This window comes from Grus americana, chromosome 10 (genome assembly GCF_028858705.1).
Source record: "Grus americana isolate bGruAme1 chromosome 10, bGruAme1.mat, whole genome shotgun sequence".
Taxonomy (NCBI): domain Eukaryota; kingdom Metazoa; phylum Chordata; class Aves; order Gruiformes; family Gruidae; genus Grus; species Grus americana.
Genome location: NC_072861.1, coordinates 11,029,222 through 11,100,351, shown reverse-complemented (window position 1 = coordinate 11,100,351; position 71,130 = coordinate 11,029,222). Strand labels below are relative to the sequence as shown.

Here is a 71,130-nt window from a genome sequence, read left to right as displayed (position 1 = left end):
GGTTAGCAGGTGTGTGTCTCCATGCGATATTCCCCAAGACTGAGATCATCAGCCCTTCTGCTGCAATGAGCAAGCTGTAGGATAAATCCAGAAACACCACAAAACGTCCCGCTCCTCCTGTAGCCTGCTATTACAGTTAACCTCAGCAGTGTGATGATGTAACTGCAAATGCTTGGAGCAAGAGCCTTGAAATCAGAGCTGGGGCTGCACGTCAGTCACTAGCGCTGCTCGGGCTTTTCTCCCGCTCATCACTTTCCTGTACCAAACCCATACAGTCAGTAACATATTAGATGAGGCCACATGCAACAGACAGTGTCATTGCTCCAATAATTCTGTGAATTCCCATCTTGTACTGTCCGCTGCGGACACCTTGTGCCTAACAACTAGTTCTCAAGCAGGCTTTAGTTAATCCCATTGTAATGAAGCTGTGATGACCTTTGGATACAGGTGGCTTTGGCCCACTGTCAACTTTAAATTGTCTTCTAGTGCAGCTTTGTACACTCTAGATGTAATGCTTGAAGCATCCTGTCGCTTTCTGAAATGTCTCTAAAATAGTTTCATTTTAACTGTATTAGCGGTATTACTTTGTTACTGTGAATAAATGCAGTTCTGATATTTAGTGTTGAACTATAGATGCTTTGCCTCTGGTTTTGCAACACTGTCATCCTTTTGTGGCTTTTGTGGCTTAATTTTTCCCCAAATGGTCCAAAGTGTCATTTTCATGTCCACAATAATACCCAATTCATTTATCACTTTCATACAAGTTTGCCTACAGCAATTTCTATACTATCAGCTTCCATGACTGAGGTTACTGAATAAGGTCAGAAAACAATTTTAATGGGAATTTCTGAAACTCTGGCATTGTTTACTGATGCAAGATTTGAATTATTTACCCTAGAGATATTTGTACTAAGGCTAAATAATTTCTGAGTACAAAACCGGACAGAAGGTTATGTAGAAAGACAAAGTAGTGTCATATTATGATTCATTTTCCAAGCCTTTGTGGGCCAAAGGTAAGAATCATTTCACTTTCACCATGCACTGGGTGATAGGAATCAGAGACAGCCATCTCAGCAACATCAAACAAAAGTCAAGTTGGAAATGTGGGCTAGAAATACTCTCTGAATATAGATTAGTCACGCTCTCCAGATTTCATAACAGGACAGGTGCTAAGATTTCAGACTCTCTCTGTACTACCACCTAATCTGAAGTGTTGGATGGCAACTGCCAGACACCACTGACCAAGATTTAACTTGATGCCAGCTTGACTCGTAAGGATAACACTTAAGAGAAAAAAATCATGACTATATTGGAAGCTAGAAGAACAAAATTAATCAGAATATCTCAGTAAACACTCAATAGCGAGGACTACTGTTCATAAAATATTTTCCTTTCAGATCACTGGTGATTCCACATGAGTTTCAAGTAATCAGTAGGTCATCTGAGATCTTGAGGGAATCCTACTTACCTTTAATCCTGACTGATAATACTATCCCTTCACAGCTATACTCCACAGAGCCGTAGCTCACACGAAACATCTCTCCATCAGGCAACGCGTGATTCTTCGCTAGACCCTAACCCCAGCCAGACTGTTAACAAATACTGATGGAAGTCTGTACTTTCACGTATAACGTTGTAAGGGGACACAGGACCTGGAGTCTTGTGTAAACTGGACATGAAATGTACTACAGTTGGTCCTTCTCTATGGACTTTGGATGTGGGTAGGCCAAGTATCTTGTGTAGCAAGAAATCCAGGGGTAATGGAAACCAGTTCAGGCTTATACTTTTTCCCTGCAGTTCACATATATAGGAATACAATTTTTAAGCATTTGTTTCAGGCATATGTAATTCTTGGATGGCAGCCCAAATCTTTTTAAATGTGTATATGACTCCCAATGATAGTTTCATTTAAAACATTCTTGGCAAATGTTGTAGAAAAAAATTCTATTACTGGTTATATGAAATATTTAAAGGAGCAAGGTCATGTCAAAGATGGTAATATATATCTTTAATAAATGTGGGCCTTGCTGTTGTCCAGTGGCATGTTAAAAATATTCTTTTTTCTGCTATCTAGATAAGAACATTCTTTTGCATAATCCCACCGTGAAGAGATGCTGTAGCATAGCAGATGGAGGTTAGAAGAGCTTATACATTTAGCATGTTATTAGGAATTTGTTACCTGTCCACCGACAGTAAAACTGTGTGTCTGTACTTACAGATGGCTGTCAACAAGTTTTCCTTCATTATTTTAAGGACAGACTTTAAAGATCTGGGAGCTCCCTCCTAGTCCCCCATCCGTACGTTGTAAATTCATTATACAGTGCCATCATGGAATTCACTGACAAAATAAAATATGGATTGTGGTTTGCTCGTTTCAATGGCCCAGCTTAAATTTAAAATTTATGATTTGGAAGAAGCCTCGGAAGAATAGTGACGTTTTATTATTTTAAAGTGAGATTTATGAAGGAAGGCTGCTGCTCTTGGTGTTCTTTATATTCTCACTGTATCTTAGAAGGTACTTTATTATAACATTCTATTTGGTATGATTAATGGTGGCCGTGTTACATTTTGCCTCCAGAATATACTAATGTCCTGCGCTAAGTCTTAATAGTAATAGCTTATCTTTCTACCAATGAAAAACAGAGTGACAAAAGTTATGTTTATACCTATCATACTTGAGCTACATCAGTGTTAACAACAGTAAGAGAACCACATTTGTGTACAATTGTAATATATTATTGTGTTTAACTGCAAAACAAAATTCAATTCCAGTTAAAAAATAAGTAAGCATTAAAATATAATGTTATTTTTACACATGCATATAAACCCAAAATATCTGGAATCCAAAGTGCTTTTTTTTCAACATGAAACTTTAAGTGTAAACCAATGCAATTCTCTTCTTTTTTCTGTCAAACTGGGAAAAGTGCCTGGGGTGACCTGGATGACGACCCAGGGGATTTTCTGACTGTGAGTGGAGCGAGTAGAGATTTGTCCAGGCTCAGTCTAACAGCAGACCTACACCTTTTCACACGCTGCAAAACTGAAATATGATACGGTTCATCTTTTACTCAAAGGAGGCTCGGGGGGGAAATCCATTGAGAACCAGGGAAGAAGGATTCAGTAAAAAAGACTACAGAGACACATAGAAATGCCGAGTGAGATAAAAGGAAAGTAAATTCTGTGAGAAAAAGAAATACCCTGGGTACTGTCATGAAAACCATGGACCTAATTTTGCCACTTGGTTTCAGCAAGCTCTGATTTCCTGCATTATGCAAATGCCCCCATTAAAGCAATGTCAAAGTAAAGCAAGGAAATGAGACGTATCACTAACTTCAGCTCCTTACACAAGCATAGTTAACTACATAGCCACGTATGCACATCCATAGGAAATGCATTCATTGAGCAGGGAACTACTTCAAGTGTATTTTCCTGAAGTAAGTTTATTTGTTTATTGTTATTGGGCGGGGAGAGAGTTTAGTAGCATAGTTGCTAGGATCTTACTAATGTAGCCAAAACCAGCACACCAATCTAAAAAACATTTTGAGGATTTATCTTCATTTATACTTTACAGCATTTGGAACATAATTTCTGGTGTGTCTTCTCTCTGTCTTCCTTCTTATGTCATTAGACTTTTGTGAATAAATATAAATTGCCACCATTTTTATTTATTATAAATACTTAGTATTTATTCCCACTTTGTACAAGTCAAAATTGTACAAGCCAAAACTCAACAAAGCACAGAGCAATGGGAAATAAGCCCATTTATACTAGCTGTAAAAATGTCCTTTTGTTTAAAAATCAGTTTTATTAAGGATAGTTACTTAATTTTATAATACAAATGCATTTTTTGTCATAATTGTAAAAGAATAATGTACTTTCTTTTCCTACAAACTGTAGTTCATACTATTGTACTTTCAAGAAAATATCTGGTTACACTTATTACTTCTTACTTTTCAGTGAATCACTGACTACAGTGAGTGCCTGTTTATTCTCAATTGCAAAATGCTACACTGACCTTAGAAGTGAAATTCAATAATCTTGGAAATCTGCCTTGCATAAATCACAGGCACCTGATTCACTTTTTCCATTTTGCACTACTCTTTTTTTTGAAGCTTACTTAAACTTCTCTACAGAGTTCTATGAAAATGGAGCTAAATTAGTTCTTATCAGGAAGAAATTTGTATTATGGAGAAGAAAACAGGCCAAATTCAAATAAGCGTGAGGCTGAAAGCTAGCAGTAATTAAAATGCAGTATCGTAATTGCTGCTGTACTGTTACTCTTGGATTAGTGTCTGCATATTCTATGCCTTAAAAATTATGATAATGGCATAGGAAGGCTGCAGAGTTAAGCTTTCCAAAGTTATTAAATCCATTGTGCGCATACACAAAGAGTGAAGTTAAATTGCAGCAGCATCTTTGGCAGCGTGCTGTGACTCTGCCACCTTAGCGATACCCTTTAAAGAATTCTTCTGAAAAGTATACTTTCTCAAATAAAAATAAACAAAAGCCAACCTATAATCTTTAAAACAGAAGGAAGCCCAGAACTTCATCAGTCCCTCATGTGGATTATCACAACAGTTAGGATCCCTGGAGTCCTACAGAGGTCCTCTGGATTGCCACCTGGGTTAACCTGCTTCACCAACAGCAGCAGAAAGCTCGCTCTTCTGTCTGACGTGGAATGGCAGCAGGGGAGGAAGAGAGTCAAGCTGTGCTGCTGGGCTTCAGGTTCTCGGGGACATCAAAGAACCCTGAAACTTAGGCAGAGCTAGATGCCACACTAGTGATGTTCCTCTCTGGCCTCTTTTCTCCCATCTCACCTATCCTCCTCCTCTGTTCCTATCCTCATTGCCCCCTGTGCCTTCCCTATCCCCTGTGTCTCCTGGTCCTGTTCATCTTTGAAGCCGACCCTTCCCACCACCTCCTTTCCCTCTGCCCTCTTCTTTCCACTGCTCTCTCCTACTACAGCTCCTTTCCCCAGAGCTGCCACATCTAGTCCTTCATCCTGACCAGATTCACACAGCTCCTCAACAACCGATCCCTCCACCTCTCTGCCCTAGCCTCTCTGCTGGCCATTTACTCTTTTTTCTCCTTTACAGTGCCCTCACAAAGTGAGGGGAACACTGTCAGAGCAGGAGAAAGTCTCCCTGCCCTGGTTCTGGTGTGACAGCAATTTTCAAGAGCATCCAGCACAGCCCACGCACCCTCCAGCCGGCCACGCCAGGTCTCTCCAGGCGCTGCTCTGCTGTCTGCACACGCAGGCGAAGCGCTGAGGACACGACCAATACTCACTGCGGGGGAATGTTTGGAGAACACTATAACAAACGGGATGTACAAGAAAGTACAATATTTTGAAGATGCCAAGTTCAAGTGTATTTCCCTGGGGACTGCAAAAGGCATACATTTCAAGTCCCCTCTTCAAAGCATGGAGGCACTGCAGCTCATAAAAAAGCAGCTGGAAAAATTTACTTTAGATGGCTAAAACAATGTGTTTTCTCCTAATCTTGTTCTTGGAAACAGCTGAGTCCTTTTTGCTGACACTTTCCAAAAATTCAGCTCGAGGCAGACTCCCAGCATGGGAAATTTCAGTGTGAACTGTGTGAGTTTGGCAAAGTCACGAGCAACTAAAACAGGGTCTTACAAAAGCAAGCAGTGAAAGGCACTGGCTAGAGGCACTGCTGTCAGCAACTGCAGCAGTTTCAATGCTTTGAAAGACAAACATCGGCTCTGAATTTAAGACTTGAAGAACAGGGAGAAGGTGGCAAAAATTTAAACAAACCGTTTCAGCATTGGGGGTGAAAAGACTGCCTTTGTCAATCCAAGAAAGATTGATTCCGTGTCTCTAAACTAACCCTTAACTTTTTTACATAGAGTCAGTTAGAGAAACTGGAATTGGAACTCGTTAGCATCTACTCTAATACTCTGACCTTCTGAAAATGACTGCCGTTATTACTAGTGCTGCGTATTGATACTCTGCTTGGCACAGCACAACATGCGAGATAGATAGATGGTCTCTGCCAGAGCAACTGAAAGCAGCAGTTTGGCCAAAAGTTCTCTGGTTTAATCATCCTTATTTTCTTTCTTTTCCCTTCTATCAGTTGGCTAAAAATGTTAGCATTTAATCACATACAAGCGTGTTCCCCTTCCCTTTCCAGCCACAAATAATAATAGCCCGGTCCACTGGAGTGTTTCCATGACTTTGATGAGAACTGAATCGGATCCAAAATGAAATGGTTTGGCAAGGAGTGGAAGGCCTTGCAGAAAACAGGGATAGTGGTGAAGGGTTGAAACAGCAATCTTTACAGCATTTAAAAATCGCACGGCCAACTCTTCGTATCTTATGATATTTTACAACAGAACTTTTTTCAATTATGTTTCATTAATATCGTGTACTTAAGAGAACCACTGCAACAAAGCAGAAACAGAAACGTTGTTAATAGTTTATGTTTGTATTACAGTAGTACTCAGATCTTAACTGAGATCAGATGTACGTACCGCATTCAGTAAGAGAAAACAGGCACCACTGACATTGCGCTGTAATATTTTGTACCTGCACTGCCCCTCACTTTCTCCACCTTTTCTTTTTATTTCTGGACCTTTGATGAACTTGAAAATGATACAGAAAAGGCTTCACAGTGATCTAAGTGTGATAACCGGCTGTTCCAGCTACATGTGTTAAATGCAGTGGGTCAGTAACTTCTGTAGTTCATCAGGTTCTATGTAAGGATTTCTAGAATCTCTGTCCTAAGTAGGAACTAATCCAAAAATACATAAGATAAACACTTACAAACTGCTAATCACTATGGTTACAATTATCAGCCCTAACTCCCTACACCTCATTAATAGCGAACCCTCTGTTTGTGGGAATGGCTGATTAAGAGCCGTGTTGCACAAAGTTCCTGAAAGCCACCAGACTGTTTGCGTAGCACAACGGGAGCAAACACTCGCCATGGGGACATTCAAACGAAGTACCCACCCCTGACTTGTGTTAGGGCTGAAGAGGTCTGAAAAATCTGCTTGGTGGCCGGTTTGGGTGTGCGCCTCTCAGGCTGTGACCGTTCTGGCCCTGGTTCAGCACAAAAATTGGGTTTTCGTTGAAATTTGAGAGCTATCCAATCCAGGCTTAAAACCTTCTTTTCATACACCAATTAATGTAGTATGTTAACAAGCTGAAATATGGCAGCAGGTCAAAACCCTAATGCATGCCATACATTTAGTTGTTTTTGCCCAACATTTCCAACCTCTCAAAACCGCGATTGCAATCAAAACCAAGGCAACTCCCTGCACGACCAGCCCCCCACCTTGAGCTCGTATTTAACACTTCCTGTGTTCTAACCACTCTGAATATCCCCGTCAGCTCTGGAATTTGTTCTGGCTTGTTTTCTAGCACAATCAAAACCTGATGGTTGTGTTCAGCATATAGAGACCAGTGTAGGCAACTGAATCTTGTCCTTCAGCAGCTGTTCGGTATTCCTCTTTAGTCAAGAACTCTCCAATAAAACATTAACATGAAAAAAGAGAGAGACACTAGATAAACAATAATGATGTATCACAGACTATTCTGGAAGGAGGATATTTTAAATGCCTCCTTTTCGGCTCATCACTGAATTTTCAAGGCAGTATCAGCTTTGTGTGATAAACAAAGGAACTGGTAGAAATGTCACTTAACATTTGGTAGAAGCATCCCACTTCCAACTTTGAAAAAATAAATGCTTTCCCAGTGGCAGATAAATATCAAAGTACAAAACAGTGACAAAAGCTTAAACAGCACTTGACATATTCTAATCCTACTGACACACAAATATTCTCAGGTGGTAAATAGTGCCAAATGGTACACTGACATCAACACCTCCCATTTCTAATTATACACAGCTGGATGCGTTTTGGAGCTGCCCCAGAACTTAATTTTTAACTAGCAGAATTAGTGTAAAATTAATTGGGGACTATTTACAGTTTGGCGACATAATAGTGCTGCTATAACGTAAAGAAATCATTTAACAGACATCTATATAAGATAATCATATAAATATTTACCAGTCTCTAAATACACCTTAGAGACCATCAACATGGTCTCTCTCATAACAGAATAAGCTTTTCCTCAAGAGATATTCTTCTTTAGTTTCTTTCAGGACACATTTTAGAAATGTAAATTGTTTATCCTGAACTAATTACTAAGCTTTGGAAGAATACTAATTATCCTCTAATTAAAGTGACTTTAAATCTAGCACGTAGCATCGTATCTTGGAAATGTCTTTGCAGGATTGCTTTATTTCCTCGCACAGAAAATATCTTAGTATAAATGAAAATCAAGTCATTAATATTTCAATACAGTCATTCTGTTATTGTCTCTTCAATCGGGTTTGTCAAAATAAGTAATGCCGCAGTTACAAGCACGGATTCTAAGATCCAGAGCCAGCCACGCGTGGCCTTTACGTGACATTCAGCATGTTTCACCAGATTCACCCAATTAGCAGAATTACCATACAATTCATAGGGAGCTTTCAGTACACGTGGCAGATGGAGATCTCAATCACATGTTTTCTAAGGCTCAGGTTTTGCACTTTGCAGTGCGGAACAAGGGGGAAGGAGAGCAAGAAAAGGAGTCAGAGAAGCCCAGTGCTTGAAGTCTGGTCGTCTTTCTGTAGGACTCCTCCTGCCAAGTTGGGGGCAGAAGAGAGACACAAGTACCAATATGGGACCAAGCTCAAAATAAACAGATTCTTTCTCAAAGCCAGTTCCCTTAAAGCAGCACAAAAAATGACGTTGTGCTGTTCATCCAGTTCTCAATTGTCAAGGTACTGGACCTCATCGGGTGTAAAAGTCGCAGATTAATTCAGTTATTTCTAATATTAACAAAGAAACAAAGGGTATTTTCATGGCATTTGGCCTTTGACTTCAAAGAAAATTTAGTACAATTCTTTTTGTTTAGATTATAATTGTAAACTGACGGCAGACATCACAGAACATGTGGTGGTTTTCATTGGACTTCATCTGCTAAAGGCGATACTGAAGAATTTGTCAGGAACTGGTGTTGTACAAGGAACAGGAGTAATTAAGGGTGCTAAAGGAACATTGTTTGCTTAAAAATATGACTGTTTCTGCCCTAAGGTTATCCTACCAATGTTTGAACAATTAGAATTGCGTTTTCCTTTTTTTCCGTAGCTGTAGGACAAAGGGAAGCAGAGAGATTGTCTGCACGAATAGCATTGCCAGATGTGCTAGTAAACAAGTGGAAAAATACTTATTTTTTGTAAGTGTATTCCCTGAGCTATTACTTCAGCAATTGTAGGCAATACTTAGAAAGGCATTTAATACGTTTCCTCCTGAACACCTCCCCCACTACAGTACCCTCGCGTGGGCCTAATGCCGAACGTGGGAATAGCCTCAGTGAGGTTAGCGAGGCCACCTTTGTCCATCCCGGGCTGCAAACAGCGGCATTCACTCATCTGGGAGCTGCCGACCGAGCCCTTTGCGGGACCAGCGTTCGTGCGTTCCCACACCCACCACCGGGCCTGATTAAACACGTAATTATAACTCCAGAGCAGCTTCATCCCCTGCCACAACAGCTCTGCATCTGGCTCCTGAGCTTCCCCCTGCACTGTAACAGCCCCCACCTCTCTTGTCCCAGCGTATTCCAGAAAAAGGCCAGGCAGCGGAGGATGCCCGTGCCCAGGAGGTCCCTTACTCAGCACCCACACGCAGATGGACGGTACCTTTCTTTTCCCCTGTAAAAGGTACAAAGTCTTCTCTGTCTTTGTGCTCAAGTGCTTGCTTCTCCAAGTACGAGAGCAGGCGTTCTCTGTCGAAAGGGCCCGTGGCAGGTTTAGTGGTCTGGTCCTTCTGCCGAAATCCTGCTGGGAGCAAGGCGTTCTGTGAAAGAGAGGGAGGCGTGTAAGGGAATATAGTGTTCTCCATTTCATTTTGGTGCTGTTGCTTTTTAAGTGAAACCATTCTTTGCACGTTACCTTACATAATGCTCTTTGGTGACAGCAATAACGCAGGTTACCTAAATGTAACCGTTGAAACAGTGTATCTTCCAGGCTTCGTGATTACACTGCTATTCATACTTTTACTAACCATATTTACAATCACAGCACTGAAGAACTGAGCAAGATCAGAGCCCTTTGTGTTACACATATTACAGCCACAGAGTATGCAGTCCAGGTAGATAGACCTGGATAAGTTTTCTGTATCTTCTCTTCATTTGCTCTTTTTCCTCCCCATTTTTCTCTCTCTTTTCATTTTTCAAAAATTCCTTTCATTCTAATGCAGATGTCTCTTGGACTTCAGAAATGAATGGCATGCATAGAAAGTAACTGGTGAATGATGTGGACTTCAGCTATTTAGAGTATTTGGGAAGCAAGCAGATGAAGCCCCACTTCAAACATGTAGCTGTGTGACCATGTGATTGCATCTGCACCCCATAATATAGGAAGATGCATCAGGCTCCCACGTTTCAGTCCAGGAAATCCCAGAAAGGTATACAGGTACATGGACTTTGCAGTGCATGTGGCCTGTTTGGGGGGAATTTCTTTATATTCTGTGTCTCTATTTGAGATGCTAGACACCTGAAAATACCAGAAAAGGCACTGTAGAAGTGGTAGCAGCGAGGGAAGTGGCAGCGTGGAGGGAGAGAACAGTAAAGCCCACCCTTAATTTCCAGATAAATTTATGCTGTAAAACTAGAAGCTTTAATTTATTGTGATTTTTCAAATTTATGTTGTCTCCAGCATGAACGGTTTTTATCTGCCAGTTTACCTGCCAGTTTTCAAACTCCTACATCAGTTTGGAAGTTTTTGGGGCAGGTACAGTCAGAATTCCCAACCAGCACGCTCGTGACTGTAACCTCATTATTGTAGGACCAAGTGGTTCCCAGGCCAGAGATCCTTTAATTCTTTGTGAGAGTGTCTTCAAATATCCAAATTATCCTTGCTCTCTAGAAAATGACAGTTGTGTAGCTGAATCTTATTTTTCTTAATCATGCCTAAATATATTCTCTTCAGCTAAAAATATCTGTGCTGAATGACATAGCCAGCAGATTTCAGAAGTTCCAAAGATCTGATCTTCACAGACACACACTATGTTTGTTTGTTTATTGGTGTGCTCAGAAATAGCAGCCATAAAAAGCTTCTCATCGTGCTGCAGTGTACAAACATGATTAAAGATTTAGATTGCAGACAAGCTCGTGTCTAAATAGACAAGGGATAGAGAAAGGGCACGGTGACTTGTACAAAAGCAAGTAGCACATCACAGCAGGAATAAAACCAAAATGTTCCTAGGTGAGTTGCTCATCCTTTAGGGTACACTGCCTCTACTGTAACAGAATAAATATAAAATGCTGCTGTACGTGGCATTTCTAATAGGCAGCTTTTGAACTACGATCCCTCCAGCCCCCATTACTAACCTCTGGATCAAGGTCATCAAGAACATGCTCTAGCTGTTTCAGTTCATCCTCTGAGAGTTTGCTGAGTATTTCATCTTCATTGATATTCTTATATTTCTCCAACTCTTTTCGGAAGGGCAGAGACATGGCTCCTGCTGCACTGCTCCACTGATGCTGCTCTTCAAGATGTCAACCATCCAGGAGTACTGAGCTTCTTGTGGCTTCGCTCACTGTTAACAATAAAGCATTAGGAGTATCTCCATTTAGCTGATATAGTCCTAAAGAGCCCGCAATGCTGCGAGTCACATTTACGCTTTATTAATGAAAACAAAGCAGCAAGATGTGGTGGCTCAGCGGAGGGGGTGCGGGAAGCGCTGGGCTGCCTGTGCAGCAGTTGCCGAGGAATAGCAAGGAAGGGTTGCGGGTGCAGTGGCAAAGAGAAGCTTTCAGACATAGATAAGAAAAAAAACATTGGGATCTTATAATTTTCCATAGAGATAAATCTGGTTTATTTAATTTGCTTAGAAACAGCAGTATCTGCTTGTTCTTTTGGCTAAAGGCAGAGGAAAGCAGTAGTCACAGAAAACAGTCCAATGCTGACAACCAAGAAACAAAATGTTATGCCTTGAGGTATTCTATCTTATCCCAGCTTTGCTGATGGCTGAAAGCTTACCTGCATCGTCTTGGCTGGCTTTTTGGTTCATTCTGGTTACCTAAGCAGCTATAAAGTATGCTGGTTGGTACTCTTATTTCAAATTTTTTGGCTACAAATGATAGCACTTATCATCAAAATAATTCTTGCAGTGGCAATATGCTACTTATAGCTGAAAAGATCACCTATAAATCAGTCTGCTGCACGGGGCACCTGCAGGCATTCAAAACACAATCATGAAAAAAATACAGACTTAATAATTCAGAAACTCCTTAAGTTTTAGAACTTGAATGTGGTTCCTTGTTAGATGATCCCAACTGATCAGTAACAAGAAAGCATCATTTGCGTGGCCCCGGTAGTCATTGTCATGTAATTTGTCGTATGAGGAAGGACTCGCTGTCTTTACTTGCTCTTTTTTTCCTGTCCAGAACCAATTCTAGAAGCAGAATCTGCCTGTAAATGGATGGAGTGAAAGAGAATGAATGTCTGACCAGAGACAGCATTAGCTGGGGACTCTAACTGTGCTCCAGCCCCCCCAAGTCTGCCCAGTTTCCCACCCAGCACTGGAGCTCTCTGAATTACACAGCTAGCTGGGCAGTTTTACAGCTCTGTTTCTGCATTCACAAATTTCAAAGTTATGGTTGATATGGAAGCCAGCCAACCGGAGCTTACATCTGCCTTATCTATCAACCAGAACTTGGATTTCCTTTGGCCGGGTCCATAGTGGTCATAAACTAACAAAATCCACGCGAGTTCTATCGTTCTTCATATGAGCTGGAAGCCTGATTTTTATTTTCCTTTTATCCAAAATCTAAATGAAAATGTTGCATTTACTTAAGAGTTTCACTATTAAAATACTAAATATTAAAACATATCTCATTTTTCTATTTATCAAAAAGACCAGAAATCGGCAACCTATAGAAAGGGAAGAGAATAATGAGTAGAATTACAAATTTGAAAAATCTGGAATTCTATGAACACTGCAAGGCATGATAAGCCTTGACTTGAAACACTTAAGCATGCTGTTCCAAGCAAAAACATTATTTCCCTTAAACACTCTCATTTTCTTCTTTATTACTGCTCTATTTATTATCCCTGTTTTCATAGCACGACATCCTTGTCAAGCCATTCCAAACGTCATGGTACAACTCAGCTGTTCTTTAAATTGTCAGTTTCTTTTCGGAAGTTAGTCAGCATCTGATGTTTCACAAAGTTACAGCAGTTGTGAAAAATTCTTATATTATCACAATTCCATCATATGTGATGAGTGTGAAAGATATTTTGGCAAAAAAAGTCCAAAAGAGCTAATGTTTTTGTGTACTTGGGACTTAAAGAGAACACTGGTTCTACATACATTTAGTTGATACAATTTGTTACCAAAACAGCTTGTTAAATAATGAAAACATTTTATTTAAAAGTGGTAAGTATATTTGTTCAAACTGTAAAGCCAAATTCAGCTGCAGTACAACATTTCTGTACTAAGGCATCAGGCACCTTCTCTAAGTTTCTTTGGATAAACTCATTAAATACGTAACATTTCAGCTAGCAGTCATTAACAGGGCTGAAAAATTTCTTTGAGGGGATTAGAGCTTTCTAAAACTCTTATTGAACAGTTTAAATTGTTATTTTATTAGAGTTTAATCTCATCCCTGGAAAAGACAGAAATGTAATCCCAAGGTTAGGTTAATTAAATATTGTTGGAAAAGTAACTAGTAAGAGTACATAACAGTTTCCCTGGCTGAGGTTCAGCACTTGCGTCGTGCGGGACGGCTGGTACCAGAACCTCTCCCTCGGCCGTGTGGCGTGGCACGATTCCCATCAGGGGACACAGCTGAGAACTGCTTTGCCGATATCAGCACGCCCGTGGGTGTAATGGCGTTTGTGAAAAGGTTTGCAAAGTTGAATCCAGGTGCTAATGGGTAATTACTGCAGAGCATGATTTGTGTGTGTACCGGACATTTTTGATTTCTTTGTAAATTACTTAAGTGCTTAGCCATAAAGGGAAGACATGCCAGGACACGCTTTTCAACATGTGACAGTTTTCAATACTGCCACTGTTTTCTTCTAATTATTAGGAAGAGAAGATATTTGACCATGTGCAGCAAGGATACCCACAGAGAAATATAAACCCAGATATTAAAGAAGTATCAGTCTAACTCCTCTCGTGGCATGAGCACTATGTTGGATAACCCTTGTTGGATCAGTGGTGCACAGAAGAGCTTGAAATCATGCTTTTCTTGCACGCATACATTTGCAACAGAAATCCCCTGGACATTTTCCCTTTCACAACTGGCTCCTACTCTTCTGTGACTGCACAAAAGCAAAAGACACTGCTTAGGGAATTTCTCTGCCCGCAATCCCTGTAAGTAGTAAAGCTTTTCTGGAGCTTGCGCCCTGCTGTACAGGCTAGTAAACGCTCCGCTGAAATGCCTATCGTTCGTATCCTGGCTTTATGCTCACTGTTGACCTTTCACCACAATCGCATTATCAGCAACCAAGGGAACAAGATAAATCCAACAATTCAGCATCATTTCAGTCTGCGAAGGAAATGCTGAAGTCTTGAGTTATATACTCTGGAAATTGCTGTCTAAAGTGATGATTACGATCTCCACCTTCCTAATTGGATTTCATACTGTTAATTTTGTGTGTGTAAACAGGGCCATATGCTGTCTGTGCTGCTTCTTACTGTGGTTGGACTTTTCTGAGTGTGCGCATACCTGCTTGCGTTTTACAGATTATATCTACTGGATTTTCTTTGTTATGATTACTGTATGAAAGAAACATAGTCCAAACTGTAATCGGTTACAAAAGCAATCATAACCAACCAACAGCTCTGAGCCACTGTTAATCATGAGCAGTGAAGAGCAGACCGGGTGTCACACAGTAGAGAGGAGAGGTTCCATCTAACTGCAGAGGGGATATGCTGTGAATGTTACACTGCAGTAGGGACACTGAGGGAAGCAGAATGAGGGACCACGGGTGAGACTATGGATTTTCCCCATCAAACTTACTGGGAAGAGTGAATAAGGAGAGTAAGGCATAGAGAAGCAGAAATGCCATTTGTTTTTTCCATTTAGTTTCAATACGGAGCACCACAGTATACCATGGGCTCAAATACCCCCCGTGAAACAGCAAAGCATGCTGCTAGATGCCTAATGGGTTAAAAACACGCTGATTCAGGATAGCGGAGAATGACGGAAAGTAGCATTTCTGCTGACCATGTGCTACTTTTAAACCTTTGTGGAGCACAGATGTTTTGCAGTGAGCTTCAAAGACTCCATTGCTATATTTTTATCATTGATTACATCTAAATTAAGAAATACATACTTCTGTTTTATTTGGGGCAGCTTTTTCACCCATGCTTGTCAACATCAGGATTCAAAATACGTTTTCAAAGACAAAAAGGGTGTCATTAGTCAGCCTGCATAAAATCATTACTGCTCTATATAGTCAACACCTGCTGCACTATATAACTCCTCTATACTTTGCTCGTTCCGTACGTACTTTTTGGTTATAATCCTTAGACACTACTGAAAGGGTTTTCTAGAGCAGCTACGCTGTAGTTTCTGCTGATACCACAATACTGTTGTAATTTTCTACTGCTGATACAGATATTTCTTTCTGAGAAGAAATCAGTCCTCTGCTGCATTAATATCAGATGTCAGAGAGGTCCCACTTGCATTGGCTTGGGTCCCTTGAGAAGTTTTGGAATAACCTGACCTGTAGGACCTCCTATGGATCAGCAGCTACAAAGGCACATGGGGTCACTCACGCTGTTTAAAACACAGGCTATAGACCTAGAAAAACAGAATCTCTCCGAGGTCCTGTAGAGATGAGAATACTATGATACAGATGATTTGAATTTCTAGATCTTGATAGTAGCGCAAGCTAAGAAGCTGCATGGCAATGTGCATTTATTATGTAAAGAGAGGTGCTGGAGGGGAAATAATCCAATAGTCTGCATTTTTATAGAAAAAATCTTTTTTTATAATCAGAATTGAGAAATTGTTCTCGCTCTTGCAAATCATGGCAACTGATTTTTAGAAAGGAAATCCTGATGCACGATCTATTTTAAACTATCTCCATATCCACAGAGTGGTGGATATTCGTGTTTTGAAAAATAGCTGTGAAACTGGTCTGTAAATGTGGAAAAATTCTTCCCTTTCTTTAAATAGTATCCAGTAGCTAAACATGAAAATAAGAAACAGGTGGAATAAATCCCAAGTTAAATTGATACTGGACCAAATAAATAGGATTGGGGCCATTATGATTAAGAGCAGTGTTTGTGCAACACAAGCAGATGCTCAGTAGGAAGGTGATTGTCCTCACCATCCAGGCAATGGAGTGCTCCCAACAATAGACTTAATCCAATGCCAGACAGGGGACCTCTCTGATGTCCAGGAACTGCTATGAAAAATAAGGCTGGGCTTTTGAAAGCTCAAACTTTAAAAAAAAAAAAAAAAAAATTATAAATACTCCATTATTTGACATATAAATAAGGTTCCTTTTTTATTTTTATACTTGAAAAGCAAGACCAATATGTATTTTCTAACCATGAACATATGGGAGATCATGTTTTGTGGTATAAAATTTCTTGGGTTTGAACTAGGAGGTTCAGAAACCTCAGAAAAGCTAGAAAGGATGCATTAGGGCCAGCACAGCACAGAAGTAGAATAGGAACACACAGTGAAACATTATGAAACCGATTTTTTTGTGTGTATGATGAAAACAGTATTAGCTACAGGTCCTGATGTAGATAGAGACAGTAGACACATGAAAGAAACTCACATAGGTACAAAATGGAAGAGAGATCTGTAGAAAAGGATTTGGTCTTCTAGAATCCCCCAACTTTTCTGCCTGTTTCCCCCAACAAACTTCTGAAGAACTCACAACATAAGGAGCACTGAACTGCTCCAGTTTAGTTGCCTTTTCTAACTCTTTCCATCCAGGACACAGCATGATCGCTGGGTGGATCAAAGTGAATAACCTGTTCAGGGTTTTACAGAACCGGGTCCATTGAGAGGGTGTCTCTGGGGCAGTGGGCAGCGCTCTCAGCTGCACGTGGCCCCGAGCCCAGGGCCGGCTCTGGGCGAGTAATGACGTGGCCAAACCTCTTCTATTCCCAGCCCAGTTTGCCATCTTTTGTCATACTGTAGCAAAGAATTCGTGAAAATCCCTGTATATTTAAAACACTCTTTTTCTCCAGGGCTAATGTAGGGTTATTTCATGTTCTGCTCCTATGGTTTAGTCCCATATAGAGACTGGCAAATAATAAACAATTATGTTGTCCTAATATTAGACTAAGCCTGAACCTGTAAGTAATCATTCAGTGATCAGAAACTCCACTTCATAATTGGATGAGCCTTTCTGAAACTCAGTGATGCTTATGCCACTCTGTAGTTTACATTACAGTTGGCTTCTTCACTGAGAGACTGACAACTCCAATGCAAGTAAAATGTGAGACATCAATTCACTTTCATGGGAGTTCGATCATGCCCTTTGTAAGACAATAACCATCATGTATATTGCAAAATCATCCACATGAATGTACCGTTATTTATAGACGATATAAAGGGGTGACCTCCCTTTGATTCAGATAACATAAAAGGCTTTTCACTGGCAATTAAAGAAAGATGAAACATTAATGCTTCTCCCACTGATGCAGAATAGGATAAAATTATATAATAACTAATTTCTGATTGTTTGCTAAAATAACGTTAGTAGTATTATTCATAACCATTCAAAACATGAAACTAAGTCCTGGGAAGGAAGTAGATTTCTTTACAATGCCTGATAAATTTATAACCTGTTTCTGGGTATCGTCATATTTTTAGATCATAACCACTAGAACTGTTTTCATACAAAAATTATGACTCATTATACAGTGACCATATGATGATTTAAGCCAGTCTTACTTAAAAAAAGCAACTTTTAAATCACTCAATTCCTACCTACAGGAAGAGAATGACAGAACAAACCTAAGCGTTACAGATATTAGTGGGACTGCATGCGGTGCTCTGACACTCCAGTGATGCGTCAAGTATGGGAAATGGAAAAGACCAGAGAGACCTGTCCATCTGTCGTGTCTCCTGCAGGGACAGACACCCCTTGCTTTTAGAGGGGTAAAGTTTAGTTATAAAATAATGAAGCAATCATCTTCTATTTCTGCTCATTGCAACTGGTCACTTTGTGGAACTGGAAGGTGGGTTTCTTCCTTCTTTAGAACTTAAACAATTATTTGAAAATCCATGCAAGGTTAATTAGCTCTTCTAAAATAAAAACATGACATAGTTCCTGTCTGAAACTGAGGGTGGTGTGAAGTGCTAGGCTGAAAATCCTGGAGAGCAGAGTCTTTTTATGCAGACAAAATGGACTATGAAATGGCAGCTCCACCCACAATTTGTCATGTGCAAGCTTCAGGTCTGACGTGAACAGAAACCCCCCCGCTGCTGAGCTCTACAAGTGGTGATTGACTGTAGCCACTGGGATAAGACTTAATATCTGACTGATATTGACTGAGATTATCGGTAATGATGCTGATCAGTGTTACAAGAGACAGTGTAAGAGTGTAAGTGCCAATTTGATAGCAACTGGAAGAAAACAGCCCCATTATTTTCTGTGGCGCACCAATGATATTTTAACCTCTTTTGATAACTACCAGACTCAGCAGGTTTGCTTCTGCAGTAGATAGGTGCTGATTTGCCTTGGAACAAGAGGTTGTACGTCCCCTTGTGAGCACTGCCCCGGAGCGTACATGCTCCCAGTCTTGTGACTTTGTGGTCCCCAGATGAACATGGATGAATCAGTTCCTATATCATGCACGTTACAGTAACAGCTGTGACGTTTACACAAGGGCATTTTCATCCAGTTCAGTCTCCCAGATTTTGTGTTGTGTAAAGAACTGTAGTTCTTGTCATCAGCACATCTACCATGAATGCAAAGCAAAGCGTACATTGGGGTATGAATTTTCTGCAGCTTTGTTCAAAGGCATCCTCAGAAGCCAAAGGCAGGTCCTGGTATCCTCATTGATCAATCATGTCTACATGGAACCAACTATGGTAGTGCCTTAACCACCACCAACCACACAAGAGCCTCTTCATTTCACTGTCCTGTCAGAGGACAGAAATGCCTTGTTTGAGGTCAAACAGAAAGTCTGTGGCAAGACAAAGAATTGAACAATCTTCCAAGTATTGGACAGCTTTTCCTTTGGCTACAGGTCCCCTCTTCCTTGGACAGTCTTGTTCATTTAAGTGGATCTTTTAAATGAACCACATACACCAAGTGAAAGCACAGCAGAGAGAGAACCAAAGGCTGGGTTAGGAGCATATACTACTGATTGCAGAACTATGATCATTAATAATGATCGCTGTTAGATAACTTCTAAAACCCTCTCTTTTTGCATCTTTCCTAAGCAGTTTTTTTCTCCTTACAGTGTACAGAGACATTGTAACTACCTGGTTTTTGCATTTTAGCTGTAAACCAAAACCAGAAACCATCCATGATAAGCACATCCTGATAGCTGAAACAATAAATAGGAGAAGGAATTGTACCTGGAAAGAGACTTATTATTTTCACAACAAAATAGATCAGACCAGCCCTGGAAAAGAAAACACTAGTCTTTGGTTTTCACACGTTGGAAACATCAATAGGAAAAAAGGACACTAGCAACGTTAACAAAAGCATTGTTCCACCTGTGCTGCCAACAGATAGCAAACAGCGTGCTACCTTTTTGTCACTGCTCTTCTCAGATTTCCCTATTTTAGAACGGCAGCTGGACCTTCAGACCCAGCTGTTCCTCGAAATCATCCTAATAAAGAAGGATTTAAAAAATAAGTTTACAGATTCCTGTGGCACCAAATAATGACGACCAAACTTCACTGTTAAACACAAGCCACTGCTACACTTGTGTGTTACGAGCAGTAAACAGAACACATGCATTCACCCCGGTATTAACCTGCACGTGCAAATACACGTGGCTACAGGATGCTACCTGGCGCCTCTCAATGCAAAACCCTGCATAGCTATCACACCCCCGGTCAAAAGGCTGCTCAATCACAGGAAGACATCAAACTATGGGATTCAATAACTTAGGAATGCTACAGAAGAACCCCAGAGCAGATTAATAACTGCAGAAATGCATAAACATAGAATGATAGAATACCATAGAATACCAGGTTGGAAGGAACCTCAAGGATCATCTGGTCCAGAAGTTGTAAAATACTGGAAATAATAACAAATGATAAAAATGTGGGGAAGGAAGAAAAGTTATGCAACGAGAGAGCAAAGCGCACCATTTTGAACAAAATTACTTAGCTTAGAAGAGAGGGTACTGGCTAAGTTCAGACAAATCCAACCAAGCTAGATGAATGGGAGAAAAGATACATATGGAATTTTGGTTGGCAAAGTCACTAAAATTACTCACATAACTTTCTTCATTTTTTACATAGTGGTAAAAATTTAAATATATACATACAGACTGGAAGCCAGTTAAGAGCTATACACCATACAGCACCACAGCAAGGGCAGACAGCCTGTTAGATAGCAAATGGGTGCAGAATAATGCAGGAAAAGATTGTAATATCATTAGTATAATTCAGTGAGAGACCTCCATACATCCCTGAGTTTGAATTCATTTTTCTAATAATTGTATCCCTTGCAAGGAATTAGAAGATGTGATGCCTGCAGTATTAGGCCAGTTGGTCCCAGGTGTTTCTTTCCCATTACATGTTCCTATCTCCAGAAGCGGAGGGCAGAACAGAGGAAGTTCAAGGACAATTTCTGAGAATAATCAGTTCAAGGAAAGCTTTCATATGATAAGAAATTGAAGACTGCACCTATTTACTACAAATACGCAACTCAATACCTTACTGAGGGCTTCCTCTACTAAATGTTTTCAAAAGCATAGATCTACACAGTGTATCATTCATGGTATAAAAATATTATCGCTTCTTCCAATTATTTTTAAATTTTTATTTGATATTGATACATTTCTGAATTTATTTCATCATTAAAGATGTTACAATGGTTTTTTTTATAAGTTTATGTTACTCCTAAGCTCAGGGTGGTCACATGAATCTAACCAGTTTTCATTTATTTTTTGGTGTTATAGTCCTCAGATTTCTCTACACGATTCTCATTGCTCAACTGTGGAATTCTACTCTGGCAAAAGAAATTCCCTCAAAGCTTCCATCAAAGCAAAAACCCTTGAATTAGCGGAGGGCCACCCTGATAATTCTGTAATCGGAAGATGGCAAAATAGAGCACGTGTGATATCTAATGCCAATGTGCAGGTTTTGAGGACACATTGTGCTCATCAAGAGCTTGGAAACGCTACTAAATGTTACTAAAACCGCATCCCGTTCCTGAAGCTGTCAGTGGCACATTTATTCTGACCTGCTCCACGGCAGCAGAGCATAACCACCTTCCATCAGTCCTGCTGTATTTCTGACATACAAAAGGCATGAGATCTCTAAGGAGAGACGGCTCATCTTCATTTACAAACCTTGTTTTCATATTTCACTACATTGCTTCGCCTATTTTTTTGTCAGTTAACGCCCGATATAAAGGATGCGAGCACATCGGCATAAATACATACGCATTCCCTTGTCAAACGCGCTAGTAACACCAAAAAAAGGCAGGAAGGGGAAAGGCTCCCGGCTCCCCGCGGGAGCCTCGGACATTTCGGGGCCGCCCGGCCGAGCCCCGCGGGTTTTCACACGCCGAGGAGGATTTCTAGCGGCGTTCCTGCCCGGCCGCCGGGGTGGGGTCGGAGCCGGCCGGCGCCCCGCGCCCCTCCCGGGGATGCTCCGCCACCCGCCCCGCCGCCCCTCTCGCTCCGCACCGCACCGCGCCGCAGTGCGCGGAGCCCCGCGGAACAGCCGCCCGCCCGGCCCCGGCCCGCCGCCTTACCCCGCCGTGGGGCCGACCCTCGCCGGCAGCCGCCTGCGCGCCCCTCCGCGCCCGAGCCCAGCGCCGCCCGCCGGCTCCGCGCCCCTCCGCGCCCCGAGCCCAGCGCCGGCGGCGGCAGGTGGGTGCCCGGCGCGGCGGCTGCGCAGCGCGGCCCCTGCCCTGCCGGGCACGCTGGGACTCGTAGTCCGGCAGCCGCCAGCAGCCGCCGCGGGGTCCGCGGGCACCGGCAGCAGCACGGCCACCAGCACTGCCGGCCCCGGCCAGCGCCCTCCCCGCCGGCAAGCGGTACCGGCCCGACCAGCAGCAGCTCCGCCAGCAGCATCCCTCCCGCCCTCACCTGAGCGGGTTCTCCCCAGGGCCCCCCCATCCTCCCTCACGCCTTTCCATCTCTTTCTACCCCAAGCCTGCAGGTGAAGTCCCACCTAACGCACGTCCAGACCGCGTTTATTCCCCCTTGCCTTTGACTTGGCCTGATTTAGTCTCAGCCTTACCCCTCCCCTGTGTGGCCCCTTTCTATGGAAACCATGAAAATAGTTGTGGCTTGGATGCTCTGCTGGCTGCAGCCGTCACCCCTGCCCTGTGCACATCTCTAAGCAGTTGAGCATGCACTCATTGCATGTGGATGCACGGCCTTGGCAGATGTGCTGGACAGTTCTGGGTGCACATGTAGGCAGCTGACCCTAAAGAGTATGGTTTGCTCCTCTCACACACCCTCTGCAAACTGGCCAGCAGCTGAACCAGCCAAACAGGTCCTGCAGCAGAAGCTGGCTGGCCCTCACCCTGCACCAAGATGTGTCGCCCCAGGGAGGCAGTTCTGGAGCGCAGAGTGCTGGCTTCTGCCCAGAGCCAGCCTGCCTGGGCTGCAGCCAGGGTGCAGGGCACAGGCTGGAGGAGAAGGACTCTGTAACAACTGATCCTCCATCTCCATAAGGATTCAGAGGGATCTCTGTGGGTCTCATCTGGAGGCATAAAGGACAGGAGCATCTCAGGGTGCCCCTCTCCATGTGAGAAGGACAAGTCACTACCCTGGCACTTCCTAAAAGCTTGGTGGGTCTTTTCAAGGAGATTGCTGGCTGTATCATAATACAGTGAGGTCGAAACCTCTCAGAAGAACATGTTGATCTTAACAAAGGACATAGGAAGAGACCATTGTGATGCTTTTCCTCTCTTCTTTTAATTAGTTTTGACAATTCAATTTATATTTGTGTGTTTATTCTATACTAAAGTTAACCATTGGTTGAGATTGTATATAATATGTAATAAATTTGAATGTACCCCCTGTAATCAGGTATGTCCATAATTTAATTTATCAGATTCCATTCACTGGATACCGCGTTTTAGCTGAACTGAGGCCCTTGGTTCTGAGCGCTAAGTTAAGACTCACTAGCAGTAGAAAAGCTATTCCTGTGATTAAAATGTCTTTAAGTTTCATGACATGTTGGCAGGAAAACAAGATGTTGCCTTGTTAAGAAGCAGATGCTGCACCAGAGATGAATTTTCATATGGAAGAAAAAGTGCAACTAGGAAATACAATGCCTTCAGCTTCACTCCATACCCTGCCAAGCACCTCAGGCATCTGTAGCAAGACCTACAGCAGAAAACGCAGACTAATATCAGGGACTGAAGGGTTACCTCGGGCATTTGGCCACTGCTGCTCCGGAAAACACCTGTATCCACAATAATGTGCAGTATGCACAAAGATGCCCCCAAACTGCAATTATCTACTTGGAGCCTACTTGCCTCAAACTTCTTATGAAATAGGATGTTCAGCCATAAGATAACAAAGCTTTTGCCAAAAATCCAAAATGTTATCAGATCAACAGAAATTGAAAAGAAACACATCCTTTTATTCCACAGTCTTCCCCCCTCTCTCTTTACGTGTTGAAGCGTTCAGAGAAAACAGAGTCTGCATCCATGGTTTTGTTTGTTCAGTACCAGAAGTGTCAGGGAAGCTGAACTGAATCGCTTTGAAATCTGCTGCTCGGCAACTTGGTGGCTCAGGCTGACGACGAATCTGTTGGTTTGGCGTTGGGGTTGAAGCTTCACTGCAAACAGGGCTGATTCAGACATGAGACAGGAATGTGGATTTAATTCTTAATATGGATTAAACTCTCTTTTGGTGTTTAATCTTGGTCTGTAGGATCAGGAGTTGAATGAGTTACTCAAATTATACTTACACAAATACTGGGAAAGGGAAATGCACAGTGTCAACAAAGGGAGCAAGTTAACTTTGGGATGTTTGCTTTGTGATAAACTTCTGCAAGTTTTTCACTCAGATTTTCCTGTCACGCCTTAAAACATATTTGTTAAGTTGAAACTCTTTGTCAGTCAAAACGAATGGGAAGAGCCCCTCCCATGCTGACTTTTCCATTTGCAGTTGCCTTGTATCTGCTGACAAACTCACTTCACACCAGTTTCTGTTAGAAATGTAACAATCTAAGACCTCTGCAGGGAGTGCAGAGTTTGGCTGGAGTCAAGGTTCTGCTCTTCTTTGGCTGTGGTTTCGTGTTTCTTCCTTTTACCTCATGGACAGAATTTGCAATCAAAAAATTAGAAACATGATCAGTCTTTGTCTAAGAAAAGATACAGGTCACCTGTATTCATGAGACATACAGACAAAAATGTACATGATAAATATATTAAATGCAGATGTACGCAAGAGTATACCCACATATATAGGAGTAACGTTCTCCTTAAATCACAGCGTACAAAGTAAACCGTATCAGACTTCACTGAGTCTGCCTAAACTGAGCTTAACTGCCAGCAGGTTGCACCAGGAAATCTTTCACTGGGGCACCCAAAAGCAAGTTTTATTTCACTGAATGATTTGTAGCCAAAATGTGGTCAGTTGTTTCAAATTGTTTGTTTGGGTTTTTTTTTAATAAAAAAAAAGCAGAGGGGCTGTTGTGATCTTTTCATCTGTTTCTCTTATAAGACAGCCTGTAAGACTTTGCTTCATTAATTCCTGCTTGAGCTGGAGCTTGTCCTTTAGACAAACATCTGGTCTTGATTACTGTGTTGTGCATGATTTGATCCCTTCCCTTAAAGACCAGCTGTTGATCAAATTCAGTGACCTGTATATAAAACCCCTTGGTTCAATGCCTGATCAGCAAATTTCAGACCTAGGGTAGAGATAAAATTTGACTCTTGTTCACATGTAAAATTACTGAGTTGTGGTGACACTTGTTGAAATGGTTTTGAAAGAGAACCAAGGTGTGTAGTCAGCCCCAGTTCACGAGAGCCTGGTAGTTCAGGCCTTAAAATGCTGGCCAGCAGCAGCTCAAGTGGTCAAACCCCAACCATATTTAGACTGGAATTTTTTAATTGCATTGGTTTGACAGATAATAGGATTTTCTTGGACTGTTTTATAAGGCAGAGTACAGAAATACATTAAATAACACTAACTTCAAGTCATCTGTTGTTTCACCCAGACTTGATTTCTGTGAACCCTTGTATATCCACAGTACCCTAAATCCTGAAGAAATGCACTTAGATTTGGACGCTGCACTTGCCATGGTAGTAATAGTAATAACAAATACCTCATCTGTACCAATTAATTTGTGGCAGCAGATCTCCAGTTGAATCACCATTTCCATTTTGCAGGTGTGGAAAGTGAGACACAGAACAGACGGTTATTTTAAGTCCAGGCGCTCTGCAGCTGACCAATATGCACTGGGGACGTTTCTCTTAGCACATGTTTCTTTTATACAGCCAGTTCACAGTGAATTGGATCATTTTGGATATGTCTAAACTCTCCTAACGGTACACTCGAGAAACAAAACCCGGTGCAGCATGGTCCCAGATGCTGGGCAGAGAGCACATGAGATAACGTGTGGGCTCCTACAGATCGGGCTTCGGATGCTGCAAGTCTGACAGTCACTGCTTCGGCTTTGTCTGCAGACATGTCTCGGCAGGCTGGCCCTGGGCTGGCCGCAAGGCAGCCATCTGCGAGAAAAGGGAAAAATTCCAAAACACGTGTAGGTAGCTATCCCTGTGGCCTCCTACCAAGGGCTGTGTAAGCCAGCCTGCTCATGGGGATGTGCTCGTCTTAACCCTTCCTGTCAGAACATAACACTCGCAAAGTATTAGGGCTGTGTCTTGAAAAAAACCAGGACTGAACCATGTCCTTCTTTGCTGCCACTGGAAGGAATATGATTTCCTCACTCATAATTTGTTTCTATCTGAGTTTGGCCACTTTCATAAAAAAAATTATATAGAATTTTTATTATCATCTAGTTTACGGACAATATCCTTCCCGTCTGTATCCTGTGTGAATTTCCCAGCCAGGCAGGTATTTCTGTCTCAGGACATATACATTGGACCCATGTTCTTCAGTCGTACCACATCAGCATTGTAGAAAGTAAATATATTATGATTTAATCAGTTTAGGATTATGTCTGAGGCTTTGGATGTTCCTTCCCGGCCATGCACAGCTCGGCTCAGCTCAGAGCAGTGAGGATGCTTCATGCTGTATCTGCTCTTGCTTTGCACGTGCATCCTTTCAGCACTACTGGAAGTTTCACTGCTGTCCAGGTCTTCTATGTCCTTTGAGGTTTTGTATCTGCAACACTTCCCTCACCCATGTATGATTTTCTTAAATTACATTGCAGCCTTTGAAAAAGAAATCCCTCTACTAATCCTTTTGAGAACATTACGTTTGCCCTCTGATACACGCATTGGTCTGTCAGCTTGGGAAACACCAGCCTTCTAATGACCGGGGGATTATGAATCCATTGCTGAGCGTTTGCAGAAGTGCTCTTGTGGTCATAAGTGCGTCTCTCCATTCACCCATGGGCTCGGTGCCAGAAGGACTCGGCATGGCTTTGTGGGTCTCTCGCCTCCCGCGCCAAACGAGGGAGAATCTCACAGCGATCCAAAGCCCAGTTCCATCACCCGCTGGCTGCTCCCACCCTCCTCCTTTGCACGCACGGGGGGTTTCTTTCTTTGAAGTGAAGCACTCTTAGATGGTTCAGCCCAACACATCGGACCGTTCCATTTTAAGTTTGCACAATTTTGATTTTAATATAATTTATCAGATGAATTTCTATCTCTGTTAAAGTTAATACGAGCCTCACTAATTACATCAGCACAGCCAGGACTTTGCAAAATAGCTTTAATTAATGTATTAGTCATAAGTTACTAGAATGTTACATATTTTAAATAAACCCCATATTAAATAAGATGGATTATGTAAGTTGCCTTACACTCTATATATCTTACAGAGCTGAAATCTTGGCACTACTGGAGCAGACGGCAGAACTTACGCTGACGCCAGTGGGGCCAACATTTCACCCCATTTCTTTTCCCAATTCTGCCACGAGTTTCCACTGACTCTGAACAAATCAGCGTCTCAGTATTACCTACTGCGTAAGCCTCAGAATAATTTTTCTCTAGGTCACAGCGGTATTGTAGGGCCCTTGATATCTGGAAAATGCCTCAAGGTTCGAACTCCTATAACTGTACTAATGATTACTGGTTATAATTTTCCTGCTACAAATGCCTTATCCTCAAAGCAGAAATGGCAATGTCTGCTAGGAAGGCTACTCAACAGTCTATTGTAAAACCGTATTTTCCATTATTTTATGTTGCCAAAACTTTGCCAAATTAAATGGCACATGCCAGCCGACTGCCTTAATTTTAATTGTTTTTTTTTTATTTTGAGGTGTGGAAAGTTTAACAGTTTCCCACATCAAGATAAGAAGAAAGTAAACCCATGGTACAAAAACAACCTCTGAAGACTGCTGTCTTTGAGCAGCTCCAGCTTTCATGTACACTGAAATCTGATAGAGCACGTACTAAATCAGGTAAGATCTTTATTGTTTTCAAGACAATTTGTTGAGATTGCTCTCACATTACAAAGCTTTTAAAAGACTGTACATAGCTAACGTTTACTAGCACATGATGTTTGGTAGCTGAAACATCCAAAAATTCACGCTCCTCAAGCACAGGCCAGCCCTTAAGAGGGCACCTTGGTGTTTGGACTCCTCGCGCCTCATGCCCATGGGAGGGAGCACCTGGGGTGCGCTTGTCCCAGGGCTTTGTGAGAGGCACCGCCATTTCCCTGTAATTGTGCCTTTTGTCGGGTCAGCGGGGCACGGGGTACTGAACCCAAGAGACTCACCTCCCTGGTGCTCTGCCTGGCAGCCCAGAAGAGGAAACTGCATGTTTTGAATACAGAGAAAAGAAAATGTAGGCAGAGGTGAAGCCTGGGGAGGCCCCAGGAGAGATGGAAGGAGCTACCAAGAGACCAGCAAGGACGCAGAGACCTGTAAAGGCACACAGGAGTTCCCTGGGCACCCCCGGTCTAGCGGGGCGAGCAGGGCCCGGCCACTTTGACCCGCTGGCAGCACACCCGTCGTGCCTGTCTGCGAGGAGCCGGCACACGCACAATGGCCGCAGCGCGATCCCAGCTCCTTCACTGCATTCACCCGCGCTCCTGCTGGGACCTGCCAGCCTCCCTGCCCGAGCACCCAGCGGGGCACCCCAGAGGCACTCTGGTACTGCGTGTCAACGCCAGCTCTCCCTCAACCAGACGCAGTTTCGGGGGTGCGGGGGGGCAGGAGCCGTGAGGCCGGGAGCTTTCCAGGAGCTGCACCACGAAGGCCGCCCATGGCCAGGGCAGCTGTGGAGCAGGGCCAGGCGGGAAGCAGAGGCGCACAGCGCGGCCTGGGGACACGTTTCGGCCCCTCCGGGGCTCGTTTGGGTCCCTTAGGGCCCGAGGCCGCCCTGCGAGTGATGCGACAGCAGGAACCAGTCCACCCCACACGGCACGGCACTCCAGGCCGCCCGGCCTCCGCTGCTCGGCAGCGGTGCCGCCCCGCCGGCGCAGGCGTGGTGTCTGGCCGGCTCCCCGGGGCCGGACTACATCTCCCGTCATGCTCGGGGGCGGCGCGCAGTCGCGGGCGGGGTTGCTGGTCGCGGCTGAGGGAGCTGGGTCGCTGCCGCCGCCCGGGTGAGTGGGGAGCGGCTGCCGCGGGCAAGGGTCGCGGGCCGGAGCGTGACCGTGGCCACTCGAGCTGTGCCGGGCAGTCTTCGCCGGGGTGCTGGGGAGGGTACGGGGTGGGGGGTTGGGGGGGGGGGGGTGGCGGTGGCGGCGGGTGCAGCCCTCCGCCCGCTGCTACAGCGCGGCGGGAGGGGCCGCGGCGGCGGGAGGAGGAGGAGGAAGAAGAAGAAGAAGAAGAAGAAGAAGAAGAAGAAGAAGGGGCTGAGGCGGCGCCCGCCCGCCCCGGACCCCAGCGGCTCACCGGGGGCCCCCCGAAGCCTCGGTTGGCTTTCCGGAGCGGGAAGGTCAGGGCTTCGTTAGTGCGGAGCTGGCGGGCGCAGGGCGGGGTTTTCCTGTCTGCGTTGGGAAATGGGCTCTCCGGCAGTGGGGCTCTGTCGGGGGCAGTTGAAGGGGTTTTGGGGAGCCGGGCGGGTGTCTGCTGGTGGGCGTTCAGGTAGGGGGTATTAGCTGGCTTGTTAGCCAGCACCCAACTTTGCTGTGAAACCCGAAAGCTAATTTTAAAAACTTTGCCTGTAGATCCGTTTAGCATAATTCTTTCATCTTGCTATATATGTTTTCTACAACGTATAAAGCACGCCAGTTAATGACACTTAATTACGGAAGAACGCTTTTCCGGTGGTGGGTGGCAGAGAGCTTGTGCTCTGTAGCACTGACACCAGGTTTCCGCTGCTGGGGGCTCCCACTGAGGCCGCACCCCAGCACAGAGCGGGCCCCCAGCAAGGGGTAGGGGTGCAGGGGTACAGCCGAGGCCCAGGAGGCTCCTGTGCCCCTCTGCACACCCGGCTGTCTATTTCCGGAGATTTTTGCACCTATGTTCTCAGTAGGAGCCTCTGAAAGCTATCTGCCTGTTTCTTTGCAGGTAGGTGCAGGTTGTGTTAAAAGTAAGTGCTCTTCTAGAGAGGTTGCTGTATGCTTTAAATTTGTTATAATGTACTGAGTGTATCCTCAAGACTAATGTTGTCCTACTGTGTCAGGTGCACAGAGCTTGGAAGGCGGCCTGTGATGTAGGGGAGAACCTGAAATGGGCTACTACTCATAAGTTTTTCCCAAGCAATGTAATGTGAATAAAGTGAGTTTATTCCTCTGTCCTGTTCTAGGATTGTAAGTTTCACCACTTTTCTGTAATGGCTACAAATATCTGAATGTTTCTGTAAGCATTCAATAGCTTGCATCTGTAGGTACTTCCTCCAGGAGGACATACTGTGTATCAAGGTCTATCTCTATTGAAGAAAATCCAGGTATTGTCTGAAAAAAAAAAACAACCCACCCATAAATGCCAAAACATCTCTTATCCTGGCGAGTCAGTAACTCCCAAATGCAGTGGTGCTGCCCTGCGTGTTGGAAGAGGGAATGGAGACCTGGAGTGGTGATTTCTCCCAGAGGAACTTCTCAGGGTGGGCAGTACCTGTGGTAATTGGGATTTTTAGCTTACCCCAGCATTGTATTTATTTGGGATCGTAACACCTGCCCTGCAGCTAGTTTGATGAACGTGCCTGGAAGTGTCGTGGAGATGGGTGTGCTGAAATGCTGCTTCCCGCGCTGCCGAGGCTGCCACTTCCGTGCCCCATGCAGCTTGCCAAATGTGCGCTTTGGGGCTGCTGGTTCCGTTGCCTCTGCTACTGCCTGGGCTGGATGGGTACGTCCATACAGCCCTGCAGTGTGGGTGACTCGCCGTCAAGAACAGGCACACAGGAGTAAGTTTTTATGGGACAATGCCAACTTGGCAGCTTAGTCATCACTCGGAGCACCCTGGCTGAAAGACGGCTGTGTCCTGGTTCTGTGTAGTTGTATACAGGACATAAAAGAGCAAAGTGAGCTTTGTCTGGTTCCAAGTGCCCTCTGATACAGGGGAGGAGCTGGCAGGAACTGGAAATACAGGTGTTTTCCGATTTCCTTCATCATGGAAGAATCTTCATGGTCTGTGTAGTTACTCTGCAGTAGCTGTCTGTTCCCCTCCACTCCTCGGGACACTGTATGGACAAATGTGAAGTTGGAGAAGCTCAGTTTGCCATGTATAAAACTTAGTGAATTGTTTCTTTGAACAGAATGAAGCCTCGGGCTTGCTTTTGTAGGAAAATAGCCCAGAATAGCTATTCCTTACTGCCTGGAAAACACAATTTACCCGGACAAAAAGTGTAGGCAAAGATGAGCTGCCACCTGCTGGCTCCATCCAGCTTTGGGCTAGGGAATGGCTGCTGGTTCCCTCGGCAGGAGAACTTGGCTCATGGACCCTACCCCAGGCTAGGGATTCGGAAGGCTCAGATGGGTTTTTGAGAGCTTTCTGCTAAGGAAAGCAGCATTGGGCTGTTGAGCAGAGGTATTGTAAGGCATTACAAAAACATCCTAAAGAACCTGCTGGGCTTATGGTAATATTTATATTTACTCATTTTTCTTTTAGTTTTGGTAACTACAGATAATTCTTCCAAGTGTGGCACGTTCTTCAGAAACAGTTCTGTATAATCTCGCACACTGGAAAATAAAATTGTTGCCATTGTAGGGGTTCCCTGGGGAAATGCTTGGATTAGGCTCCTCCAAGCAGCTGGGGTGGTCTGGGGCCCTGAGTGGTGCAGGAATGCCGACAACCCTGCGGAACCCCTGCTCCAGAACCCCCCCCTGCTCCGGGTTGGGTTCACACAGAGGCTGGGTGGAAGGAGGCTCCAAAGGAACAAATGAGATTAAAGTGAACTCTGTCAACATGCTGGCCAAAACCGGCTTGGTTTGTTTTTCATGATGTCACTTCTATTTTAAAATGCAAGTTATGGAAACCATTTATAGTGGACTTTAACAAGATTATAGTTTCCTGTGGGCAAGATATTTCTAAAGAGTTACTCCTGTTAGTCCCAAGAAATTGTGTTCTTAAGTATAATAGAAATTTCTGGGGGTGATTTTTTTGAAAGAAAATTGAAAGCTAGCTATTTTTAGAATCTTTTGGTTTTTAAAAATACACTGTCAGAGAGGAGAAAAGAAAAATATTTTAACTTGTAGATAAGTGTGTGAAAGTTGCTTGACAGTCTTTCAGGGGGTGATTCAGGTAGTTATAAAATGGCCTGAATCACAGAATGGCCTGGGTTGGAAGGGACCTTAAAGCCCATCTAGTTCCAGCCCCCTTGCCATGGGCAGGGACACCCTCCACAAGACCAGGTTGCCCAAAGCCCCATCCAACCTGGCCTTGAACACTTCCAGGGATGGGGCATCCACAGCTTCTCTGGGCAGCCTGTTCCAGTGCCTCACCATCCTCATAGAAGAGAATTTCTTCCTAATATCTAATCTAAATCTCCCCTCCTTCAGCTTAAGCGTTCTCTTCTCCAGGCTGAACCACCCCAACTCTCTCAGCCTGTCCTCACAGGAGAGGTGCTCCAGGCCTCTGATCATCTTCGGGGCCTCCTCTGGGCTTACTCCAACAGGTCCATGCCCTTATGTTGGGGACCTTCCCTCCAGTGTGTCGACCCCACCACACAGCTTGGTGTTGTCAGCAAACTTGCTGAGGGTGCACTCGATCCCACTGTCCATGTTGCCAATGAAGACGTTAAACAGCGCCGGTCCCAATACCAACCCCTGAGGAATGCCACTCATCACTGGTCTCTACTTGGACGCTGAGCCCTTGACCGCAACTCTTTGAGTGCGACCATCCAGCCAATTCCTTGTCCACTGAGTGGTCCATCCATCAAATCCATGTCACTCCGATTTAGAGACAAGGATGGTGTGCGGGACAGTGTCAAATGCCTTGCACAAGTCCAGCTAAACTAAAGTTACTGCTATCTTCTAGTTTCTTTAGTTGTTCTTTGATTTCTCAGGTAAAGGAACAGTGGTAAGATTTTTGCGTCTGTGGTGTCCAGCAGAATATCTTCACTTCTGATTTTTCAACTTTTCTGCTTAACAGAGAATTGAAATTTGATTGATTGGAAGTGATGGCTTTGTTTCCATTTCCTTACGTATTTCTTATGCAACTATGAAGTTGCTAGAGCGAAGAACTTACTTTAACTTATAGTTATATATCTGAAAAAAAGAGTACTAGCCCTTTTGACTTTTAAGATATGTAATGTTTTCATGGTAAAGCTAAGAAAGATACTTAGAAGAAAACTAGCTTCGCTTGTCAAAAAAGTGCAAAGTATTTGCAAAGCCAAAATTGATGGTTACAGTTTTGCCTACGATTTTGCAGTGAGATGTGCCACAAATATTCAGAGTCTAAATAACTGCTCCTTCTAAAATCTTGTAATTTGTTATGCATTTATCTTTATGTTGCACTGCTACAGTGAGTGAAGGAAAGCAGACAGAGTACCAGTTGTGTTTAATGGGAGGTGAAGGGGCTTGTTTGATTAGATTAGGGCTTCAGGTGGCCTTTATGCCCTTTTTAGGCAATGAGAATTCCTGATACCATGTTTTAAAACCTGATTTTTAGCACATTATATATTAGTGTCATATATGCTGTGGTTTCTTCTGTAGGGAATGTTTCTGAAAGTCGTTACCAAGCAATCTCTGTGTAGTACAGACATGCTAATCAGCGCTACCATCATAACCTTTTTTAAAGGTGTCTTACGTTAAGTATGCTTGCATATTTAAAAATATACTTTTGATTGATAGGTATTAGAAAATATGTCCCAAACTCTTTAAATTTAAATTTGCCAGGCCACATGTGATTCTATCCTCTTGCTTAAGTGAAGACTCAGTTACAGAAATAGTGGGAGGTTTTCTCTGCTGCTTTATTTTTCACTCTTTTTGTGTGTATGAACATTGTAGCTCACAATTAGACCTACTTTGATCATATTACAGAAACAAGTGAGACTAAGGGCTATGACCTGAACATTAATTAATGTATTATAAAGGATGAGTAGTTTTCCAATGTAAAACATAGAAATGCAGTAAATAAAAGGTAATTAATTCTGGGTGACAGCATTTTACAGTGATTCATGGGGACGAAATATAGCCTATGTGAATGTAATGTATGGTTATGCAGTGCTACTTGCCATCAGAGTAAGGGGAGCATTATTCTGCAGTACGCTAACTATTCTGCACCTTATAATTACCCCTTAAAACTACACCTTTTAATATTTGAATGCAAATGGACATGCAGAAATGGGATAAATAGCAGCATGTTGATGTAGGATTCAGATGGTGCACCCTGGTCACAAACAGTGCTGTGTAATCAGCTGCAGGAAATGTTTTTCTCTTATGATAGTGTGTAATGGCTTAAGCGGTAAGGAAAGACAAAACATTAAGGCTCTAGGAATGAGACGTTTGCATGCAGATTGCGTGGCATCTGCTGCAGCTATCAGCTAAGTGTCCTTCAGTTGTTGTGCACCTGGAGCAACAAATACCACAAGACTATGAAAACTGTAGGAGGTGGCACGCTGGACCATAGTTACTCCTTTAGTTACTTTTGGAATGCAGCTTTGAAAAACATAGGTGTGCTACCCTCAGCGTTTTCAACAGCCATTAAACTCGCATGTTCTCAGCTCTGTGTCCTCTTGCAAAATGTCCAAGCTCTTCCAACATGATTGGTTTTAGTTCAGAGGAAGCCAGACGCTGTTCTTTTGACATAATTTACCATTAAATTGAGAATTCCTCCTGTTTTTGTTATGTTTGAGATAATTCCAAAGCTGAAATACCAACTTAGATAAAGTTATGTCCTATTGATGTCAACAGTGACTTACAAGTAGGCTCTAGTGTTTATATCAGTAACGTTTTTTTAAAAGTAGACATCCTGAAATAGCTGTAAATATATTCTTTTTTCAGGTGTGGATGTTGGTAGGAAATGAAAATTTGCTGTTCTTGCAAAAGCAATTGTTAAAACCAGATCTACTTTACAGGTAAACTTAACTGAATGACGTGGATGAACCTTTATGTGCTCATGTCTGTTCAGTGTCCCTGAATTAAAATATCACCGTGTGTAATGCTGACAGCCAGGGAGACCTTTCTTGATGTAAACAACTGAGGTGAAGGAATCCTCTAAGCAGGATTCCATGCTACAGTATGTATATAAGGCTCTTCCTTCTTTTTACTTAAGAGGCAATAACTTTAAATTGATATGGTTTTGAAGAACAGAGTAAGTGCAGGTTTGACATAATGCAGTTAGTGTATGTGGTGCGAGCATCTGAACCGGAATGTGGACTACTGGAGAACCAATAACATTTGCTGTATGTCTGATCTGTGGTGAGTATTTTTATAGAGCCGAGAAAGGAGTTTGGGAGCCAATGAGCCTGAATGTATGGATCTAGCTTTTGCTCCTCACATATATTAGGGACACTCTTGCTCACTTAGTCATTCAAGTTACCTTTTTTGCATGTGTGGTCAACTTGAAGCAAGAATTTGGCTGAACAAAAGGAGAATCCTGGAACTCCTTACAGAAAAATCTGAGAAACCAACTGGTCTGCTTCAACACTGTCGGGACTGTTTGTTTTTTCCAAGCCAAAAGCTCAAAAATTGTGACTGTTAGAAAAAAGGTTCCCTGTGCTCTGTCAGTGAGAAGTACTTGAAGGAGCCCAATTTCCTCTATGTGTAATATTTAGCGAGCAGATATGCAGTTAGTGAATCTGTTCTGTATTTTTAATCTTTTTGGTGGTAGGATTGACTGGAGTGCTGCTACTTAGGAGCTGTATTCCCTAAGCCTTTCATCAAGGTATTTTAATTTTCCTCTGATAGAACAGAATGTTATTTCAATGGTAGTGCTATAATTAACTCAGAGACAAACTTCCTTTGTTCCCTCTGTAGGTAACACACAGGGATATGAGTCAGTAATAACCAATTAGCTTGTTTGTAGTGAAGTTCTCATTTACTGCCCTCGAACGCCAACAGCAGCAGCAACAATCAATCTTAACTCTTCTTTTGATTGCAGTATCTGTAAAAAGCGATGGCGTTAAGCTGGACTCATACATACTGGGTATAGTTGGTATGTCCTCCCTCCTACCCCACAGCCTGCCCTGCTCTGTGGGAATTACGGCCTTGGAGTTCTCATCGAGAAAACCGGGTACTGGCATCCATCTGAAAATATGTGTAGCTTAGTTACTGATGGAAAAGGGCATGGCAGGATGGGATTCTTGTCAGTGAAGCAGCAAGGTGTAGACAGCTTCCAAGTGCTCTTTGTTGTAGAATAACAGATAGATATGAATGCTGGATGAAAAAGCTTTAATTTCAAAGATGTGTTTGGAGGTTGAAGATGCTTTGTAGTTGGGATATTTACCTTAACTATGGTTATTTCTTTTTAAAACTTTTTTTTTTACAGATCTGGTTAAGAATAAGACTTGGGTTTTGAAGTGTTTGAGCAACTTGCTCTTGCCCAAGTCATGACACTCCCATTTCGAAAGGACTTGGACAAGTACAAAGATCTCGATGAGGATGAAATTCTTGGCAAACTTTCGGAAGAAGAACTGAAACAACTGGAAACTGTTTTGGATGATCTTGACCCTGATGTAGGTATTAGCCAAGAGAAGTTTTAGTTTTTCATTTGTTCAGAAACTAGTTTGAAATAAATTGAGACTTTTTTTTTTTACTTGTACCATATATTTTTGGACAGAGTTTCCTCCTAGTCTGGTAATGATCTTATTTACAGATATATACACATACATAGTGTTTCAACTGTTTATTTCCTGTTTGCAACGTGAATGCAACTGCAGTAAACTGGAAGGGATTGTCAGGAAGAACTTTCTGGGATTTATTTATAAATAAAAATTGCTCTTTAGTCATGTTCTTGAAAAGAAAGTTTATTTAGAAAGGCCTGTTTAACTTTGCTGTTTCCGGTGTTGTCTGGTAAACAGTCCTTTTGCATTCATTTTTATTTTGTTATTTCTACCGTGTGAGTTTGATGGGAGAGGGAGAGTGCTAACCTCTTCTAAAGATTCCTGGTCCTGTATCTGGTGGCCTATATCTATTCCTGTCCTCATGCTGACTTTGCAAAGAGGAGGCAAATAATTACTCAGCTCCTGAATTATTATGTCACCATGGGGTATTGAATAAGGATTATTTTAACTTTCTGTTATAAAGAGCTGAATTATGTCCTCTACTGATACTGCAGCTAATGTCAGAGTCCAGAACTTGTGTTTTCACCTCCTGATTCTCTGTTCTTGCTTTAGTAGTAACAGGATTAAGGTTTAATCTTGATGTTCAGGGATCGCTTAAGAATATTACGATCACCTATTTTGTTGCACTGCAAAATATTATTGATATTTTAATTGGCTTTGGCTTTATAGACATTTTAACAGAGGAGAACTGGCAAAAGTGATTGGTTGTCTTTTATGACAGTCTGAATTTCTATATGTTCTGTTCTTTCCATACTGATATCCTCCATTTTTTCTGGTTTTTGATTGTTTGTTTGTTTTCTTTAGCTGAAATATGTTGATGACAGCAATAAAACACCCCACCCTGCGTCAAGTCAAAAGTAGAAATACCCTGTGTTAATGCCAGACAATAGTATAGGCTGTTGTCTGAAAGACTTAGAAACATGGATGTAAGTGATGGAGGAAGTAGTCTCTTGCTGAATGTCTAAACTGTAAATAGCTGAGTTTTATTTACTACTAGTCATTTAAATAGTGTTCATTTTAGAAAAGAAATGCAAAGTAACTTTTTAAATGAAAAGTAACTAGCAAGTCTAGTGCTGGGTGGTATTGTGCTTAAAGAATTGCTTCAGTCTTATTTAGAGTGCAGTGCGCTCTATTTCTGGTTATATTCCTGGTATCTAAAGAATAGATTACCTTATGGCCTCCCCTGCACCAAAAAATGGAAGTTGGCAGGGGATCAAAGATTGCCTAAAAAGGATGACATACTGGGTTTGAACCTTGGGGAGAGGGTGAAAGAGGGAAGTGAAACTAAACAGGTGTTCACTCAGACTTGCTAAGCTGTACTTATTTGCTCTATTTTGTTTTGCAGAATGCGCTTCTGCCTGCAGGCTTCCGACAGAAAGACCAGACTGCTAAAAAGGCTTCAGGCCCCTTCGACAGGGAACGACTCCTTGCATATTTAGAGAAGCAGGCTCTTGAGCACAAAGACAGGGAAGACTATGTGCCTTTTACAAGAGAAAAGAAAGGTAACACAACCCTATCGGGTGTAGGTGGTTATGAAATCTCTGAAGTGGACTAGCCAGAACTACCATGAACCAAAGTTTATTGAAGCACTGGCAGCTGTAATGCTTTTTAACTTATAGTGTTTCCAAATGAGTGCTACTGTGCAGAGGCGGGATGCTTCCTGTTCAAGCATTTTGTGGTGCTGGGGCTGGCGTGCTGTTTGCATGTAGCACAGGAAGGAAATAAGACTCAAAATTTTTATCAGATATTGCAAAGTTCTGATGGGGGTGGTATCCTCAGAATAAGAGCTACCCCTGATTTGTGCCAATAATAACAAATGCTGTCATTGTGCCTTGTGGCTTACGCCCTGTGGTGCTGAGTACAGACAGTAACTTTTGTAATACTACGTTGAATTCAAAAAATAGCAGTAGAATGATGTCGTGGTAGATACTCTGTAATGTTCAAAGAAGTAGGCTGACAAGGCCAGGCAAGTGGTGTATGCAGTCACGTTGTCTTTCTAGTATCCTTACTGAGAGGTTTAATAAGATTGCATAGTTATTATTAATTATTTATGTCGTTAACATTGCAAGAAGCCTTGAAATCTGGCAGTAGTTTGTGGTCTAAAAACCATGGAAACACTGACCCAATGAGTGGACATGTTATTAAAGCCCGGGATTTTAAATCTTTGTTTTGGATCTAGTCTTCTCGTTGACTTGATGGGAAGCATTCTCCTTTTCAGGAAAAAATTAAAAAATAATATGCATCTTAAATACTGTAAGAATAGATTTATTTATTTTTTTTCCCCACACAAAACAAGAGTTCCCACATTTGTTGTGCCTTACTAAGCATTATTGTTAGGGACAGAAACTCCCAGTCCTGGGCTGGGCACACATGCACAGGAGGAGGCTTTGAGCTGTCTCCACAGGCTTTGTGTACTGCTTGTGAATCCCAGCTCATCTGAACCTTCCCCAGCAGCAGGGCAGATCTGCTGCAGTAAGACTTCAGTAAATTGTTTGCTAAGTTTGTATTCCAACAGGCTCCTCTCTTAAGGGTTTGAAACCCTGGGCATGGAGCATTTGCTCTAGTTGGTACTTATTTTTCTACTGACTACTAGTGCTTCATTCAGATAGGTGGTTCTTTAAAGTCAGCTTACATATGCATGCACAAGGCAAAACTATTTGTTTGGGTAGATAAAATCTGTGAGAATCATGTGGAAAAACAGAAGGGTCCAGCTGTAATGCAGATCTTGGTTAAGAAAGATCAAATGTCATTTCCTTTATGTAATGAAGTATTACTAAATAGCAGTCTGTCTGGTTGTTGCAATATGTCATACCAGTTTAGTTAGTAAAATTTCCTGTATCTCTTAAGAAAAAAAAAGTTGCTGTTTAGTAACTTTTCCTACCATTTATTTTAGTACCATAGAAGATGAGATAATATGAAAAATGAAATGTAGCTTACTTTTAATAAAACTAAAAATGTGGAAACAAATGTTCAGTGCGGAAATTCATGCTCTGTTAAATGGGCAGGAGGAGGCAAGAGCCTAAGCTCATTTTGTAGTAGGTATGGGATAATCTTTTCTTTTCCCCTCATGAAAATGTTATGGGTCAGCTTTGACTTGTTGCCGTGTTTGTAGCCATTTTGCACAAAAATGGCAAACCTATGCAACAATATTTTAAATCAAGAAATCATGATCTTTATCTAGATGTAAAATTTGGAAAGGGAGTGGAACAAAACTTAAGTAGGATGTGTTTTATCTAGAGGGAGCTCTTATCTAACGTGCTTTTCTTTAATGTTAAAAAACCAAACAAACAAGTACGCTGGCTTATAAGTTTTCTCTTTGGCTAGATAAATATATTATGGAGAAATGCTAACAAATTGTGGAATAGGGATAGGTGAAAATCTTGCTTGATTATCCTGTTAATTCAGAAGAAAACTGACAATCATAACCTTCAGATCTAGGGATTTTGCGGGGGGGGAGAGAGGGATTGGAGTTGCAGCTATTTTCTTGGTGCCATTTTTGTGGGTCAGGCTTTGCTAAATATTTCTGTGTGCCTAGCTGGTCTCATTGCTCTAACTTAGTCTGATTATTAATTTAATGGAGTAAGAAGAGGAAAATCTATCCTCTTTCTCTTTCCTTTTCCAATTTTAGTAGAACTGCCATCTTGCGTGGTGATTTGACCTGCAAGTTTATCAAAGAAACTTACCCTGGGTTAATTTTAAACATTCTGGCTTGCTACTGATTCTGGGAACCTTGTTTCCCTACTGCAATGGAAAGGCGAATCCTCTCTTCCAGTTGTCCTAAGTACCTTGTTTTGGGGTAACATGTTATTAAAAAAAAGTTGCGTGTGTCTCACTAATAGATGATGTGATTTCTCCAAATCTTTGGAACCTTTTTTGCTGTGTGCTATGAAGATCTTCCACAATGGAAAGTGTCCTGATGTAGTGAGATGAACAGTGCTAAAGAAATGTGAAGCTTAACAATCCGTAAATTATATTCCATTGCATTTTTCCAGTGTCTGATTTTGTTTCTAAAAGCATCCTTAAAAAACATACTTTGTGTTTAAACATGATTTAATGACTTAAGTCACATTCTGTTCCAATTAAGCGTTGAACCATACAGCAAACCATTGTTCAGGAGATTCATGAGAGCAATGTGGTAATAATTTCAACAAAACTAGCTTTGTCTCAGTCTGTATATGTCATAAAGATTTTACAAGGCATACTGCAAGGAGAAGGATCTCTCATCTAAACACTGAAGTGAGGCTTCAGCGCTGGAGTCTGTTGCCCTCGAGTGTGTTCCATGCATCCGACCAAGTCTGACCAATGCTCCTCATTTCTCTTGGAACAGCAAAAGATGAAAATTATTGCACCTGAGATAAACATATCTAACATCAGTAATGTACTTTGTGCTGTATAGTGCAAGGCATTGGCAAATTATTATGTAAACTAAGCTTTGCATTTCTAGCCTTTGCACTCTCTGAATCATGGCTTTTCCTTCCAACTCTTCCGCTGCATTCCTGCTGGGGTATGTTTGTTCTGTGTAGATTTGCATTTCATGTAACTTCTGCTTTAATGTTGTTTTGTTTTCGTTTTCCTGCTCTATCACCCAGAAAATATTGTTAGGCTGAAACTATAGTCACCTGGCTCGAGGTATTTTGTTGTTGCTCTAGATCACCATTTGCTTCTGTTGCAGCATGATTTGGGATGCTGTGTTCTCTGCCTTTCAATCACTGGTCTTTAAAGGCGATTCATTACATGTAGTAAAACAAAGCTAATATCCTGTAGGAGCTTTGAGGAAACAACTTGTGGAATTGACATTCTCCATACAAGACCACTAGAACAAAATAACATGTGATACTCTAGCCTTAATGTCAAACAGTTTTCTAACTCACTTCTGTGTGCTCTGTAATCAGATAACAAATAACAGTCTTGTTTCTGCAGTAAGACTTACTGAGAAAGATACCTGTAAGCACAATTTAATACTAATTATTTTAATTCAACTTACAAGTGAACTGATGAACCTAAGTCTGTCACATGGTAGGAATTGGTGATTGATGAACTGTGGATTATATCAATTTCTGGACTGATGAAACTTTAAGGAACGTAAGATGTAAGGAATATATCAGATGTTGCTCACTCTTCTTCATGAAATCACTTACGAGACACGCTTGTATTCAGTTGTCCTCAGGTGACACTTGATTCCTTTTCTGCAAACAGAGTACTGCAAAGTGAATTTTAGACTTTCTTCTCATCTGCAGGTTGTGGTCACTTGCTGCCTACTAGCATGGGGGTAGGACTGCGGGATACGTGAGAATAGTTCCAGCAATATGCAGTGCATGGCCACACTGAACAGACCAGATTTCTGCAAGATTTTCAGTCCCACTTTAGATCCTGTGAGTCTGTGTATGAAATGTCTAGGGCACTTCAGCAGACATCATCCAGCGTTTCTGCCCTTTGAGCAATATGACTGTGTGGACCTTGGAAGTGAAAGTTCATTCTGTAGCAAAGAAAGCCTGTGAATTAATCCTGGGACATGTGTCATTTAACATGTTAGCTAAAGGCATAGAAGACTTGAATATATAATTATTACAGAAATTATGGGAACATCTCTGAAATTTTCCTCTTTTTGTATTGCTTAATCTTTGCACTGTCCTTGTTGGCTGAAAAGGAGGATGTCATGTTCCTTCATGTGATCAAATCCCTGCTTTTTGGAAATGTTCCACGTGAGGGCTGAGAAAGCTATTCACCTCACGGGCTGCGCAGATGTGTAGTGTTTTCTTGTGGGGGTTTTTTTGGTTGGTTTTTTTTTTTTTCAGCTTACATTAGTAAGGGGAGAGGGGAATTGCCAAACTGTCTTGGCAGCAGGCCTTGAGTTAGATCATCGTCCCCAGAGACACAGGGGTCTTACCCTTTTTGAAGTACATTCATTACTAGAAGTGAGGAGTGGCGAAGGACCTGTTTTCGTATGTGCATTGCAAACCTCTGAACTCTGGGCTAGGACGAAACAAAGCTGATGAATGAGAGATTATATACACAAGGGTGTGACCTGTTTTATAACAAAAACTGCTCCCGACCCAGTTCATGTGCCTGGAGTTGGCTGCAATGAACATTTCTGGAGGGGAGCGGCTTTGAACATTTTTGCTTTAATAAAAGCTGAATATGCTTCTCTCTCTCTTTAGGTTGTCTTAAGAGTCAGGCATATATGGATAAATTTAGTCTTACTCTTTGGAAACAAGTGTTTAGAACCAGAAGTTCCTAACCTATGAATTACTTAAAGTAACATGAGGAAAAGTAGTTCTTTTTTGTGAGTACTGTGTGATAGACCAGACAGGAGGCTCACCTAGGTTGAAATACATTTTTACAAAGTTGCTTTTAATAGAGATCAGTTTCCTTCTCCTGCTTGCTGCCTGCTGCACTGATGCTGCAAATAGGATGACATGAACGAAGGCTCAGATCACACTTTCCTTCTCTTCTCCTTCCTTGTACTCTGAAATCCTCACTTTTTACTAGTCTGTATTATTGAGGGAAAATAATACAAACATAGCTAATAAAAGGCTTTAGATCATGTGTATGCTGTTCAGAGTGTTTCATGGGTTAATGAAAACCTTCTCAAACATTCTCATCTCTTGTGAAAATGACAATTTAAGTTGAAAGTTATTCTCTCCCCAGTAGGTGATGCTGGTAAAATAAAATGGAGGTAGAAATGCACTGTATCAATTATATCAAAATAATCTTAAACATTAAGCCTTCAATTTATGAAGGTTTTCTTTTAATCCTGGATCACTGCAAACATAGTTTCTTTTGTACTGTCCATCAAACCTGAGGTATGGTTGGTAATGCATGTCAGCTGCTTTCAGCTACTGTTTGTAGTCAGTACAGTTATGTAAGGAGATTTATTTTCTGCTTCTAAATATGGATAATGACCATTTATACAACTTTCCAAAGAGATAGCAACCCAGGAACAAAAATACTGTGTTGCTAGCAACAGATCTTGATCATCAGACTGTGTTGTCAGAGAAAAACCTGGTACACTTCTTTGTAATCTGTGTTAGTGGCAATGCATTAAGTGCCTTTAAAAAGAAAATGAGCCACAAACTATTGTAATCTAGGATGAGAATTTGGAGAGAAAGAAATGTGGATGGGTTTTGTGATGGCTGTGTTGGCTGTGGGACACAGGAGCTGACTTCAGGCATTGCTTCCCAGAAGTGGTGACGCCAAAATTCCGCTTTGTTGGAATTTCCCAGAAATAAAAGTGAAACATCCCTATAAAGCTTCTTGTCACTGGGAGGTATTTAAAAATGCTAAACTTAGTCTTAATCCAAACATGTAACAAGATACACTTGTATGCAGTATGAAGAAAAAAAATCTTAGGCTTCTGGCTTCTGCCCAGCTGGTCTGATTCTGGTGCCTGGTGGGTTTCCATCGTGTAATTGGGCTGAGCTAGTGTGATTTGTGTGTGGAAATGGTTTTTAGCTATGAATATGGAAGAGGGTGGATTCTTGAATTAGTACTGAGTCTTTATAGGAAGTTTATCAACACCGCTTCCTACCCTGGGAAATAACTAAAGGAAGTTGGAACCCCTTTCCCACAGCTCTGTCTGCTGATAGCTCAGGCAACTTGGAAAGTTTGAAAAACTTCGAATAACTGTTAAGATTAGATTTGCGGTTTTCTATTTGTGAATTACTTCTGTCAAATGCATCAGTTTTGTTCTCTCATACAGTACCAGAGCTTTTATTTACCACGTTAATTTGTCCTGAACCTAAGCACCCCTTACCTCTCCTGAGTCTTTACCCAGTGGTAGACTTCTTTGTTCTGAAAAGCCAATTCTAAATCATTCAAATCCAAACTGTTTTCAGAATAACTGTTACAACAGCTTTCTCATATTCTGGTTTCTTACCCTAACTTTTCAGCTGAAGATATATGCAGGAATTGTGCTAACTATACAGACCACTATTTATAACGCATGTCTCCTAAAATAACTTTTCCCATTACTTGTCTGTAGTGACTAAAATGTTGGTGCAGAATGTGATATGACTACTGCTCCTTTTCCTGTTGAATCTTCTGTGAGCTTTCTAAGTATCACTTTAGAAAATAGTGTCATTGGCAGAGAAATCAATTATCTTGTTTTGTGCTGTTCACAAACCACAGTTTTCTCAAACAGCTCAGATATTTCCTTTTCGGCTTCAAAACTGAGTTAACACCTGAAATCAGAAATACCGTGTATGCTGTAAAACTGCAGTAAATGCTCAGGTTCACAATTTCAGGTGATTCTTTGATATTCTATTGCTCTGACACATTCAGATTACAGTTCTGCCTGGGTGCCTTTTTCTGGCCGTTGTTCTCTAGCGATACAAAGTTTTCCCTACAGGCACTTTTTCTAGGCCGTTTAAAATGTATAATGGAGGCTTATACTTTACTTTCTAATCCTTAGGAGAAACAAATAAGTTTGGAGTCATGATACGTGAAAATTTGGAATAGGAAGTGTTATATTCCTGCTTATGCTCTTTCTCATCTCTGACTTTGAAGAACACAAAAGAAACCTTATTTCTTTATGTTGTCCTTGGTGCTGCTCTTAGGATTTACTAAGTGTAATATGTATTCCTTAAGTACAGAAAAGTTTAAAGATAAGTAGCTATATAATACAAAGTAACATCAGACTTTTCATTTTCTTTACTCCAGGGAAAATATTTATCCCCAAGCAAAAGCCTGTACAGTCTTACACAGAAGAAAAATTCTCTCTTGATCCAGAACTGGAGGAAGCCTTGACCAGTGCCACAGACACAGAATTGGGTGACCTTGCAGGTTAGGGGTTTTTTTGAAGTATGAATGGGCTGGTGTGTATTTAGAAAGATCTATAATTAATGTGGTAGTTTGTGTGTTATCTGGAATGCGACTATAGGAAGTTGTAGTTGTGATAGAAACTGGATTCTGTTATGTGCCGGTTTGCTTGTAGCATATCAACTTTGTTGATTTCTGATACTTTATAGGAGGGTAGATTATTTTGGCCTGCAAAAGATATCTGATTTTCCAACTCAAAACCTTTATGGTCATTCCTCAGACTAGCTGGTTTTTGTTGTGTAAACTACCGCTTTTTCTTGCGTAAAATATTATGTTGCTATGTGCCTGTAGTCCTAAAGCTTCAGTCAAGAATTTTGTGACTGAACTGCACTTTTAACTTTGATGCTTGAACCTGGTGAGGTCAAATCTTTAAGATGTGAAAGCCAACTAAAAAGTCTATAATTATTTTTTTATACTTTTCTTTAAATTATTAAGAGGTAGAATGGCTTATTGTACTGATAACTGGGTGTTTTGCAAGCATTAGTTATTATTTAAAGGAACTCTGTATCTGAGCTGAATTATTCAGGAAGAGTAAAACTCATTTTTTGCTTTTTTCATTTTGCAGCTATACTGGGAATGTCCAACTTGATAACAAACAATCAGTTCTGTGACGTAGTAGGAAGCAGTAATGGGATTGACAAAGACAGCTTCTCAAGTAAGTGTGTACACAAGTGCTAAAAAAAATGAGTTCTTTATACTGCATGCAGTTACTATAGCATTAACTATTTTCTGTTGCACTAGCATTCTTTATAGACTATTCAGTCTTGAACTGGAAATGTGCATGTCTATGACATTGCTAATTGAGTTCTGGCAAGAGTGGAATTAAAATACGTACACTAAAATCTATTATGCAGTTAATTCACTTTTGGGGGAATAAAAGACACAAACATGCATTTGTGTGTGTTAGTTTTTAGGTTTCATGTTTGTGTTTGTAATTCAACTCCCACATGCTTTCTGAAAAAAGCTCATGTGCAAGAAAAGCAGAAAGGCTGTGAGGACCTTTAGAAAAGAATTGAATTTTATGAAAATATGGTCAGGAGAGGATGGTATGCTTTTTGGGTGGGGGAGAGATGACAAGGCTGATGAAGTGATCTTTAAATACAGTAAATATTTAGTTGAGTATCATTTATTCACAGTGAATGTACCTGACCTGTTTAATTACAATTGAATGCCTTTTCAGATATAGTAAAAGGTGAAAAAATGTTGCCTGTTTTTGATGAACCACCAAATCCCACAAATGTGGAGGAGACACTGCAAAGGATTAAAGATAATGATTCCCGTCTTGTTGAAGTTAATCTAAATAACATTAAGGTAATTACCTGAAGTCTGCAGTGAATATGCTGCTTTTTCTCAGTAGAAGACACTTTAAGCTGTAAAACTCTATGAGAGAGCATGGTAGGCTTATTTTAAGTACAGCAGCCTTTCTGTAACATTTATGTTGCAGTGTGTGTAATCTCAGAAACCTGGAGCTAAACCGATAAGCCAGCTCGGTTTCTTTTGCCAAACGTGTATTTAAAAAGTCTTAGATTTTCTTAATGCTAGCCCAGATTTCTGTTGCTGCCAAGTTGGCAACAGTTCCAGGAGCTGACCATCGTGGAGTTAACTACTACTTTGAATCCTTTGTCCTCGATGAAGCAATGTGCTCTCAGTTACTGCTGTTGCAAACAAAGTCATATTTGTACCTGACATCCTTCTGATTCTTGTACAAAAGAGCTGTCGGCAATTGGGGCCGCTTCTGCTCCTAAGCGTAACAGTTGTGTTTTTAAACGTGACTAAAACTTTTGTATATTTGCATGAGAGAAAACAGAACTATAGCGCTCCGACTTACTGTGCAGACAGCAGTGACGGGCTGCCAGCTGCAGCCTCGCTAGCAACCTAGGCTATTTGTTGCCCTTACTAAAGGAAGAAAATAACATAATGGTTTAAGAATATTGTACAGTAGAGAAATGCTAGCCAAAATAAACACCTAAAAAGGCAACAGAGCAAAACTGCTGATATAATAAACTGAGAAATTTGCTACCCTAATTAATTATCTAAAATTATTCCTTTTACACTTGGCTGCAACTACACTGTAAAAATTATCAAACTATAAATTGGCAAATTCTGGAATTATTCTTAATAGAACACAGAGAATAAAATGCTAATGGTTTCACCAGTTCAAAGCTCTAAATCTTTTTATATTTGTGAAAGGTTAATTTGATGCTGATAGCTAGCAGAATGTTCAGTTCATGTAAATTTTGCTCAGTAACAGTTCCAAGTCAGCTAAGTGTTTTTTAACACTTCTGCAGAGCTGTGATAGTTAATATTATAGCATGTTTTGCTGTAAAGAGAATAAGATAATGGAAGAAGTTGGGAGGGAGAGGATAAACTTGTGTATCTCAAGAGAGTGAAATGCTATTTTTAATTCAAGAACATACCAATTCCAACGCTGAAAGAATTTGCAAAAGCCTTAGAAACCAACACGCATGTGAAGAATTTCAGCCTTGCAGCCACCCGAAGCAATGATCCTGTTGCTGTTGTAAGTACTCTTGCTAACCTGCTCAAGTGTGGGGCAAGGGGAGTTAGGATGGAAAGACACGGTAAGGGATTAAATTGAATCTTGTTTAAATATTTTGGGATGAAAATTATTAAATTCTGTTATGCTGTAAAGCATGTTTCCTTTAACAAACCTTTGTTGTACTGAAGTTGGTAAATGATTACTAGTTGACTAATATGCAGCAATGTGCCAGATGTATGAGATGAACAAGAATTATTTTTTCCCAATCTCTTCCCCCTGACTTTTCATTTTGCTAACCTCCCTCCTGCTTTTCTTTCTTTCCTCATTGTTTAGTGCCTGATGTTCATTCCACAAGCCAACAGTATATTCAAAATTAACTGTAAAAGAAGCACATTTGACGACTGAAAAAGTTCATAATCGTTTTCAACTAACTAGAGTTTTAGTTGAATAAAGTTGTAAAATACCGGTTTCCCTGATCTCCCTCCTGGAGATTTTGGATTAAAGCATTGGCATATAAAGCATAATATTAGTCAACTAGTATCTAGTTTGACACAATTGAAACCTAAGTATTTATCACCTGGTCCTGTTTTTCCTATGTTGAATCAAAAGCAGTACCTTATTTATTTGCAAATAAAGAGGTAGGAAAATGGCACTGACTGTTGTGCCAGGACAATCCTTTGTGTTTGTTTTAATTTCAAATTAGAAAAAAACTTAGTTTGAAACACTCCATTAAATGAACAAATGAACATTTGAAAGCTATGGTTTGGGTCAATTAAAAAGTTCCTTTTCAGTAGAACTGAAACATTTGTAATAAAAATCTGTAGAGGCTTGTTCCCTCAGGTGTGGTTCTGTTGGGGATTTTTTTGCATTATGACTTGACACAAAAGAACTTAAAGGTTATGATTTTTATGATAGTAAACCTCAGCAGTTACCTATTCTTGTTTTCTTATTTTCTCAGAAATAAGATCAGGTGTAAGCTATTTCTGTAAGTGCTTTTAGCTACATGCTGGAACTGTGCTTAGAGCTTTGCATTTCACTGCTTCCTACCAAATCTGTAGACACAAGCATTTCGAAAGTCAGATCTCCTGTTTACAAATTAACCATATCTAATTCTCTTTTCAGTTGACGAACGCCCTTTCTTTGGCCTTTACTTAGCAGCTTGCATTACTCGTTGTATGCTGTGAAGGCTTACGAAATGGAATTGGTCCAATATGCTAATTTCAGACAATTTATATTCTGTGTAGCTTTTTAGTTTGTAACATGAGAAAGGCAGGCCTTTTCTTGACTAAATACTATTCAAAAAGGGAATGTAGATAATGCCTGGTTGAAGACTCACTTCAGTCTCACATAATGAGTGAAAACTTGCAAAGTTACACCATGAGTCTGTGAACTCGTTGCTCCTATTGAACTAGTTAGTGGAAATGGCTATCACTGTGTCCTGTGATGTACTGTTGCAAAATTCAAAAGTTTAATGATGCTTTCTTTCATTGAAAGGCTCTTGCAGATATGTTGAGAGTAAACACAGAATTAAAAAGTTTAAACATAGAATCAAACTTCATCACTGGAGTTGGAATTTTGGCACTGGTCGATGCACTGAAAGACAATGAAACATTGACAGAGATCAAAATTGATAATCAGGTAAGTGAGGTGGTGGTAATATCATAATTAAAATCAGTCTATCCTAGTTGACTGAATATTTTTTAGAAGGCAGCTTGTGATAAACTTTCCAAAACATTTTACTTTTTAAGTATCTTCAGCCCATGAATGATTGTCCGTAAGATTCTCAGAAGCATCCAGCTGAAGTTGATTCCTGGTCACTTCTGCGCTTGGTTGTGCTTTAAAGTGCATAATTGTATTGTATGACCTCTGCCTTTTAGATTAATCAAAATGAAACTGTTTGTTGACTAATATGATGAAAGTATTCTGATCTCTTTTAGGCTGAATACACATAAGCTCTGTTGTCTTTGTGTACTTTTTGTTTTAACAGAGGCAGCAGCTGGGCACAGTTGCAGAAGTAGAAATTGCCAAGATGCTTGAAGAAAACACCAAGATCCTTAAATTTGGATACCACTTCACACAACAGGGACCTCGAGCCAGGGCAGCTGCAGCTATCACGAAAAATAATGATTTGGGTAAGACCTGTCAGTAGAGAGTGACTATTAAATGAATGTGCATGGCAGAGGTTTTAAAGGTGTCTGTTTTTTCTGCTTTTTTGTTGACATAACCAAAATATGAGTAGATCAGTTTCAGGTTTCTCCTGTGCTTTACTGCTACTCTCACTCTTCTGTTGCTACTTGATGCTCTCCTTTTATTTTGTTGCAGGGTGTTCAGGTGTATGAGTCGAGGATTTTTAGTGTAGTTTAGAGCAAGTACATTCAAATTCCATGAGTTGTGGCAAAGGGAGGGAAAATAATCATTTTGATCAGTTTTATTCAGATAAGATTCATTGTTTAAAAGCAGTACTTGAAATCGATAGTGCAGGATGCCCTCTTCAGTGCCAGCGCACCAGTGCCAGTCTTATTTGGATTGCTTGAGCCTGGAAACTTAAAGGTAGCTGCTAGCAGTGGCATCTTTATTTGTTGCAGTAAGTTTTGTTGGAGCTCATCCGTTAGAATCCTAACTAAATGGACTAGCAGAAAATTGGCTAATGATATGGCACATGAATGGAAATACTTTGTATAATAATGTCAAATACTTGAAGCTCACAACTACAAGATAATGTGGTCCATCTATTTAAATAGAATTACATTTTAAAACTCCATTTAATTAAACTTGTTGGCTTTAGGTGCTTTGTGGTAAGGATTACACATCTCATCAGCATGAAAATAGGCCAGGCAGTTTAGTAGTAGTAGCAGTAGTTCAGGAATACATTAGTGGGAATGACACAGGAAATTGGAATCTGATTTAAAGATCTGCTTCCCCTCTGAGTAAAGTTTAAAATGGAGGAGAACAGGTCTGAAAAAATGGAGTAGTAAAATAGAGCATTGAGAGAAAAGAAAGGCACTCAGACACTGCATAATTAACTGGTTTAGAATCTATTTTGAGAAACATTCTTATTTTTTCATTATAATGCTTCAGGTGTGTGTTTACTTTCCTTTAAGGTTTCTCTTTTCACTAGTTCTCACTTTAGTATTTGACTGTTGGAAATTTATGTTTCTATTGATACCTTGCCTTTTTTTTCTTTGCTTTCTTAGTCTGGAGTATGCGAGTAAAAGTTTCTGCAAATACCTTTTCATCTCTCCAGCCCTGAAGCTACAGAGCCAGGTTACTCTGAATACCCAGTTGGGTATTGAGCACTGAAAACGGAGATGTTCAAAGTCTCTTATTTCTGTCTTTGTATGTTTCTTCTAAACAAACCAGTCTATGTCTTCTTCCTCCCTTGTTTACGCTGTGTTGTACCACTTCCCTTTTCCTTGTCTGAAACTGTGTACATGCTGCTTTGAGCTGCGTGATTGCAGAAGGCTAAGGTTGGAAACTCTTCCATATGTTCTTGCAACCTGATGAAAGCAGGTATGCATAACTTCTGTCACTGGCGAAAATTATTTGGATTCAAATGGAGATAAGTCTATGGGTTACTCCCAAAGTGAGCAACACATTGGCTTTGTAAAGAGTCAAATTCTAGTGTGATCCTATTCTGAGTGTTTCTTTAGACTGTATGTAAAGCACTTCTTGAGACAGGAAGAGGGACGGGAAACAAAACCACTTTCCCTCTGTTATTTTGATCTGAAGGTAAAGAAAATCAACTCAAATTGCAAATATCTGTAAAACAACATAATTTCCAGTTGGTGGACTTGAGAACAGAATCACTTTCTTCTTATATAGATGTGCTTGCTCCACTTTTTTAAACAACGGAGAGATGCCCTGTATAATTTTGAAGATGCTTAGCTTCATTTGTTTTGTCTGCACAGAAAATGAAAACATAATTTGATAGGGGAAAAATAAAAATATCAATTAAAAATACTACAAATATTGAGCAAAAATCCAGTTATTCAGTCAATCTTGTGAATTCTTAAGTCTAAACAGCATGTGAGCTTTAGTGATCTTATTCACAAATTTTTGTTGCTCTTGCATTTTCTGACAAATGAATATTTTTTTCATTAATGGAATGTTTTAGGCTATTGAACGTAACATCATTTTTTCAAAGTGTATAAATCTTACTGGATACACTATGAAACTCTTGTACTGTTTCCTTTGAAGCCATGTAAGCTTAATTTTCTACCACTAGAAAACTGCAATGTAGAAAGAGTACTGGCTAAATCCACATACCAAACATAAAATATTTTTTCCCACAAGTCTGTCTCACAAATATTTGAAGCTGTTCAAGAATAACACAGTAAGCACTGCAAAAGCATAAGCTTAAAATAATGGGTGATACTAAGTGTTAATTACCTTAAGTTGTGCTATGTGAAACCATGTGACAAAGTAGGGAATCACTAGTATGGTTCCCTTAACTGTTGATGATGTAGAAATACAAAAAGTGGTTATAATGATAAAATAGTAAAAGTTTTTTTTTTTTCTCTCTTATTACAGTTCGCAAGAGAAGGGTTGAAGGAGACAATTAGTAGATCCTGTTGTCAAAACAGTGTGGAGATTTCAAGGGTCGTCAAGGCACACTCATCACCGTGGGCTTTGGCAATCTTGGACTACATTTACCTGGGTTAGAAGGGAAAAGACTGGAAACTCCATTCCTTTTAAAGCAAAGCTATATTGATAATCTGCTGGTATGCATCACGTTTTTTCAGATTGAGACACAGTAACTGCACCAGTCTCTGTACCATAGTTTTTGGTTGTTTTTTAAGAACTTTTTTTTTTATTTCAAGACTCCGGCTGTGCTTTCTACTAAAAATGTAATTGCAAATCAATGGTATAATTGTCTGTAGTCAAAGAATGGGACATTCAAGATCATTGGGCAGATAATGACCCAATTGAAATGTTTGCTAGAAAATCCAGGGGTGCTTATTTACATGGAGGGGTGTGTATATTCTTGAAAACAATGTGTTAGTGATAAGGGATTCTTCACACAACAGTTGGACTTACTGTGTAGAGCTGTTCAGCCTTGTTCATATGCACTGAAGAGAAATCTTTCACAGCTATCTTACTTGTAATTCTTCTTTTTTATTTTTGGTTAGTTCTTGATACTGTGATTAAGTTTAAAGACATCCCTTTAAATGAAACAAAAATAAATTGGCTAAGGTCTTCTCCCAAGAGATTTGTGGGACTAATAAAAAAAATGGAAGCCCTAAGCAAAAAAAAAAAAAAAGTAGGAGCCTTGCAAAGTGACAGTTTTTCTATTACACATAAATCCTTAAAGTCTTTTTCAAAAGGTCCCATAACTGTATCTTGCTCTGTGTCTAAACTGGATATGTTTTTAGACTGATTTCATGTGTTCATCAGCATTATTTAGTTTATATTCTTTGTTTAAAAATCCTTATCTACATTCATAAGTATCAATTTCTCTAGAAGTAGTGGACATGCATTTGTTAAATTCTGCATAATTCTGTACAGGAAAAGCAGTCTTAACTGTAAAACCAGTGTCCTAAGTTGCTGGCAAATGGGAAAAATCCTTTTTTTTTTTTTTTTCCCCAAGCTGTTGCATTAAGCTATTAGTACTTCTTATAAATCAATCCTTTTTTAATAGAGCAACAAGGTAACACTTCTTTTAGAAAGGATTTTTCTATTGTACATACGTCTTGATGTTGAAACACTACATGAGACATGCAGAAATTAACCAATATGCAGTGTCAAATCAGTATGGCATAGTAGTTATTAAAGTATTTAAAGTTCTTTAAGCAAACTAATAAGGCAACAAGAATCACTTCAACTTCTGTACATAATCATAGTAGACTTCCTTGAAATAATATGAAAAATCTAGAGGTTTTTTGGTGTAGGTCTGTTTGGACTGTACTGTACTAGTTTGCTCAATGTTGTCTTGAGATCATAAACTCACAAAAATGTTCTAAAGGAGTGCTCAGCTATGCTTATAGCAACAGAGAATTCAACTGACAACTGTTTCCATCAAAGGATCATAATATGGTGAGCATTTTATGTATAGAAGACATATTGGACTGAGGTTTTTGCATCAGGTTGTTTGTACTATAAAAATTTAACAGAGCAACTCTCTGACACTGTGCCCATGTTGTAATTTACTGCAAATCTTGTTTTGCATCTTTAAAGACAGACTTTGAATTTTACTGCAACTGTACAGAGAATTTTAAACTATAGTGCCTTCAGTGAGGATGTACATAACTGGTTTATACTTGTGGAAGAACATTTTTTTTCCTATTTCAAAATCAGCCTTTTATTATAACTACAAATAAATGCGTACTCTGAAAAGCAGGTCGGAATTAATTCTCTTAACACCAAAGACTATACATACTGTAACCTCAAAACAATGAGAAGTAATCTGACTAGTAATAAAAAGGGCTTCTTTTTGTTTTGGCTTTTGTACATTTTCAAGAACTTTTTAGATTTTGAAATTTAAGTTCTTATATAGTATGCACAAAGTCACAAGTTAAGTGTCTTTTTGCAGACAGTGCTGTATAAACATGGCCAACGCATGTCATGTGCTGAGTTGCCTAAAGCTGTACTTTACTTTTTATTTGCTAGGCACCGTAATCATTTTGTGTCAAAAAACAGGCTGTAATGTCTTCCTTCATTTCTTGAAGGGCTGCAAGCTCATGAAATCTGTTCACGTATTGTGATTCTGTGATGATTTATTTTACCATTATCTAACAGGATTAGGCAGTTATCTCCTACTTGAGGAGAAAAATGGAAGGCTGGATTATGGAAACAATAGCCCAGATCCCTTCCTTACTTTATTATATCAAGTTTAGCTGCTTAACGATTTGTATTCCAATCAAAGGCACGGGCTTTTAGGCTCCAACTCTCAGGTGTCCTGTCACAGATGATAGTAGTGAACCTTAATAATTGGGTTGGCTCTGTGGACAGCAGCTAAGTATTTGACTGCTTGTGGGCACTTTCAGGACAGATATCTGACAGGCTGGGCTTAGAAAACTAGGGGGTTTTTTAACCAGAGGAGTTTGGCCCTCCAAATTGTTGCAAGACATTTGGCATCGTGCACGGAACAGTTACAACAATCACTTTTGTGCCTACTATGTATATCCTGTATGGAATAAATGAAGGAATTCAGTCTGTAGTCAGGAATTGTAAACCAAAGTCTAATTTAATGCTATCAAGTGTAGTGAGATGTTGTGTATGACTTAATTTTTGTTGAGTGCAAAAGTGGTATTACTTTGATAACTAGCTACCATAAACACATGGTCTTTTTTCCAAAAGAGGCGATATTTTTTTTTCTTCTTGATTATTTTCCAGGCTTAAAGCAGAAGTCAAATGACCACACGTTGTTGATTCTGTTGATTCCAAACTAAGCATGGAAACATAGCCTATATTCCAAAGCAATTATCTATTTACTGTTGTATTTTAAAGCAATAGCCTCATTCTCTCTACAGCTTGAGTAATACTGTTTGTAAGCTACAAACGAGCAAGTGTTCAATTTAAATTTCCATTGAGGAAACATGAATTGAGTGTTTTAGCATATCAGCACTATATGCTGTCAGATTGTAAACCAGTAAAAGTTTTGGATTATTAAAGTATTCTTTTGTGGTTGGTTTGTTTGGGGTTTTTTGCCTTTTTTTTTACACTGTAGACGAACTTGCTTAAAGTTGACCCCCACGTTTACGTCAAACCATCACTTTCTCTTCTGCAGCAGGAAGGCGAGTGCCCGAAGGGCACTTCTGGCAGTGAAGGGCTGCCGCCGGGGAAGTCGATTGTCGCACGGCAGGCGGCAGAAGGACGTGCGAGAGCCCCTGAACAGAGTGGCGGTGCCCTGTCACGCCCGTTCGGCCCATCCCAGCGAGTGAAGAACGGCCGCGGCGGGGCGTTGGGGCCCGCGGCGGGGGAGGGCCCGCGGCCCGGGAGCCGGCTCGGACACGAGAGTGGGCCCTGGGCCTGGCGCCGACGGGAACCTGCGCTCACCCCCGGCGGCTGGAGCAGGGTGACGCGCGCTTACGGCGGCAGTGACGGCAAGTCAGAGCGCGCGTGCCCACGGGGTCGTGCTGCGCCTGGCCGTGGCCAAGTCCGCCTTCGCCCTACTCGCAACGCCGCTCGCTCTCTGCGTTCGTAAACGGTTCCCGTTCCTCGGGGGCTGCTGTCGCCGACAGGCGTTTGTCGCGGATGCCAGCCGAGCCCGCTGCCGTCGGGAATTACCGTGGGGCGCGGCCCCTTTAAGAGCAGTCACCGCCTCCTCCTTCCCGGGCGCAGCCGGCGGCGGCGGGGCCGTGCGGCGCTCCGTAGTTGCGTCACTGAGCGGCGCCGCGGTGTGGCCGCGGGCGTGAGGCCGTTGTGCGGCGGCGGGTGGGTGCTGCGGCCATGGCCGACATGGAGGAGCTCTTCGGCAGCGACGCCGACTCGGAGGCCGAGCAGAAAGGTGCGGGGGCGCCGCGCTCCCCCTTCCCTCCGCGCTCGGTGGCGGGCCTGGCGGGGGCCGCTCCCGCCCTCTCCTCGTCCCCTCCCTCAGCCCTTAGCGGAGGGGAGACGGGGGCGGCGGGCGGGGAGGGAGGGAGGGAGCGGGACCCGGGCGGGCGGTGCTGCCCCGGGGCTCGGCCGTTAACGAGCCTCCTCCTGGCCGCGTTGCTCGGGCAGCGGGCGTTGCCCCGGGCTCCTTGGCGCACCTGCTCTTCGGGCCAAAGCGCGGCCCGGCGGCTGCCCGCCCGCGGCGAGGCTCTGCCCGCTCCGAGGGACGGGCCCTGCTCTCGCAGCTGGGGCGGCGCGGGGAGCGGTTTGTAGCGGCTCTTCCATCGCCTCGGCCGTGGAACACTCGGGACGCGGAACAAAAGCCAAGCGCGCTTCGGAATTTGGGAACGCTTCATCGCGCGTTTGCTCCGCGCTGCCGGGATTTGAGGTGGTCAAGAACCAGGCGCGGTTCCTGTTTGCCCCACGCTGTCTGGAAAAGTTGTACGTGTCATCGGCATCTAAAGAAAAATGATGGAACACGTTCCGATTTAAGTAACTTCTGCATTTTTAAAATGCCTGTCTCAGTTGCTGTAAATGACTTTTCAAGGCAGACGTTCCTTTTTCGCCGCTTGAAGCGGCATTCCCCAACCTCGGCATTCGCGAGTCGCTCCGTTGTGATGAACGTGCCAGGGCACATGAGGCGGCTAATGTGGATTAAAGACGTGATGACAGTTTTAGATTTGTAGGATCTCATAAGCTGTATATATACATTTACTTAATTTAAGCCCTCGCTGTTTCAGATGTTATTTTCTTTTGTGTAATTGCTTATTCTCTCTACAGCTTTAGCATCTTAGATAATAGCTTGTGGTTTGAAACTTTTATGTGGAATCCATCATTTTTCATTGTGTCTTTCATTGGCTGTGCCTTTATTAGTAAACACTTTATTTTATTGTTCTGGGTGACTTTCATAGTTCTTTCTTACGGTTGTCTGTAGGTTCTCTTTCTGGGTTTTGTTTTGGTTTTATTTTTTTTTAAAGCAATGCCCATCGTCTTATGTGCATCCTTGTAGGGACATTTTAACTCCTGAAAGGGTGATGTTTGTTTTGCAGATTCCGATTCTGGATCTGATTCTGATTCTGATCAGGAGAATGCTGGCTCTGGTAGTAATGCTTCTGGAAGCGACAGTGACCAGGATGATGACAGAGAGGCAATAAAACCTAGTAATAAGGAGTTATTTGGAGATGATAGTGAGGATGAAGGAGCATCCCATCACACAGGGAGTGACAACCACTCTGAAAGATCCTACAATCGCTCTGAAGGTTCAGGACATTCTGAGCATGAAGATAACGATCAGTCAGATGTGGACCAGCACAGTGTTTCAGAAGCTGCTCATGACGATGAGGAGGATGATCGCAGGCATGGGTCAGATGAAGGCAGCCATCATTCAGAGGGAGATGGTTCTGAAAAAGCACATTCAGAGGATGAGAAGTGGGGCAAGGAGGACAAAAGCGATCAGTCAGACGATGAGGAGAGACAGCAGAACTCTGACGATGAGGAAAGACAACAGAACTCTGACGACGAGGAGAAGGCACAGAACTCTGATGAAGATGAAAGGCCACAGATATCTGATGATGAGGAGAGACTACAGAACTCAGATGAGGAGAAGATACAGAACTCAGATGATGAGGAGAGGCCGCAGGTCTCAGATGAGGAGAAGATGCAGAACTCGGATGATGATGAAAGGGCCCAGCATTCTGATGAGGAGAAGATGCAGAACTCTGACGATGACGAAAGGGCCCAGCACTCTGATGAAGAGGACCAAGAGCATAAATCTGGTAGGACTGAATACAGTAGTCATGATTTGCCTCTGGTTTAATCTCTTTAGTGTTTCATTTCTATTGGCCTGAAAAGATTCAGACTTCAATGTAAAGGCATTAATCACGTAGCTTTCAACTATAGTCATCTTCGTAATGGCTTTTTATGCAGCACTTTTAAATTCCTTTTCATCTGAATCAACTTATTAATATAAAGGAATTTGAAAATATGTGGAACAAAATTTTTAATTTGCTGAGAATTATGCTCCTTAGGAGAGTCTGCAAGGGGCAGTGATAGTGAAGATGAAGTTCTGCGAATGAAGCGAAAGAAACCAATTGCATCAGATTCAGAAGCAGACAGCGATACAGAAGGACAGAAAGGTAAGTGGTGGCATGGTTTTGTGGGGTTTTGGTTTGTTTAATCCTCATGCCGTTCATCTGTAACAGAACTTGATACAGTTGATAGCGCTTGCTATATGGTGTAACTGTAGTGTCATGGACATAACAAAACAGCACAGCAAGAATTCTGTGTGGGGAAGTACACGCTGTATTTCTGCTGATTAGTTAGTGCTCTCAGGTTTTCGGTTTCCTCCATGAGAGACAGAGCTCTTCTTTTGCGCATGTTGTTTCACATGTTTTTACTGAAAGATGCTAAGAAATGGTGCCTCTCGTCAGAGCAGCCTAGAGAACCTATACTGGTTTTTGTGATGTTTAGCTGGCTGAGAAAGAGATGTTGATTCTTCTGAGAAATAAAACCTCCAAAATGTGTAATGAAGTTGTTTACGAACATTTAAGTTGTTTACTTGAGTAAGGGATGATTTTACATTCTCAATTCTTCTGTTGCCATTTTTCAACTAGATTCTTATTTGATAGAGCCTTTCCAGGAAAACATACCTTGAATCCTTAGCTTAAAAATACATGGGAAAACTGTTTTTCAGGATAAAAGAACATGTGCTTCATAAACATTTGCAATTTTTAACCTTTGTAGGTGTTTTTAAGTGGTAATAAAAGTTAATGATGTGTTAATCTTTTTATCTGTGAGTGTGCTTGCATGGGGGGGTGTGTGCATATATATGTGTGTGTATTTTAAAATAGTAATTTTTCTGCTCAAGAGCATGCAGATGTCATGGATCTGTTTGGAGGTGCAGATGACATTTCCTCAGGGAGCGATGGAGAAGACAAGCCACCAACTCCAGGACAGCCCATTGTGAGTAGACTTGTCTTTTGAAATAATTAACACGCCATTCCACTCTGAAATGAGTAGGACACTGAATGAGTTTGATAATATTTTAGTGAAAAAAAGAGTAATAGCATTAAGTAAGCATTGCAGATAATTTTGCCCTGTCTAAAAGAATTATTAAAATTTTATACATAGCAATATGAGATGGATTCATTTATCTGCCTTCCCCCATCCCTGCTCCACTTTTTGTACTTGAAAGAAATATAATGAGTAGTTCTGATTGTTATCAAGGAAAATACAAAATCATAGCTGTCTTTGGTACCTTAGTACAGCTATTTGAAAAGTATTTTCATTTTAGGTCTTGATGATAATAGATAAAAATATTTTTTTTGTCTGGGAAAAGTTGTTGCCCATTTACTCTCCAGTGCTTTGCTGAAAACTGTATGTCAGCTCCTTTGCTGTTTCCTTACTGTCTTTGGTCTCTTCAGTTTTGCACTGGTATTTGCAGTCACTTTAAGTGGCATATGAAAATGCTGAGTTGAATTAGTTTCACTGAAAACGTGCAAGTTCATTTACCCAAAGCTTCCTGATCTCCCTGTATGCACACGGAAGACATTTCTCTAAGCAAAATGTAAGTACTTATTAAAGCAATGGTAGCCAGATAGACTTTTTCACTTAACGCTTCTATTCTCCCGTTTTTTCATTAGGATGAGAATGGACTGAGTCAAGAACAGCAGGAAGAAGAGCCTATTCCAGAAACTAGAATAGAGGTAGAAATACCAAAAGTAAACACAGACTTGGGTAATGATTTGTACTTTGTGAAGCTGCCCAACTTCCTTAGCGTGGAGCCCAGGTAATTGCACATTAAATACGTGATCGATAAGTTTTTTACTGTTTCCCTATATTGCTTTTGTTTTAGTTATATGATGAAATATGTTGGCCGTATTTAAAATGGTTGACATCAAGATGCACGCTTTTGGTTGTGATCAGTCAACAGTAATATCTCTTGTTGTTATCTAATCAAGTGTTGAGTAATTTTCTTGTGAGCTTGGGTTTCAGCTTGATTGAATAACTTTTTGTCTGTAAAAAACAAACAAAAATAAGATTTAATTGAAAGCACATGCTGTCAGTTGAATTTTAAACATAGGTTCAGGCTCTCAGAGATGTGAAAGCCAAATGCACAGGGCCTTTATGCTCTTTTGAGTGATAAAAACATAATTTTGAATTTCAGCATAAGCCCTTTTTCAGTTGTGTGAAGTAAATATACTGTTTAACTATGAAGAGGCTGGTTGCTCATTTTCCTATTTACCTAACCCAAGCTAAAGAAATTTCCTGGAATTCATAAGGGGAAACAAAATAAATTATTAGAGTTGTTTGTGATGTTAGATTTGGCCCTAAAGCCCACCTTCACCAATCCTAGCAAATTGCTGTTAAATCCAGCTCTTCGAGTGTTTTGTTAAGCAACTTTATTGCGTTGTTTAAGAGGTGTCTCGTTAGCTGGCAGTGTAGCATTGTTTCTGTTGTACGTTAGTTAAATCATTTTTCCTGGCTTTCAGGCTATAGACTGTTTCAGGAGAGAACTGTTAAGAATCTGGTTCGTGTAATCAATGAGAGAAGTCCTGGGGATCTTTGCGGGTCAGGCAGGACTGAAAACAGCATTGTACAGTAGCAGAGTCTGTTTATCGCTTCTTTCCCTCGCAGCAGCTTGGCAACTGTTTAGGAAGGAGCTAGGGAATGGCCTTCCCCTTCTCACTCCCACCCCAGTTGTAAGGTTTTTTTGAAGGAAGAGAGGAAAAACAATCTCATCTTCCTTTCCCATTGGTTGGGTTTGAGATTCAAATAAAAAATTACAAAGATCGTACTGTTAGAAAATCCCTAATTCACCACATTTATAAGATGATATTTTTTCTTTTTATTTTCTCTGTACAATATTGTATATATTTTGTTCCAGACTTAACCCTGACCTCGTCATGCTGATGCTAAGGAAACAGTCAGTATTTTCTGAGGCAGACTTGTTTTCTTTAGCTAGAGCCATTGAGAGGGCCTGAATGTTAAAGCGGCTGTAACTGATGGCAGTGAGGACACTTGGCCTCCTGTGGGGTAGAATTGACGCAGTAAATTACATTACTGCAGAAATGGCTGTCTCACAGCTGCAGTGCCTGCTGTTGTGTGCATGTATAATTTAAACCTTTCTATCACCTGTTATTTTGCACAACTCTAGAATAGTCTGGATTAATTTCTAGAAGAATAAAGACTGTATTGTGTAATTTATTACAGACCTTTTGATCCCCAGTATTATGAAGATGAATTTGAAGATGAGGAGATGCTTGATGAAGAGGGTAGAACTAGGTTAAAACTCAAGGTATAATGTTAATTTTTCTTCTCTTTTAGCCTCATCTAGCCACATTTCTCCAAAGTCCGTTTCAGGTATTTTAGAATGGTGTCTTGAGTTACGGTCAGATTGTGAAAGGATGGACTGGTCCAGCACCAAGGAAAGTAATAAATTAAAAAAAAACTTGAGAGCTGCATTTCACCTGTAAAAGCAATACCCTTCACCTTCATTTCTTTGCATCATGCAGCAAATTACCTAGTCTTTCTAATTGTGATTCTTGACCTATATAGTATATTTTACGACAGTATTCCTTACTATGAGTTACAAAAAGTGTTTTGTTTTTTTCCCCACAGGTAGAAAACACAATACGATGGCGGATGCGACGAGATGAGGAAGGGAATGAGATCAGAGAAAGCAATGCACGGATAGTCAAATGGTCAGATGGAAGGTTAGTTTGGGCTTTTTGCTATTGAAGGAATACAGTTGTTCTTACAGTGAAATGCCATGGTGTGCAAAATTGGGAAGTGAACAAACTTTGGTGTCAGTTCTGCACAGCAGAAATTATTTTAGTCTCGGTGCTTTGAAAATTTTCTGCTCTGCCTAGTTTGGATTGAAATATAATTATTTGCTGTATATAAAAAGGAAACATGAAGGCTTTCTCTATGTATGAATGAGGCAAAAAATAGACTGTAGTGACTTTATCAAATAACTGATACATGCATCTCTTTCAAGCATGTCTCTCCACCTGGGCAATGAGGTCTTTGACGTGTACAAGGCGCCACTGCAGGGAGATCACAACCATTTGTTTATCAGGCAAGGGACAGGTCTACAAGGACAGGCTGTTTTCAAGACAAAGTTAACCTTCAGGTAAACATGCTATTCTATAGAAAAAGTTGATGCTCTTTTGCAATTAAGTGTTGTAAACTAGTGTATAAAAATGAGAAACACCAGTTTGTAAACCTTCGGAGCTTAACTGTTTAATAATGTTCCAAAGTCAGTATTTTTATAAGATGCTTCCTAAATTAGGTGTCTCAGTTTGAAAGATTAATATGCTATTCACTGCAATATGTAGGCTACATGTATTTTTTATATATTTTTTTTATTTTGCATTTTTAAGTGCAAGTCCTCATCTCAATGAGAAAAAATATTAATATTCCCTGAAATTAACCTTTCTTCTGATGCACAATTGCTATCGAGGTGCTGATTATGTCTTGGGATATTGATGCAAAAGGTAAGGATGATTGTTTAGGCTGGTAATGGACTGCAGAGGGACTGCTGGGAGAGGAATTGATGTCTCCAGTGGCTGTTATGATGCACGTAGATAAAGGATGATGCTTTTACTTTTGTGCAGGTGAACCTTTGAAATCTTAAGTATGCTGGTTCTACCATTGTCCTTAAAAAATTGCTAGTTAAATACTTCTTAAAGGAATGTATCCATTTTTAAACAGGCCACACTCTACGGACAGTGCCACTCACAGGAAGATGACTCTGTCTCTGGCAGATAGATGTTCAAAGACCCAGAAAATACGTATTTTGCCAATGGCAGGTCGTGATCCAGAGTCTCAGCGCACAGAAATGATTAAGGTATTGTGGCATGGAACTCTCTTATCTGCTGATTTAATCTAAAAAAATCACAACTGGAATATAGCTGAACATTTATGAACATTTTATGACTTTATGAGTGTATTTTGGAGTTACAGGCAAGAGTTGTTAGTCATGGGTGCAGTTTGCTTAACCTTACAGATTACAAAACAATCAGAATATGTACAGTCTTTACACTGCTGTGAAATTATTTCAAAAGCTACAGTAGAATACAAGGTGCTCTTCAGTACTTTTATTTTTCTTCCTCAGTCTTTATATATTGCTTCTTTTTTTTGGACAGAAAGAAGAGGAGAGATTAAGAGCTTCCATTCGTAGAGAATCTCAGCAGCGAAGAATGCGGGAAAAGCAGCATCAGCGTGGTCTGAGTGCAAATTATTTAGAACCTGATCGCTATGATGAAGAGGATGAGGGAGATGATGCAATCAGTCTAGCAGCTATCAAAAACAGATACAAAGGTGGCATCAGAGGTAATAATAAACCTTACCAGCACCTAAGTAGGGCCTGTGTGATTCAGATGGATTAATTTCACAGGAGAATTCTGGTAAGGTTGTATTTTGCCAGCTCATTTGATACGTGAGGAGACATGAATTCAGTTCATAGAAGTTTATTTTGTTTACTCTGGAGTTAGATTCTGCTAGCTTTTTGTGGGACTAAATGTAAGAGCATTGGTTTTAGTATTCTCTCTTCCTCACTGATTTCAGCTAAAGATATTTCTCTTTTCATTTTTCTCTGTAGAGGAACGTGCTAGAATCTACTCTTCTGACAGTGATGAGGGCTCAGATGAAGATAAAACACAAAGGCTACTCAAGGCAAAGAAACTTACTAGTGATGAGGTAAGAAAAGGATTTTGTTCTTAAGCTACTCATTTTCAGTCAGGAACATTTCCTGCACTAAATCTAGTTTACAAAGCTGAGACTTTTGTAGTTTCATTTATGCTATGATGAATGGATTATTTGACTTTGCATGCTTTCCATGGTAATTAATCGCCAATTTCCTATGCACTGCATATAGTTTGTAGACATCAGTGATTCCCAAAGGAGGTCACTATGGTTATTGCTGATTTAACGATGGAAAAATATATGCAGACTTATGTAAAACGACTTTACCGAACTTATGCAAGGAGTAAGAAGACTTAATATTAGAATCCTAGTGCAGTGTTGTCTCCTAAGATACATGGTCCTCTCCTGTTTATTATGGAAATAGCAGAAGCGTTTTCACATAGTATTTCCACCCTTTCTAAATAGGAGATAAAAAACTGAGTTAAAAAGAGTTAAGGTCTGCTGCTAAATAGACATTATCCATCACCCAAATATCATCCTAAACATGAGGCCATGATCAAGTTAACTGTTAACTACAGCAGTAGTGCTGTTTTCTCTTCTAAAATCTGGTTTTATTGGTTTGCAATTTATCACTGCTGGGTACAGGCAAATGAATCTTTGTGTATATCACGTCTTGAGGTTTAGTTCATTTCAAGTAATGTCGCTTCTTCTGATACAGCACTGCCGCGTAACACTAATCAAAATTGACAGATACCAGTTCTGAGGTTAAAACTTAACTATTTTCATCCAGTGGTAGAACTGGAACCAGGAAGCATATGGACTCTGTCCTGTATCGGCTGTACCTGTGTAGTCTATTTTCCTGACCCTTGTTCCTTATTCTGAAACGCTTCGGTGGCAAAGAGCCCTAGGACATTTACTGTGTACCTTGGGAAGCTGGAAGAAGAGGGGATTTTGGAATTCACGACAAAGGACAATTGACGCTGGCTCCCTGGCTTCCCACTGCCCTGTTCAAGAGGGAATTGGGTTGGGTCAGTGTTTGGCCTACTCGGTTTTAGTAGCCCCTCAGTTTGCTTTCTTTCAGACATCACCAGTTCTGTATTACTGTAATCACCATAGCGCAGCTCCGGGTTGCAGCCGTGCTTGCATTTTTCTCGAGCCAAGCGTGGCTTAGGAGTGGTGGTTTGGACACACCTGAGCTCTGCCGATAGTCGCCTTCACCTATCTGGCAGAATAATAAATACAAAGTAACTCAGCTTAATAGGTTCTTATTACTACCTTGTAGGTTATGAGAGATGTTTTTACACTGGCATGCTAGTCTGATGAATCTTCCTGTCCTGTTCTACTGTAAATTATATTTTATTTAAATGGTTATGTGTAGAATATCATGCAGAAGTTTAAAAAGAAAAAAAAGGAAGGTTGAGTAGGTCAGTGTAAGCTTATGGAATATTTTTTAATGCCTTATATCACCATTTCTTTTACGAGATTATTTTAACTGTTTATTTATTTGTTTATTTAGTTGTGTTAAATTGTTTCGATTTATTTCTAAGACACTCCTAGTTGTTAGTTCATGAACTAGCAATGTCAGGACTTTGCAATTCCAGTCTCAGAAGAAAAGGTCTAGTCAACAGCATTTCTCTGCTGCTTGAGGAACGATAGCCTCCATTTTGAAACTGCATGGCTTAAAGGCAATGTTCCCATCAGGGCCACGGAGGGGTGCTACAGTATTACAAAAACACCCCAGTGGTGCGCAACTACTTACTTTCAGTCACCACGGAGGAAGTATAGTATTTGTAATATGTGTCCACATATGTGAAACACAGACTTCCTTGTACACAGACTTGCTTTTATGTGCTGTCAGTCAGCAACACAGCACAAATCTTTGTCCTGATAACAATTCGTTACCATTACTGAAAACGTCAATCCATTTATTAATACGCTTTATCACCACACGGCAAATAGTTTTACTGTTACTGTAGTTAACAGGGATATTCTGCGAAACAGGAAGATGAATCATTTAGCAATAGCCTAGATAGCTTCTTCCTCAGAACAAGCCGTCTCTTGTAATCTATCATTGCGATTCCCACCCCTACTAATTTCTGTTTTCCATTCTTAATATTCCTTCCTGAGATTTGCACTGTGCTAACTTAATATGTTAATATAGAATAAAATGCTTTGAATAAAAAAAAAATTCATTAGAGTTCTGAAACTCTAATAATTCATTAAAGTTCTGAAACTCAATCTTTGCTGCTGCTTAAAATCCAGGTAATGTGTTGCTTCTTAAAAAAAACCAACCAAACAAAAGAAAACCCAAAACCAACAAATGGAAAAAGGGATGAGGTTACCTAGACCTGAGGGTATTTTTAAAGGTACTCTTCTTTTTAGACAATAATTGAGTTACCACTTGTTTTTCATGTCAAAATTGATGAGTTCTGCATTAACAACTAGTGATTTGTAGTTTGATTAAACGTTTTCATAGCATTCTGATTTAAAACATTGTTTGGAAGGATGATTTAAACCGAAGTGGTGTAAGTGCACGTGGAATAGAAATCAACCCGTTGACTCTATATTTAGGTACTGAAAATTGGGCATCCGGCCTATAAAAGTTATTATGGTATTGCTTGCAAACAGGTAACTAACACAATGATTTGAGTTCATTTGACCAGCTCTTTGAAGCTTCCTAAACTATTCCATTTCTTGAACTGTGGTGTTGATTCTCAGTACTAGTGGTTTCCCATCAGTCTTTTTCCTTTATGCCAGAGAGTGGTTTAGGTTTGGGGTTTTTTAAATGAACAAACAAACAAAATGCCTACCTACTTACTGAATTTCTTCTTTGCTTCAGTAGCTATAATTTAAGGTATACAAGTGGCACTAGTCTGAAAACTTAGCAAAGCTTCACAGGCTGCCTGAAGGGAAAGTTCTGCATATTTAAAAATTCACTAGAAATCCTGGGAATTAACTGTGCTCGTAAGACTTGCTGAGAATGATACCGCACATGCCGTAAATCCAGATTATAAATGTTGCTGCAGCTGTATTATGGACCCTCTCAGGTTGGGGTTTGAGACTGGTAGAACTATTGACAGAACTTAAAAGTACCAATACATAAGCAGTCCTGCAGCACAGTAGCACAAAAGGGAAAAACTAGAAGTAATAATTTTGCTTTCTTACAAGAAAAACTTTGAGGTCTTTTTGTTGTTCTTCTGAATTTTTTTATTTTAGCTTGAAGTACGTTGGTTTATTGTTGTCCTTTTTTGCCTTTAGGAAGGAGAACCTTCTGGGAAGAGAAAAGCAGAGGATGATGACAAAGCAAGTAAGAAGCATAAGAAATATGTGATCAGCGATGAAGAGGAAGATGATGATGATTAATATTAAGGAAGCAGAAAAGTTGATTTTTTTTTTTTAAATTTTATATATATTTATATATATATTGTACAGTTCTCTTACAGCAAAGATGTAAGTAACCATAATGGGGTTATTTTGATAAAGGAGAATTCCATTGAAGTCTGCATTTCTGGTGTGAATAAAGTTTTTTGACTTCCTTTTACTTTTTAAGATTTTTCTCTTATTGCAGCAAATGTTGCACCAGGGATCATCACAGTGCCAGTTTTATCTTGCACAGTACATTTCAGTTTTGGGAACTGCAGTAACTGGTTATCCAAGTGAATTAATCAGTCATTTTTACTGAGTTCATTAGGAGAAATCATTCTAATCTTTATAGAATGCTTAAACTATACATTTGCCGGACAAGGGGATGGCAATTTAGCTTGCTGTTTTTATGGAAGAGTTGGAAGAACATAGGAGCAGTACAGTACAATTCTGGTTTTTTCCTAGACATTCCTTGTTTCCTGTTGACTGTGGACAGTACATTACTATGCTGGCATATTTTGATGACTTAAAATATTTCATATCATGTTTGAGTAAACTGTGACGTTCCTGCAGTTAGAATAGTTAACTCATCACAGAAGATATTTATTTTTTATGTGTTGAAGCCCAGAATGAAAATCCACATCTTGCCTGAGTGTTAATAATAACAACAATACTAATTGGCACATGCTAGTGATGTAAATGTCAGAGTAAAAACACTTATTTAAACAAAACTAAGAAATTTCTGCAAGCAGAGATGAAAGTCTCCTTTAAACGGTGAAGTGAACCACAGTGCAAAAATATATCCTAATAATAGTGTCTCATAATCTCATCTAATCCTTATGGTGCGATTTCCTATTGGTCCTGGTTGGTTTTATAAATAGGTTTGTTTAGCTGGGAAGTCACTGGAGGAGAATGTTCTGGACAAAATCATTGCTGCTTTTACACTATTTCTAAACACCTTATTTGACGATGCAATACCAGTTGTAAAGTGGGGAAAGGTTAGAAGACATACCTGAACTTTTGCACGCTTTCTTTCCAAGAGGAAATAACCCATATGTAGTTTCTCTCGTCGGTGAGAGAGCATTCAGATGTTGTCTGTGTTGCTTTTTTTAACTGACTTTGCGCAGTCCTGCAGAGTTTGGATGCAACTTGAAAAGGGTAACAGGAAGAAACCAGAACGAGCTTATTGCCTCTTTAAAGAAACACACTGACTGATGCTGTGAAAAGTTTATGATGCGGATTTGTGTCACGCAAGATGAAGTAAAGTAGCTGATAGTTACATAAGAAGGACTGTTACCCATCTCTCTCCTGCCCAAATGCTTTTTTGTAAAACAGTAGAAGGGTGCAAGTGCCTCATGGTGAGCGTTTTGCTCTCGTGACATTCCCTGGTTCTTTGAGATACAGCTTTCAACCTGGACATCTTGCTTTTGTCATCTTTAATTAGCCTAGTAGTTTGTCAGAATACTCTACCTCCATTTCTCCTGCCTGGAAGGTACGAGAAGCATTCTAGCTGCAGGAGGACGGAGCTCTGCGTGTGGTAATATATTCTGCCAAGCAGCTGACTGCAGCGTAGACATTTGCAAGTATGAAAACAAAGTGAAAAATTTCAACTCCGAAGTCTGAGTGCCTGAGAAACTGTTCCTTTTCTCTATAATTAAATTGTTATCTAAGAGTTCCTGTGCCTCTTTAATGTGCAGATAAAACCTTTCTCCATCTGCTGGAATTTTGACCCTGTAATCCTCTTAGTTTAGACCTTTGCTGAGAGACGGGGTCCTTACAAGAGGTTACCCGCTTTCCGTTTGTAACCTTCTCAGGAAGCCGCCAGCTGTTCAGACTCATTCTATATGGACGTAACGTGCTGTATTTCACGTAAAAGCCTCCCAGGTACCTCCTAAACAACAAATTCGGCGTATGGAAACGCACCACCATTTCACTGGTGATGTGTTTGCTTTTCTGTCAGTTTAATTGAAGTGTCAGCTATTTTTATTTTTACTATGCTCCTAAGAGTGAAAATGTTTTAATCACTTTCATAGGTTTGATGCTGACTAAGCCTTTACTAAGTAAGTGGTCCACTTTAGCTTCCAAAAATGAGGCTTTTTGTGGATTACAAAGATGAAAAGAAGTCATTTTTTACACTGTCTTCTTTTGTAAATTGCTCTTCTGAAGTCTTATTTAAATGTGGAATTTAGAAAGTGTGTTCTCAGCTTAAATTGGTTTAACAATCATCTTGTAATTAAAGTCACTTGAATGAACTTGGCCTTATCCACAGTATTTTTTTAGTTGTGAGTCTGATGTATAGTTTTATTTAACTCAAAGACAGTTTTTGCTATCCTCTCCCCAGCCTCCAAGTATGAGAGAATTACTTGAAATTGTTTCATTTTACCCAAATTAAAAATATTAAGCCAAAAGAAAGAGCATGTGGATCGAACTGTGTTTACTCTTGTCCTGACTGGTCAGAATACTTCTCCCAGAACAGGCATGATTTGAACAACCTCCAACAAAGAACAATGAAGAGCTGATACTGCGCTGTGTGAGGGCTAGATTTTTCTGGCTAGTGGCAGGACATCGGACAAATTCTCTTGAAACAGTCACTGAAAGCTCTTCTGGCTATACAGTTTTGTTGTTTGAAGTATATCCGTCAACTGTGTCCTGGTTTCCAGTGGCTGATCTGGAGTTTTCTTTCTAGTAGCTGGCAGTGTGTTCCTCCAGCCACTTTTCTCCGTGCTAGCCATGCAACTTGGCATGGATTTCATGTTGCAGCGCACGCGATGGCTCGAGGAGTGCCCGCTGAAAGGAGCGGCTGCTCATGCCATCCTTCACTCTTCCTAGCAGCGGGTTTGGCTATAACTAGCCCAGCTCCTTGTGTCAGCTTGCTAGATTGTCGGGAAATTTCTTTTCTGCTGAGTTCTTGTGTTTCGTGCCAGGCGTGCCTGCAGAACTGCCATGCTGGCCGTGTGAGCTCAGTAGGTTGGTGTGGTCGTGACTTAGGGGACATCGGGGAAGGGAAATCTCTTTGGCAGAGGTAAACATTGACTTGGCTCTCTTCGGAAAGCTTTCCCTGGCCATACAGAAAGAAGTGAATAGTTTTCCGCTGGTGTAGCTGCCTGCACTGGCACACTGGGAAGTCGGCTGTGCCTTGAGGTGGTGCAAGGGGAAGCAGAGGTGGAGCAGGACAGCTCCTGGCTACGGCAGCGAGTTTTAGCTCAGCTCTGATACGAAGCTGCAGCTGAGGAACGTGTTAAACGTGAGACGGTGACTTTCCTCTGGAGTCACGGGTATTTATGTCTCAGCCAGTAGGCACGGGGGTCCTTGGTGTCAGCCCGTTGGAGTGGAGTGCTTTGGTTGAACGGCATTAGGCTGCTCATCAGGCTCTGGGTGGTGGTGAATGTATAGAGATTGTTAGATGGGAATGAGTGAGGAGATGATTTGTTTCTGATAACTGTTCTTTTAATTTTTGCTATAAGAGGTATGATGCCTTACGTTTGCGAAACTTGGGTACGCTCTGCTAACGCTCGGGAACTTGCCGGTGGCTTGGCTTGGCTTGGAAGTGCTTCTTGGAGAGCAATGGGACTAACGCCTGCTGGTGCCTAGTGATGCCCTTTGACTTGAGCTGGGGTTTTTAATACTTGTCTGGACACGAAAGACTTGGGAAAAGCTGCAAACTGGTATTGATTACTAGCTTGTATCTTTAATTGCTTTCAAACTCCTGGGCGTTCTGAGGAATTATATAAACCAAGTAGCTGAGAAAATAACATAACATGAAGTAAATCTATGCTGAAAAGATTTTCTAATGCAAAACCTTTTTATTTAAAAAAA

General features: G+C 41.0%; 3 protein-coding genes across 13 annotated transcripts in view; 2 read left to right on the top strand and 1 right to left on the bottom strand.

Annotated features, from left to right (window-relative positions):
- The window catches only part of LOC129210930 (tropomodulin-2), a 35,293-nt gene extending 13,084 nt beyond the window's left edge, over window positions 1-22,209 (bottom strand). Inside the window, exons 1-3 of the mRNA XM_054837319.1 lie at window positions 21,942-22,209; window positions 11,402-11,610; window positions 9,711-9,867 (exon numbers count right to left, since the gene is read on the bottom strand). Coding sequence (XP_054693294.1) covers window positions 9,711-9,867; window positions 11,402-11,527 — 283 coding nt within the window. The 5' untranslated portion in view covers window positions 11,528-11,610; window positions 21,942-22,209. The remainder of the gene's footprint in view (window positions 1-9,710; window positions 9,868-11,401; window positions 11,611-21,941) is intronic.
- Window positions 22,210-28,820: 6,611 nt separating this feature from the next.
- On the top strand, window positions 28,821-52,956 carry LOC129210678 (tropomodulin-3-like). 10 transcript variants are annotated; one of them, XM_054836707.1, is made up of 11 exons: window positions 28,821-28,893; window positions 36,164-36,350; window positions 37,804-37,960; window positions 45,117-45,239; window positions 45,841-45,930; window positions 46,456-46,586; window positions 47,686-47,793; window positions 49,267-49,410; window positions 49,760-49,904; window positions 50,967-51,036; window positions 52,303-52,956. In XM_054836707.1, the coding sequence occupies exons 2-10, from the start codon at window positions 36,225-36,227 to the stop codon at window positions 51,020-51,022; spliced, it is 1,080 nt and encodes a 359-aa protein (XP_054692682.1). In that variant the 5' UTR covers window positions 28,821-28,893; window positions 36,164-36,224; the 3' UTR covers window positions 51,023-51,036; window positions 52,303-52,956. The 10 variants fall into 10 exon arrangements, with proteins under 10 accessions (XP_054692682.1, XP_054692687.1, XP_054692683.1 ...); XM_054836708.1 differs by lacking the exon at window positions 28,821-28,893 and adding an exon at window positions 29,118-29,228; XM_054836711.1 differs by lacking the exon at window positions 28,821-28,893 and adding an exon at window positions 29,374-29,803.
- Window positions 52,957-55,818: 2,862 nt separating this feature from the next.
- Window positions 55,819-67,490, top strand: LEO1 (LEO1 homolog, Paf1/RNA polymerase II complex component). Of its 2 annotated transcripts, none has more exons than XM_054837005.1 (12): window positions 55,819-56,218; window positions 57,354-58,079; window positions 58,332-58,439; window positions 59,171-59,265; window positions 59,946-60,091; window positions 61,516-61,600; window positions 61,924-62,018; window positions 62,303-62,437; window positions 63,019-63,154; window positions 63,453-63,639; window positions 63,908-64,005; window positions 67,214-67,282. In XM_054837005.1, exons 1-12 carry the CDS (start codon window positions 56,161-56,163, stop codon window positions 67,280-67,282), a joined length of 1,938 nt encoding a protein of 645 aa, XP_054692980.1. In that variant the 5' UTR covers window positions 55,819-56,160. The 2 variants fall into 2 exon arrangements, with proteins under 2 accessions (XP_054692980.1, XP_054692979.1); XM_054837004.1 differs by having other exon boundaries at window positions 55,824-56,218; window positions 67,210-67,490.
- The last annotated feature ends 3,640 nt before the right edge of the window (window positions 67,491-71,130 follow it).

Bases quoted from the DNA above. Each gene is read 5' to 3' on its own strand.
- LOC129210678 (XM_054836707.1), top strand. From the start codon at position 36,225: ATGACACTCCCATTTCGAAAGGACTTGGACAAGTACAAAGATCTCGAT. The intron at 46,587-47,685 runs GTAATTACCTGA...TTTTAATTCAAG, and splicing joins TTAATCTAAATAACATTAAG to AACATACCAATTCCAACGCT. The intron at 49,905-50,966 runs GTAAGACCTGTC...TTGCTTTCTTAG, and splicing joins CACGAAAAATAATGATTTGG to TCTGGAGTATGCGAGTAAAA.
- LEO1 (XM_054837004.1), top strand. From the start codon at position 56,161: ATGGCCGACATGGAGGAGCTCTTCGGCAGCGACGCCGACTCGGAGGCC. The intron at 59,266-59,945 runs GTGAGTAGACTT...TTTTTTCATTAG, and splicing joins CAACTCCAGGACAGCCCATT to GATGAGAATGGACTGAGTCA. The intron at 60,092-61,515 runs GTAATTGCACAT...AATTTATTACAG, and splicing joins TTCCTTAGCGTGGAGCCCAG to ACCTTTTGATCCCCAGTATT.